We start from the raw sequence: 72,089 nt of genomic DNA, 5'->3' as shown, positions 1-72,089 counted from the left end.
GTGACTTCGCTCATGTAAAAGTTTTCCAAATCTTTTCCATATGGGGAAAGAACTCGATGGCCGTTTGTGTTGTAGCTTTTTCCTGATAATTGCTTCCAATGCTTGAATGAGAAGTTCTATACCGTTGTCATACTTTACCCTAAAACACAAGAAACTGTCTGAAACTATTTGTTTAATTTACAAAACTGACTTGTCATCCACTGCTTTTTTAAAAACATACCTTAATCTATAATCATTTTTAGCTATCATCCATTTAGCAAGAACATAATGCCAAATCTCTCACTTTGGAACAAAACAACTCACATGTCCTTGAAAAAGGATTCAGGAGCCGCTCAGGTCATTATTTAAAATCACAGCCATGTTCTCTTCCATTCGTTTGGAAGCGAGCTGCTATTCTACCCTTCCCGAGAGCTTACCTCCATATTTTGAGTCCTTGTACCTTGGCAGGCGGGTCCAACCATATGGCAAAACTAAGTGTCGATTATCAACCAATCTCATATATCACACACACATCCGATAAAGCCGAATATTCATCACTCACGTAGCACGTTGTCCCCCCCCCCCCGCACTCACTGTTAAGTAACGACAGATGAACAGCCTACCTACAGCTTCACTGATCCAGAAATATCAAATGTGTTTTAGGGCTGTGCCAATAGTCTGTCTTTTTGTCATTGAGTCACAAATGTTACATGCTGGTTGCAGAAGTATTGCGTTTGACACATTTCACATAATGTTCAGTTCATTATTTTGGTCTTTGGGTGTAACAGTACTTTTCAAAAAGATTCCTGCAGTATAATCCTTGATACATTATAAAAAAACAGCAGGAATGAGAGCTGGGATAATGACTCTTGATTAAGACTCTTGAAATTGGATAATGATTTTACTGTGACTGTGGGTCTATAAAAATCCTGCTCTTATATTTATATTGAATATGGATGGGGAAAAAAAGTAAAAAGATCAAGAAGAAGAAAAACTAGCATAAAGCCTGTAAAATTATAATTTTCTGGTCAATCAAAGACTTATATCCCTGCGACTGCTACTACCCTAGGGAGTATTCTTATTTAATGAATTGTTTTTCTTAGAAAAAAAAATTACTTCATATATATAATTGTACTAGTGTAGGTAAGAGTAGGTTTTGCTGTTTTCATGTTTCCAAATATAATCTAAAATATGCAACAGCTTCAGCATGTAGATTAGAGCATATATTATCATATGTCATGTCACGATGATCAAAAAGCTTAATGACATAGATATATGATGATTACCTATGTGCCCGTCTTGCCCAGCCATTGTGCTTCAGTTATTAATGCTACACTTAATTAGTCATAATTTTATACAACTAATTTACTCAGGACGCATTAAATAAACATAGATGTCTAATTATAATATTGTGTTAAACTTGTTGGATGGAGCACATGCATGTACACACTCACAAACACTCACAGACATGCTGTGTTCATTATCAGATGAATACCTTAGCAACTGATACTGCCTAGAGCATAATAGAGTGAGGGTGATTTGCATACTTAAATTCTCCTGTACTGTGTACTTTGTGTATGCATTTCTTATATTAACAGTAGAAGTGTAGAATAAGCTGTAATTCCTGGATCATCAAGAAAGTAAGCAATATTATGGAGGTCAAGGGTTAAAGCCACAATACCGTGACAACAGATGTTTGGTTATTTGAGTTTTTTTTATGCTGAACAAGCTTTGACGTTTTATATTTGTAAGCTTCACTTTCACGTTATTATTTTATTATCATGTATTTATTATCACAGATATATATCATCACAAACAGTAACGTGTTTTTTGATTGTGCCATGCACAGGGATGAAACATTACATCTCACTGACACATACAGAGGCTCCCATCCACCTTGAGTGCGTGTGGTGTTTTGCAGCCTGCAGCAGTCATCAGCAGGCAGCAGCCGGCACGCCGCGGTGCTGGCGAACAGTAGGCCAGTGCATTAATGAAATGTTAATGGCTGAATTAAGAGTGAAATAACCAATCTAGCCTGGACTCGTGCTCGAGTCCATTAGCATCAGTGCGCCATGCTGGGGCAAATGACCACACAACCCACACCCCCCACCACCACCACAACAACCTCCATCCAGGGCAGGGACCATGGGGCTGGGGGCCCATGCAGGTAGATGGCATTGGAGGTTGGGGGGGGGAGCAAAGACAGCGCTCCATCTGCCTGACCTCTGCTTGTTGGCTGGGAGAGCATAAACAAATGGTTTACAAATGAAACAGGGTGGGCGACGCACGATTGGGCATCTATCTCTGTAATTGATGAATGACATCAAGGACAATCTCAGCTATTTCCTGCTTTTTGTGTTTTTTTCAGTTGCAATGTTGCTGGTGTCTGGGGCAATGTGATAAAAAAGGATTCTAAGGATGTGGTCACTACTGCAGATTTCTTTGGTCCGAGAGGAATAGTTTACTATTTAGCAGTTCTGTCTTTCATTTTTGTTTACAGTTATGAGCAATTAGTAAACAAAAGTCACATGAGTTTCTTGTATCAAGAGTTTCTTTTTCATCAGACAACATATTTGTAATGTGTCGGACATGTAACATATTTTGTTATTTTGCCAGATTCCAAATAAATCATCTTTCTGATACATTAACTCCGCAGTCTGTCCTAAATGGTAAATGGTCTGTACATGTATAGCACCTTTCTAGTCCTCCGACCACTCGATGCACTTTACACTACGTCACATTCGCCCATTCACACCCATTCATACACTGATGGCAGAGGGTAAGGTGCCAACTGCGCATCAGAACAGAAATGAACATTCACACACACTCACACACCGATTGGGAGCAATTTGGGGTTCAGTATTTTGCAGTCTGGGGGAACAGGAATTAAGAACCACCCATCTTCTGAGCAACTCACTCTACCTCCTGAGCCTCAGCAACCCTGTAGACCAAGTGTTGAGCAAAGTGTAGGAGAAGTGGGAAGAGTCACTGTCTGCAGAGCTGAGGTTATCCTTTTGAAGTTTCCACCTAAAAGTGTATCACCAACTCAGTATTACACAACACAGAATTACATGAGTCTCACCTAAATCACCTAAATCAAAAATTGATCCCCAACTTGACTGATCCAAATTCCTGCAGATGTGTTGCAGTTTCTATTGGAATTACTGTTATTTTCACTATTTGTTTGGATAAAACAAAGCTAGTAGGTCATTGACTAGATGTTTATTAATCTCAGTGATATAAAGGACTTGTGGTTCACTTATCATTTGAAGTCATTATGTATTGTTTTAGTGCCCTTTATCTCTGTAAATCATGTTTCATGTTGCAATTTAGCAAGGAGAGTTTCATGTAAAGTTCAGTGTTTCAGTGAATTAAAAGGACAGTCTAAAATGGGTCCTGAATTAAATATTTGGCTTCGGGGCTTCAAATATATGGTTTCAGTGACAGCAACCTTTGGACTCTGTCTTTTTAAGAATTAACCAAGAGGTCAGTGCGGTCCCCCACCCATCTAAATGAATATAGCTCAAGATCACTCGGGTCTGATCTTGATTTGGATTTTATTTAATTACAAGTATATGAATGCATGTCTTGCTTTGCTGTAATGCTGTTATTCTACATCATGGAAAGTGTAATTGAGACCACACAGGGCATTACGGGGCAGCATTATGGCTGAGGAGCTGAGTGATGTGTCTGTGCTTGACGCGCTGCTCCCTGTTTCTTAATTAGAAACTTAGATCACTGTGTCGGTCCAAGAATCACACTAGCATGTTTAGTTTACATCTCGGGAGGGAGGAGGTGAAGGGGGTGTCGTGGCTGGCCCTCGAGCTCCCACATAGCAAAGTATGTCAATAATTTGGCTTACAAGCATCCACAGATACTTCATGAAAATAATGTGAGGAAGATGCATTAGGCCCCTTAACCTGGTAATGTCCTCTAATTGGGGGAAGCTGTAATTGGTTTAAGCATTAATCAGATTTGAGTTGGTCATGGTTAAGTGTTGTGCGAATGCGAGGTTTCCTGTTGAAGTATGAAAAGAGTTTTTGTTGGAAATAAATGTGTTTGTGCTGCTGGGGGCCTCCGGAGCACATTATGCGATCATGATGACCCTTAGATTCAATGGCCAAATACGCACTTAGTGATTGTAATGCTTGTACGGTGCGCTTTGTGGGAATTTGTCTCTCGAAACATGTTCAGGGAGGGAATTTCATTCTTGTGAGGGGTTGTTCCACCTTATATATTATGCTGGTTTTATTGACATTGCATTTAGTCATTTGAATAATGACTAAATGCGCTGGCAGATTGGAAGATCCGTTACAATAATCTCTTTAAGCTGAATAGGGCGAGCCAAATAACCCCCATTTCTTGTTGTGACATCAAAAGCACACTACATTAGACTGGCAAATTGCTGTACATCTAGTTAGTCTGGGTCAGTTTCCAGGTGCACACTTGTGGTACAAGCTTCACAGTTGACAAAGGGCAGGTTGGAACCTGGCTACAGGGATTTCCACTCATTCAGTCAATTCCCATTAGTGAGGTTGTACACTGATGTTCGGCTATAAGGCTGGATCGCAGTAGGAGTTGGATGGAGTTGAGGTCCGGCCAGTCTTTATGGACCTGAGGTTGTGCATGGAGCATTATCATGTTGAAACAGGAATGAGTGTTTGCTATACTGTTGCAATAAAGTTGGAGCTGGAATTAATTGGCCTTGATCAAACCATGAAAAACAGCCCAGATCAAAAGCACACAGAGGTATGTGGCAGTATGTACCTTTCCATGTATTTGCTAATTGAAATTAGTTGTATGTGAATCTATTTTCTGGGAGACCCAGTTGAGCCTGCTGATCCTCCAACATCGTTGATACTATGGTTATGAATGACTGAAATTGGTTTACAGCTACATTTTAACCACAGTACTTAGCTGTTAGCTAAATTCTGCCCTGAAAACCAGTGAGATCATTTCAGCCTGCAGAGCACCTCTGCCTCTGAGGAATGTTTGCATAATTGAAACTCTGATGTACAGTGTCGTGTCTTAGCTGGCTGGTGACTTACAGTACAGGAGGCTCCTGTGGGGCTCAAACTTGTGAAAGACGTGTCTTTAGCTACAACCCACTCTTCCACTGTTTTAAAATGTTCTTAGAGATTGTCTTAAAGCAAACTTCATTTTGGACAAAGGAGGGAGAAGTTTTTTGCATAATGCAGAGAGCATGTAGAATTGAAGGGAGCTTTCACTATTGTTGAAATTCACAGCAGTGACTGCCAGCGATGCACAGTGGTATAATAGATGTGATATCACCGTGGCTTTCAGAAAACAAGACCTGGGGTGGGGTGAGGGAGTCGGAGGGGGAAAAATCACATAGATGGAAAAAAAGGTTGTCACCTTCACCTTGCGTACTTGTCATTCGCCCAGCGTCAGGTCATTAAATTCACATTAGGCCTCTCTGAGGGACCTTCGGATGCTGTCAGTGCACCTACAGCTGTGTGGCAGTAAAAACAATCACAACTTCCTCTTCTCTGCGTTTGGGAAAAACACACACATAAAAGCAGCTATGTGGCACTTTGCATTCTGACACTGGATCATTATGCTCTCCCATGTCTGTTTTTTCCTTTTTCTGGGGTCGATAATGGAGACCTAGGGCACTGGAGAGACGTTGGCCATGTCCATTTGTCCATCCCCTGGAGGACAGAGCTGGATCTGAGTCAAAGTTTTAGATCGCTGCCACTGAGATGGCATTAACTCCCAGTCTCTGGGGTCAGCTGCGTGAATCATTTATTAACAGAAACCTGCGACTGCCGTTTCAAATGTCACATCACGTTAGACCCAGATTATTCACAGCAAAAAAAAAAAAGAGAAGGTAGCTGGGGTGGCACTTTGTTGTATGGTGTGCTTACCTCATGCCACAAAGGGCAAAAAAAACCTTTGAAACTAAGAACCAGCATATTTTAGTAACAGAAGTTTTTATATAGGGTCAACATTACATACATTTAGTACATTTAGTGACCGAGAGGTAAAGAAGATGGAAATCCAGTGACCAATATTTTCAAAACATTTGCCATAACATTTAAAAATTTACTTTGTGTCAATAGACCCTGGAGTGGAGGCATTCTGTGACTGTGGAGGAGCTTTGTCAAGTTTCAGAAAACAACCTGGGTGATGTCATCAGGTTTATCAAAGCTTGAACTCAAAATAGGGCTGGGCAATATGATTGAATTCATTTTCACAATATTACAAAGAATGTTTTTAGATACCAGTATATATCACAATATGGCAAAACCAAGCATTAAAATAACCAAACTGATTAATGGACATTGTTCCACTGTTACTTTAGGCCAAATTATTTGTATGTGTCAAACAACTAGATTTATTGACAGGATGCTTAGTATCAGTAAATTTGGAGAACACGAAACAATAACATAATTAGATCATCAATATTATTTTGTTGAATTTTAATAAACACTAAAATTAAATTGAATGGTGTGGAGAACATTAGAACCTAGGAGCATGTTGATTGAAAGACGTAGGTATTTACTGGGCAGTAAGTGTGCAACACAAAGTGTTTTCTTTTACTTTCTTGAGTTGCATTGTGGGAACTGTAGGATTCAGAGTTTTTGGAGCCTGACCCATACTAATGAATTATGAATTATGAATTATGACATATCTAGGATCAGGATACAAGTCCTCTTCTGCTTTGATTTGAACTTGAATTTTGGCAATTTTCTCTGTCTGTGAGATTCCTGACTGTAAATACTACATTATTAGACTATTCATGTTAATTACACAAATCTTTACGTCTTGAAACTAGATTATAATCTCATTCATGAAAAATGTATACAGTATAAAGCCATACCAAGCTACTTAGGTTAACATGTTAACCTAGCCTTCAAATTAGCCATACTAGCCTGCAGCTTGTATTTCTCTAATATATTGAGCAGTGTTCCCTTTATGTAATGAGTCTAATCATTGGCTCCGCCCTCTAAGGTTGAAACAATCCAATGAAGTCTTTCATGAAAACAGCTCTGCCTCAAATGTGTTTGTGGAAGTAAATATCTGCCTGCCAGAACACACTGATCATAAATAGTGAAGCCTTGCCTGCCGGTTTTACAGAGAAGCTGAATTCAATTATTTTATATTTTCACAAGCTTCAAAACTGCGAGACAATTATACAGTTATTTAGGGGAAGTGGCTGGGTGGCAATGATGACCTTCGACGTGTTTATCTGGCCACGTCTGACATTGGCCACCCCATTTGCCTGCATATTATTGTTTATGAACAGGAGTCGGGGGGCGTTTATAGGTTGGTGTTGGACGGACAGCTGCTGTGTTTGGCTGTTGACCAGAGGCCTAATAACTACGGCATGAGAGGGACATTACCTGTGAGCAGCCTGTGCCCAACAATAACCATTCAAATGTGAATGGAGTCACTAACAATGATTTGAAATGCTCAAGTCGCTTGAACTTGAGTTTGTACCCTCTGGACATGTCCTGTGTCCTATAGATGGATAAAGGCTTAGATAAAAACATATAGAATAAATAGATTTTCTTTATTATACTGTCTTTAAATCACAGTTTGCTACAGTAATCTTTAGGAAGGCTCTCGACTCTAAATCTAAACTTTCCCAGAACTGATTGTAACAGCACTGCAGAGTTTTTGACTTCTGCAGGATAATACTCAGTGTTATTACTTTTATTTTCAAACTGTTCTTCTCTCTGCTGCTGGTTGTGTCAAATGCTCAATGTATTGGTTTATCCCTTTTCTTTTGCTTCTCATTTCTCATCTTTACACATGAGTTGATCGCAGCAGCTCGACCCACTCCCCACCCCCCCAACAGACAGCTGTGAAAACAGTGTGGAATCTGTGCAACCGGCAGAGAAAATGGCTCGTTGCTCTATCTTCCAATTTTAACCAGATTTTCCAGGGATATTAGAGGAAACAAAAGATGTGACATCCCAGCGTTCCACCATTCAAAGCTCCACCCGATAACTTTGACGCTAGATTCACTCAGAATAAAGGGAGAGGGGAACATTTTGGATGGCTTCCTTACGTTTAAAATGAGGTGACACTTATCTGGTCCATAAATTTGCATTTGTTATTGCCGTCTTTAGCATGCATAATAAGAAACCTCCTTTAAGATGTGGAGATCCGAAAACTGAAGGGATTGTATGCTTGGCATGATAAGACTCATTCCACATGGCTGGGACAGAAAGAAAAAAGAAACAAAAACTTTTAAGCTTTTGTGTCACTTTCTCTTATGCCCCTATCACAAAAAAGTCATACAATTACCAGCACACAGCATATGCACAAATAAATGCGAGGCATTTGTCATGGTGACATTGATACAGAGGCATACTGATAAAGTTCATAACAGAGAATGACACAGCATGCTTTGTAACCAATAGGATCTCACATGCAGTAAGAGGAGAGAGCATACAGTAAAGTTGCTGTGACAATATACAATTAATGGAATATGAGGAGAAGGGGGGGAAAGAAATGGTGTTTGATGCTCAATTTAAAGAGTGTGATGTCATCAATTACTTGCCTTGATGCGTATTTGGAGGAGTGCAAAGAAGACCCCACTCATTTGCAGGTACTTTAATGAGATTCCAAATTACCAGTTTTTACAAGCTGGGAAAGTGAATTTTTTGCGATCACAAGTTGTAGAAGGTGTTGCTTGCCAGTCGAGTCAAATGCTGCAATTAGTGTTGTTGCTGTTGCCATTTAAGGTATTTGTCTAACTTGCCTTGTCTAGTTTATGACAACTATACAAGTCTTGGCAAATGCATCAATAAACCATAAAGATGATACGCAGTGGATTCTTTCCCCTCTTCATTCAGCCCTTTGCAACTGGATTTCTTAATAAAACCAATGAAAAAAAAATCACGTTTCAGGGTGAGCCTAGACATCATTTATGACCAAAAGCATTTATACGGGTATTGAATTGCATTCACAAGATGTGTTTTGTATTGTGAAAGATGTAACCGGACCCCAACAGGTTAATTTTTTAAGAACAGGTGTGTGTGGGTGCGTGACCTCACACAGACCTTGACTCAGTCCCATTAACCTAGGTAACAAGTTGGATAGTGTGTACAGTACCAGTTTATTTTTTTTTTTTTACATTAACGTCACCAAGACAAATGCTTGTAAATTTATAGTAGCAGGTGAATAATGTGATTAACTCAATGATTTGCAGTAAACCACAAGCCACTCCACGATAAGAGACCTCCTTAAATCAGCAAGGACTGAAAAAAGTTGTCAAAATACAGTGCTCCCTCCCTGCTGGTGGATGGGCACAGACCTCGTTTTCTTCCAGCCCATGTATAAAACACAATGTGGGAAAAGGTTTGACTGATCTATTCCATCTAATATGCGGCTTTCTCTTCCTTTTTTTTTGCTCATAAGTTGCAAATGGCTTCATTAAAACAAAAGCACGACCATAGGGAGCACATAAAACATGCTGCTGCTACCTAATATGGTATTTATGACCAAGGCTAAATGTAGAGTGAATTAAACTTTAAAGGATTGCAGTCAGGTAGACTCGCCGACGTTTGTGGAGGAATGTCCATTAACAAGATGAAAGAAGGGGTGTTTGGAAATGTGCTTATGTGTGTGTTGGAGGTTAGCATTAGTCCCCCATGGCTGCTGGTGGATTGTCAGCTACTCAGCTAGACGGCTGGCTGGACTTAGACACCTTACAACCGCATGTGAAATGAAAAATCGACTGACAGTTTCGCCCAAGAGCCCCAGCCTCCTGTATTTACAGAAATAATTAAAATGTAATATCATCAAAAGTGACTTCTCCCACATCCCTCCACCCCATCTTCACAGATTCTCCTTCTGCTCCTTGCCCTGCTCTCTGTGACAGAAGTTTCATCTGCTGGAGAAAATAAACCAATTAACAGCTGATGTAGTCGAGATGCAGCGAAAGGAGGTTTATGCCGACCGAAGCGTGATGCAGAATGCTTATTAGAGAACAGGTTCAGGTCTAAATAATCACTAGACACGCTTGGAACCAATTTTACATTCATCAGCTTCTGGATTTCCCAGTGGGGAAATACATAGGAGCAAAGGCCTCGTCAGCCACTCTAGATACCTCAGTCTGAACCTGGCCAACCTGCTTTGGGTGATACACAAACAAGCCAGAATCAGGCTACAATAAAGACTAAAACAACCTAAAGTAGATATTTCTAGGTGCTTTGGAGAAGGCTCCGTTAGAGATGAGTTATTATCTGCACAGCCCCAAAATCCTGTGTGCTCTGTTACATCAAGCATTTTGGTAGAAGTCAAAACAAGCATCAACCAGCTGCAGGCTGGTTTGCTGAGTTTCTAACTTTAGTGGCTCTGTTGATGCATGAATGTAATATTTTGTTCAGCAATTCTCTTACTTACAGCAAATCTGTGCTACTGCAGCACTTAAGTGTTAACAGATGGACTCTTTAAAGTCAACATAGTTTCGGTTTCTCTTCAGTACCTTAGTGTTTTTGCTTTGTTTGAACAATTGTTCCTTTTATTTTGAACTTTTTTTGGGAGGTAGGGGGCTATAGTGACAAAATCATTGATACTTAAAGCTGCACCAACTTTGTATATTACAAAACCTCTCAATGTGAGAGCCGTAAACTGCGTAGAGCATGCTTGTGTTTTCCAACCTGGTGGCTCTGTGACCCTTGAATAACACAAAGTAGACAAAATGGATTTGACACATTACAGTGACTTATTTTTTTTCTTCAGGTTTTGGTTTTGTATTTTAAAATGTTTTGATGTCTTTAAATTGTTTGAGCTTAGAAGATCTTTAAAATGAAATCACAATAGGCTAGATGTTTAGTTTTAACTTGGATTTTCCTGTAGGTTACACTTACACACGCTTTATTAGTGACAGAGTTTGGTGTAGATATGAGAGTTTGAAAACCCAATAATTAAGTAATGTTAGCTGGTCTTTTTGTAGTATTATTAAAAAATACGTGCTGAATTCTGGATCAGGTTTATATTAATTTATGGTGTCTAGTTAGCCTGTGTGATTTGACCATATTGCACAACGCCGTAAGAAAAACGTAATCATGCCCTTGTCATTATAAAAGACAACATCTTTAGGATTCACGTCATCACTTCCTGTGTAGAGATTTCGGGGAAAGTCTACATTATCTCAATGTTAGGCACACTTTGTGGATTAAGCTTATTAGACGGGTGCATTTTTGCAGTATGTAAATTAGTTTCCCAGAGCAGCCTCATGCTGATATTAAATTATTTATGATCTGAACTTCTATTGTATATTTATATTATGTAGTGTCAGGCTGATATAGAGTAAGTCAAAATAAGGTCTAAAGAAACTAAACAAATTATTCTCCTGAAAACATATTCATATATTCTTCTTTATATTAGTGTTTGTTTGCCTTACGGCAATCACCGACTCAAGTTCAAAGTTGACCCAGTTTCGGATTTACCAGTACAGATGTGATCAGTGTAGAAAACCCACTCACTAATGCCAGTGTATGCAGAGATGCTTCTGCAGTTTTGATGTATTTACCCAAAAAATGTATTAGCTGTTAAAAAGTTTCTTACAACTTACTCTGTTTCTTACAATGACCTGTGGAGTAGTTAGTTGAGGGATATGGTTGGATTAATATTTTGTAAAATGGATCTGTCTATGTAAAGGACTGTCTGCATGAATGCATGACCTTGGCTACCACTGCATCATGTAACTCCATTTTGTCCCCTTGCTCTTGTCAGAAGCATCATAATTTATAGATTGAAGTCACATCTTGTGATTTTGCATTTGGGATACACAGGTAAGAGTGTACTTGGCCACAGGGATCATACATCTTAGATAGCTGTGTGGTATGCACAGCTGTAATGGCTTACATCCTTGCTCTCTCTCTCTTTCTCCTCTCTTCCCATGAGGCTCACCCACCTTTTTAACGTTTTAGCTCACAGATGGGCGAAAAAGGTTCCCTTGCTTTCACATGACCTCTGTTGAATGTAAAAATTTGTGACACAAAGTGGCGCAGTTTCATATTTGTTTAGCAGTGACTGGCTCAATGCGCCAGCGTAATGGCACGGCTCTGGTAGCCAGATCACTGGAGGCGGTGCATCAGGGGACAACCTGGGATCACCGTGCTGCTGACTTATGCATGAACCATGTGCTCACTTTGCTGAGACAGACAGAGCCGACGTTCACAGAGGAGACATTCGTACGGGAAGACGTCCTCTTTTTCCTGATTCTGGGGGAACAGGGAACAAGGATGGGTGGAGGTCATCACAAAGAAATTATGTATTCTGATGTTGTTGTATTCATACCAGCTACCTTTCTGTTTGAGCCAGCTGTCATGTGAAAATGAAGAACATACAGAAAACAGAAGGGACAACCTGTTAAAGTTACCGTCCAGATGCAACCACTCAGTCACTTTTTTTTTTGGTGATGATTTTCCAAGACAAACCTTCTAAATTATACAGCTTTTATTCAGAGCACAGACGTATCTCACTTTGCTTTGGAGGAGTTAACAGCCTTATTTGTTAAATTATCAGGAACGTTTGAAAAGAGACCAGTCAGCATGTAAATAAACTGAACATGTAACTGTGTTTTGTTAAACCTGCTGTATGGTTGATATTAAGCCTGATCCCTGAAATGTCTCACTTCTGGCTGCCTGCAATATTGATAATCTAATGAATTATGTTCCTCAACAGTTGGCCTTATTTTCAATGAACAAACACAAAACAATGGAGAACAACAAAACATAAAGGTCAGTTCTTTCCTCTGATACCCGTGACAGGTCTCATACTTAATGTATGAGCTATCCATCCCAGGTGACCATAACATACTATGACATGCGGACTGCATAAACAGATTCCAAAGCACTCAAACCTTACAGCGTTGATACTGAGCATGTGATGTTGTAGGTCATAATTCCATCAACATATCACTTGGTGGTATAGTGGCCAAGTCTGCTCCCTGTCAGGACACTAAACCCCGGGGATCAGAGAAATTGGCCGCACTGTGGTTTAGTATATCATTTTATGTATTTTTGACTTTATAAATCCTAAATAAATTCACATGTGTAATTGAGGAGCTTGTGTTTTTCTCAACTGGTCATAAATAAAAACGTAGGCTTGTTTTATTACTGTGTCTATGGACATTACATGTTTAAGCAAACATTATAATTTTTTTTTAAATAAATTGTTGTATTTCCTGTCAAGTAAATTTCAGTTGTTTTTTTGATTTTCTTTGATTACACATTGATCACAGTTTATACCTTCAGCATATGGTATTGAAATATAATGTAATGATTGTGACAGATGTAGACTGACCTGAATCATATCCCACACAGAATGTATTAACTTCCACCAGGGAGCTTCTTAAACATGTGGTCTCAAACAGTTTCCACAGAGTGCTCTCATCAAAATAGCAAATCTTACAAAAAGATATTTCTTCCCTTACTGTCAGATATGTGAAACTCATCTCCTCTGTGAGTTATTTTTAAAGTAAATGGGCCTACCTCTTACAAAGCAAATCTTGTATTTTTTTTCCAACCATGCTCACTCATAGGGCAATAATTCGAATATAGGAAATCTGTATGGAAATCTAGCCCCTTTGAGCATCCCTATGCCTGTTTATCTTGACAGCGCTCTCCTTAAGCAGGCCGTGTATCCATATTTGAAGGCACCACCGGCTGTGTAGGTAAAGATGGGAATTTGTAGTGACAAGGGGGGACGGCATCAGCACAACAGAGGTACTTAAGGAAGGAGACAACCTCTTCCAGCAAAGGCAAATGAGACCTGTCAGCCGGCAGTTGGTGAAGTAATTATAAAGGGTGCGTTGAATTTCCCTGGGATTCCAGGAGAATGTCATAATGGAGAAAACACTAAGAATTTTATAAGCCAATCTGGGGAAAATAAGAAAAGAAAATCTAACATCTACTGAAGTCTGCCTTTACAAAAGTAACCTTGAAATTTGTTTGCGGAATTTAAGCATCCACTGTCTTGAGTCATTTTGCTACTAGTCCAACAGACTTGCTTATTCAGTGAAACAGTAACAGTCCTAAATTGTCAGTTAAGTTGTTGCACATTGCCTCGGTAATTTGGCAGATAGCACGTGCACCTGCTTGTGTAACCTTTCTCCTTTTCAGTGCTCTGCCAAAAACGAAATGCTAAGTACTAGCATCTGATGCTGTGATCACGGTATTTTAGCGAACCATTACCTTGACAGATAGTGGGATACCTGGTAAGATGATATACTAGATTAATCCCAATGGGGACATGCAGAGTACTTTGGTGAAGGCCATCATTAAAATGTAGCATAACTGGAGATTTGTCATCTTTTTCAATAAGTTATTTTTAAGTCCTCTTGAAGTTGTTGAATTTTCTTTATTTAATGAGAGTGACAGATGTGTGAGTCAGTAATCAGTGCACACTCTACGTGATGGATTTCTCAGAGTTTTTTTTGAATGGATGAAGAATGGAATGTAGATTTTGGTGTAATTTTGCATCATCTATAAGAATCATTAGAACATTTTTGCGTGGCATACTGTTAAAGGAACAAAAATCTCAGTATCTAAGTCTGCAATTGTTTTTGGAGCTGTGATTTATTAGTGGCTATGTTATTCTTATAAAGACAGTAGTCTAGTCAATTTTATTTATATAGCTCAATATCATAAATAACAAATTTGCCTCCATGGGCCGTAGACCTACAAGTCACATAAGAAAACGCTTCACTGGGAAAAAAACATGTAAGAAACCTCAGGAAGAGCAGCCGAAGAGGGATCCGTCTTCCAGGATTAACAGACAGATGCAATAAATGTCATGTGTACAGAAAATACACACACGACATTATATCACAGTATGAACAATTAGGATGAAAATTATAGATAGATTGTAAACATATATGGAGAATATGGATCCTGAACGAAGTCAAACACCTTCCAGGTGCTGGCAAACAGACCAGGGCCACACGATCTGCTCTCCACCATGGAGACGTGGAAAGAGGACCATGCAGATTCACAAAAAGCAAAGCTCAAGCACATCATTCTCTCAGACCAGAGAAATGCAACAAGCCCACAGAGGGAGCGAGAGACAAGGACAACATGCACACAAGGGAGAGAGAGAGAATGAGAGAGGCAGAAACATCTTCAGGAGGCACATGCATTTTCATTCTCTGTAGGTGCTGGATGCTGGTTATTTGCACAAAAATCCAAAAAATAAAATACATTTATTCAAAATATTGTAAGTGTAGAATAAAACATTGGGAATGAGAAAGACAACTTGTTTTTCATATTATTAATGTGGTGAGGATCTGCTTTTGCTTTATACCTTCAGAGGTCAGTCTTAAAAACCTGCAATGACGCCTGAATCAAGGAGCTGTTAAATTAATTTTAGTAGTGTGGCTTTCAGTGGAGAGTTTTACTTGGCCTCAATGATCTTAATGCGTTTTAGAGGCGAGTAATCCGGGGGCAAAACACTGAATACTAGATATTACACATCAGAACGTAACATCTTTTATCAGCAGTTTGAATTCCCACTCAAATGTACCTTGTTTAAAAAGGTTAAAAAATTAATTAAAGGAAGCTAGTTGTTTGCCTTGTTGCTAAAATAGACCTCAAGCGTTTTCTTCATTGATTTAGTTATTCTGTAGCTTGATATGTACTTTGTGTTTATTTACCCTCCAGAAAAATGTATGTATATTTGAGTCTGACAGTTACATTGGTTCAGGTATGCACCACCTCGGGCAGTATCACTGAGACTGCCTCCAACTCGCTTTGCATCCCCTCGGTGTGCTGTGAACCTTTCCACATTTCCACGTTTCTCTGTTCACCTCCAGACCTCGCAAGCCCAGTCGCCCCTTCTCGGTGCGATCCCTGACAGATGTAAACCTCATCCTCCTTGTCTGTGTCTCTGGGACACACCGAAGCTCACCGCCGACTCTGAGGTCCCTCAGCGACAGCTGTCCTGATTTCGAGTGACATCAGAGTCAGTCTTCAGTCACTCTGATCCTGTCAAGGAGTCGGCTGAGATGAACTGATGGCGGATGGCCTATTTATACCCCTGTCACCTGATCTCTCCGCCCTCCACAGGCCAGGAATATTAAATTGACAGCAGCATATTCTGAAATGTGTGATTGCCCTCGAGCCTGCAGATACTCAGGGTTATTTGCTTTTTATTTTTAACTTACCTTGATAAACACATGGAGGACTCTTCTGCGGCCCGTACTACAAGACACCAACCTCAGGTTGACTGTTTGATCCCTTCCAGAGTCACCTGTGTTAAATATGGATGTTCTTAATGCTCTGTTGATATAAGGATTTCTCAAACTTGATATTTTATATCATAAAATAGTTTTATAACAATTGAAATTCAATTGGAAAATTATTTATTTTGATGGCTGACTGTTAACGAGTGGTTTCCCATTTTTCTCCTTTATGCTGAATACTCGTCCATCCATTCAGTCAGTTACAACACTCACAGATTCACCAACAGGTTATTCAACTATTCTCAGATTGTTCAATTACTCTTGCTTTATTCATTCTCTCTTCCCTCTTTTCTCACTTCCAGCTGATTATTGAGCTGTTTGGCTGATCTCCTTCTTTCCTTTTCCGCTCCATTTGAGAGATTTTGATGATTCTGTTTATGTCCATTCCTTTTAGAAAATGTCTTGTGTTTCCATTCATTCTTCAATTCATTCACTCACTCCCTCCCTCATTCATTTAGTGACAAGCTACTCAGTGAATTACCAAACTGATGATTCTGTTTGACCTTCTATCCATCTTTCCTGTTAGCAGATTTGGTGACTGGTGTCCTTCTTCCTTCCTTGCCTCCTAATAAACCCATTCTTTCATTCACCTACCAATAAACAACAAGGTAATCAGGGCTGTATGAGTCCTCATTCCCCTTTCCTTCCTTTTCAGAATATTAGTCATGTATTTATTCATCCATCCATCTATTTAACTTTAACAGTGGGTGGTTTACAGGAAGCCCTGCAGCCTTGGATCTTTCCCTCCCAACACACGAGAGGTGCTGACCGACGTTAGACAGATTGGCCGGGCATTGGAGAAACTAAATTGCTGTAATCACATTTACTTGGCCCTTATCTGCATGTTTGACATTTTGTCTCAGCGGCCCGACAACCAAAGTGTAGGTCGAGCTGAACCGCGAGCTGTCAAAACTCGCCGCTCGGCCTGTGCCATGTTAAACACCCAACATCTGGGTCCGCCGTAAACACTCAGCCCCTCATAATCAGCTCCACATGTGGCCACATTCTGGCTACAAGTGGGTCCAGCGCCTGGATGTAAGGGAAACTGTCAGGTCCATCAGAGCGTTTGGCTCGAGTGAAAGGGATACAGCGTCAGTATTACAATACTAGATGAAATATTTGAACTTCAGCTCTCCTTCTATTATAATTAAGGCAGGTTTCAAACAGGCCCCCTACTTTTGATCTCCACGCCATCTTGATACCGAGCTTAAGATGGGACATTTATTTAATAACAGCTGCACCGCAAAACTCCAGCAGCTGGCAGTTAAAAGAAAACCCCTCCCTTGGATACTGTTACCCTCCTAGATATCATCAATCTGTGATTTCAATGCATTCCAGGAGCTATTCTGTGATGAAGTGGTTTAACTTACATTTCTAGTGAACCCATTTTCCCTCAGACTGCCTTTTCTAATTGTAGTTCAGTTAGTTTTACTACATTACATTCCCTAGAATAACTTTTGACAGCCTCAAAAGATGGGGTGTGACCCTGTTGCTTAGCTATAGCTAACTAGCCAAGTGGTTCATGAATTTTGGCTGCAAAATCTGCAATAGTTAAAGCACTTCATACTCAAAGCCCAGTCTTTGTTGTGGCTGCATTGGATTCTGGTCTACAGTATTTCCTGCTCCTCTGGGTGCAGAGCCAGAGCTCCCCACCTCCCCTATAGTAGTTTTTTCTTTGTGTATATTTGGTGAAAAGGCAGTTAACAGATGTTCTTTGTCTTTTAGTCTCAGGGACACCAACATTGGACTTTTACTGATATGCTTTCGTTTTTTTTGTCTCCATTGAAGCTGCTGGAATAAGAGAAACAATTGTTTACAAGCCAGTTATAAAAGTCAAGTTACCAAATAACTTGATGGGGCTTGATATTAAATATATATGGAAAGCCAAAGACAAAGGTTTAGAGTGGATTCTCTCTTTTAAAATGACAGCCTGCAGTCTGTATTGAATTATAATTAGATTATCTCATCTTAAAAAGATTTGACTATCTTAATCATTCTGCTGAAATGAGTGCTAACTTTTAATACAATTTGTTTTGTAAAATGTCATTCACAACATTATTTTATGTGGTTTAAACAACTTAAACACTGTGGTTTAACACATTTTGTGGTTTCTCAGTTGTTGTTGTTGCTGCTACTATTTTCTAATTTTTTTCTCCTATGTGCTGTTTGAAAAGTGCTAAATAAAAGTAGCATAAATAAAGTTGACTAATTTAATATAAAGTATTGAACATTGTGTTTTAGGGGTAAGGAAAACAAACGCTATTTGTGATAATGAATTGTTGTCTCATCTTGATGACTTCTACATGCGTTATAGTAGGTAATTTTAGAGTTTTGACAGAATGACACATTTACTGTGAAGCCTGCCTGAAGGTTAAAAGAGTGCACACTACTTTTTCAAATGAAGTCTCTCAAATACACCAAATTAACTTGGTATATACCTGAACTCGGCTGCTTAGTATGCATGCAACTTCCAACAACTCCTCTGAGTCTGCGAACCCCCCTCAGGTTTGGGGCAGATGTTCTCAATACGAAGATCAATGAGGGGTTCATTTCACTGTCTTTGTTCCCTTCTGTTCGCTGCAACACCCGTGCTACATGCAATAATTCAAGAAAGTAACACAAATGGCGTGTACAAGGCCATGTGGTGCCCCCGATGCATGATACTGACAAAAAGACAATAGTCTAGAGAGCAAGAGATAGTGAAGTAAAGAGAGACGTGAAAAAGATGACTTCTGTTAAACAATGTGTTACCTCTTCAGCTTCCAAACGCATCCACATCCATTACAGTACGTGTATCTGCTTATTGAAGATAAAAATAAGAACATATGACAAAATGCACATGTTTTAATGCTGTTTTTATAGCATTTAATAAACCTTTTATGAATTTAAGGTGTTATCAGTATATTTATCTGATGTCCAGTCTGTAACATTTTTTTCTACAAATTTTTGTTCCATTGTTTGTTTCATCCTTCTTAATCTCAGCCTAAGTTTCACCCTAACCCTAAAACTAAGTCTTAACCCTTGAATTGACCTTTGAAGAAGTGAGGATTGTCTGAAATGTCCGCAGTTTGCAAAAAAATCTTCACTCTTAAAATATAATCAGTCCTCACAAAGTCACAGCACAGGACACACACACACACACACACACACACCTCCACTCACACAGATACTCGATGCTTTGATTCTACTTGGCACTGGACCAAGAGCACACAGAGGAAAAAAATAGACACAAGTGACACAATGAGCTTATCTTGCCTGTCACCTGAAATTTATCACTGAAACGTATCACAATTTGCTCCATAATCTGCCATCTTACATCAGGTAAAATGCCTCTGGTGAAGGCCTCTTCTGATCTTTAAACATCCACAGTGTGCAGTGTGTTAAATTTAGATCAAAGCTGTTCTGAGCAAGGCTTTTTGTGTAAAATCACAATAGGAACTCTACAGAGAAAAAATCTCACTGTTGATAGACAAGACATAAGTTGTTTGTTTAAATTAAATGGATGGATTATCCCTCTCTGTTCTGAATCAGCTGATGATGAGCTATACTGCTTCTGCTCTACTGCAGCCTCCAACGTTTTATACTGTGACTCATACATTTCTACTTAACCTTTCTTGTTTAAGTTATCTGTTGTGTTGTGTTTGACCCTGTCTTTGTTCTTATCTCTGTCCTTGTTTTGTTTGTGCTACTGTTATTATTTGCTGTTATAACATCCCAGTTTCCACACAAGGCTCATTTAAAGTTTTGTCTTATCTGATGAAAGATGTGTTACCACATAGACATGCTCTGAAGCTCTGTGCATCAGCGCCTGTCGACCTAGGTGTGTGCATGTGTGGATGTGTGTGTTGCGTTAGGGCTCCTCTCTCAGCACCAAAACTATACATCATCCCCGGTGACGACATCTCTGAGGCTTGAGCCGGCCCTTCGGGGTCAATCTCTTAAATGAGATTTCAGCACCATTGACCCGTGCTGTGGTCCTCTCACCTTTTGCCAGGAGAACAGGAATGAACTTTGACCCCTGGATCTGTGGACAGCCACCGTCTTCTTCCAAGTGGTGACCACTCAACTGCAGCCGACCATGCATAAGCCGGAAAGACAGAGTGAAGAGGTGAGGACTTGGTTTTGTGGAAGCCCACAGAGGTGTGAAATGAAGAGTTGACTTCCAAAAAGAGACACCCTCGCTTACAAAAGGTGTCTTAATTGTTAGTTCAGTGACAAAAAAATATAGATATAGTGAATACATCTATTGGAGTTAACTAAAGAAACTAAAGTAACATAAATTAAAGTAAAAACTAGAATTGGACAGGATCCTATGATATTTTAAAGGCCCTGAATAAAGAACTTGATTGAACTCGATGACTCATGAATGACTGGATGGGTAGTATATAGAGAAGATGTACTTCCTTAAAAGGTACAGAAAGACTTTTTGTATAAAAAACTATTGTTACATTTATAAAAGCATGTGATGGTTGTTATTATGAAGTTATTAAGCATGTTGTTGGATTTCTTTTACATCCCTTACTTGACCTGACTTTTTACTGCATGACGGGGGACATGAAATCCAAGTCAAAATCTGATTAAACTAATCTTTAACTTTACGAGAAATGTGCGTATTTTACTGTAAAAATCTGCAGAAACGATGAGCCTGAAATGTTCACATTGAGCGCTGCTTATGCGATGGAAGTATACACACAAATGGACATCCATGTTTACAATTTAGTTATATCTTATGGGAATTCACAGTGAAGTCAAATCCTTGTTGTGTATTTACTTACAAGTGCCACCATTTGTTTCTATTTGTTTGTGTTGAATTTAATGTATAGTAACACTGTTAAGTTCAAATCTATTTACAGTATGTTACAGTGCGTTAGATATGCTAAGGCTCCAAGGTGGATAATGCAGAGGAACATACAGTATTTCCCAGAGGCTGGCCTTAGCCTACATTCTGTACTATATGCATGAGAGTACAACACCTGCAAACACACACACACACACACACACACACACACACACACACACACACACACACACCATATAGAATGGCCTAATGTGCATATGTACAGTGTTTCTTTCTTTCTGACATCTTGCAAGTGCTGTATGTATGTCATTAATTGAGTCTCCAGCTCCCTGGAGTGGTTAGCTCTACTTGCACTGGGAAGATAGAGGGGGAGATGCTCTTTGTGTGTGTTTCAGTGTGTGCTGTTCATAGACGCACACACATAAGCCCTGATCGCCTGATGATTATGCTTGATCAGTGTCAAACACAAACTACTGCAACGGGTGCTTTGAAAAGGAATATATTGTGTACTCAGGCTTTTTCAGACCCTTAGTGGTGTTTTTACAGAGGCCTGTGATTTATCCAATTCACCCAGATCTGAAAAATATAATCATTTTGGGTTTTTTCTTTGGTGATACAAGCAACACAGACTCCATTCGTCCTAATTTTTAAGAAACAAGAAAAAAAAAAAATCAAAGTACAAGGAGAAAAAACAACACCTCTAGTGTTTTATTCAGTGAGAAATGATCAAATCAAATTTTGTTTGCAGAGATGTTCTAGGCATACAATAAAGCATGCACAATCACAGCACATATACCACCTGGGAAACATAAGCTGATAAGACCAGACTGGGAGTCAATACCTCGTTATAGAGCAATTAAAACTGGTGCAAAATTTTAATGTACTAGAATGTTCACAAGTAGCTACATTGGTTAATTTGTCAATTACGTCAAAATAATTAAAATAACACTTTTACTTTTAAGATTAGGTACTATATAGCTCAGTTGCACACTGGAGCAGAACATTTCTGAGAGGTGGAAGAAATTGTATTGGTTCAGTTAAGTGTCAATGGGTGGAGCTTTGCTAACTGGTAAACCTGAACAGCAAAGAAGGAACTCTGGTCAGAATTCATCCATACATTCGTCTGTTTTCAGCTGCTCTGAGTCACAGTGACAGCAGGCTAAGTTTGGCGCCTTCTCCCCCATCACTGTTTTCTAGATGCTATTGAGGGATTTCTGGGCATTCCCAAGCCAGATGGGATATGATGTAATTCATCCACTGTGTCATGGGTCCCTTCACACTTGCCCCAAATACCCCCACAGGGAGGCATCCAGGAGGCAACCTGATCAAATGCTGAACCACCTCAACAAATTCCTTTCAACTGGCAAATTGTTGAACTAATCTGCCTGTTGATCTAATGTTCCATCTTTCCCTCTGTCATGCACAGAACCCCAAGATGCTTTGGGGGGCAACTGAATTTCCTTCAGAAAGGGAGTACAATGACCTTACACTTGCTGACTACAACCACATCACAAAACATCACCAGTGTGCAATCTGAGGAAGCTGAAGCAGCAGGAGAATTATCATCAGCAAACAGCAGAGATGTAATATGTTCAAAGTATACCTTCACTTTCATGATTTTGAAAGGTAAGCAAGCTAAGTAACTAACTTATTGTAAAATAATTTCTTTGCTCAACCTAGAAAGTTTTTTCTCCAATAATCAGATAAATTCAATAAAATTTCCAAAGTCTCTGATAAATAAATGCATAAAAAGGTTGAAACTCCAAATTGCAGCTTAAACTACAAAACGTGGAGTATAAGAAGAATGTCGGGAATGACGTGTGCTTTCTTCATTGACGGGTGTTTTTAGGTTTGTTTAAGAGAAGGAAAAGAGACAAAATGAGTTTTATTTGTTTTGGAGGAAAATTCAAGCCAGGCAGGGCCCAATCAGGGAGGGTTTCTCGTGGTGGGGTCGCCCTCAGCGCTGAGCTGAATGCGATAGGGGTAAATATTTGTATCTCAGCGGTGGACGAACAGCACTGAGGTCAGTCGTCTGGAATCCCCTGGTTGTTTAGAAACCACTGTTGTTACAGTTGGGCTTTTTTGGGTATTAAAAGGAGCCATGAGAGAGACAGAGGGAGAGTGCTTGATTCCCTGAGGGAGAAAACTGAGCACTAACACTAAAACAAAGGAAGAGAGAGGAAGAGAAGTGTGAATTTTGGGGAGAGAAATACTTGTCTGCTAGATACCAGAGAAACCTCTGCAATGGCTTCATGATATACTGAGTGTCATTTATCATACTGAAAATGAAATAAAACAAAATATCATGATAATTTTCCTCTCGTTAAAAACTAATTCAGCAATGTTCATATGACATAAACTGAGGTCTGGCAAGCATCACTTTCTGTCTGTCCATTCACACTGGCATATACATAGCTGCAAACTCTCGCCACTGTGAATGAAAAATATGGCACTCTTGATTTTTGAAATGTTGCTGTTTAACTGAGCTTCAGTAAAATCACCTTGTCCCAAGTAAGCTTATTTACTTGAGCTTTGTTTGGCCCATCACAAAGCCTGTTCTCAGAAGTGTCACCTTTGTCATCCCACTGGAGTTCCAGGGCTACATGTAGTATACAGTAAGAAAACGTACATATGAATAAACAAAAATGCACATACACAAGTGTACTCCATCATTTAAAACCTTAATATTTACATTAAGTCTTATGCTGCTCCTGTCCCTGAAAAAATGTTGTATTTAAATTTAGTGGGGAGTTTAACAGTAACATGATGGTCTACATGCTGTTCCTACCCTGACAAGAGTAAAATTCATGAGGAAATGCTTTTATGACCATAAGGACAGCCAAGGCTGAGACCTACGAAGGAAATCACCTTTACTGACTCTCCCCTGCTTGTAAAGAATGCAGCTGTAGCCGGGGCCGTTTGATGAAAACAAATCAGTGCGACTAGCTCTGCCTTGTAGGGATAGAGAAGTGAGCAACATTAGCCGGGGTGTCATGTTTGATTGGGGTTTATTAGCGCCGCCTGTATTGTTCCTGTTCGTCAACAGACTCCCAGGTAATGTGGTGATAATCGTTGCGGAAGCCTCCATCTGCTCATTTAGAGGAGGGGGGTGGGGAGCTGCCCTCGTTTCAAACCCATTTTCCTAGGTGCTGATGGTAGGCCGCGGGGTTGAGGGGGTGGATGTTGGGGGGGAGGGAGTAGTGTAGAGCCCTGTTTCATTTACCCAGGAGTGTCTAACGCACTCAGCAACCAGGTTGTCTCTGCTTGTACCGGCTAATGGTTCAAACCCAGCTGGCTTCAATTGGGAGCCGGGCTCTTGAGTAATACATTTTGCACTTTGGCTCGCTACCAAGTTTACAGCATTTCGGTTCTGCATGCTACACTGAGTTTATCGCTCAGGTGTTTGGAGTGAACGCCATAAAATCCATAAACAACCCGGTCGTTGCTGCTCCAGGTTGTCATTAGAGGCATCGGGGTCAAGGTGCTGCAAATCGAGGAGAGGGTCTGGAGCCAGCAAGTGGTGAAGGGCCGTCTCTACGGCCTGACCGTTTGTGAGAGGCAATTCTCCGCGCTTGTAATTACACGTCTTTAATTGATAACGCGGAAAAACTGCATTGATTTGGTGTCAGCTGAAGGAACGCGGCAGCCTGGCCTCTAATTACTTCTCAGTTCTGCAATGTCTGCTTCGGTTTCTGCCGTTGCATCTGCAGCTAAGATGCAGCTGATGTGATCACACCTGAGCAGTTTGTTCCTCTGTCCACTGCATTTACCTGACTGCAATAAAAAAAAAAATCAGTAACATGCAGTTGCATGTTGGAGATTTACAGCAGTTATACAGTGGGTAGGGAAAGTATTCAGACCCCTTTAAATTTTTCACTCTTTGTTTCATTGCAGCTATTTTCCAAAAATCAAAAAAGTTAATTTTATTTCTCATTAATGTACACTCAGCACCCCATCTTGACAGAAAAAAACCCCAGAAATGTAGAAATTTTTGCAAATTTATTAAAAAAGAAAAATTCAGACCCTTTGCTCAGTATTGAGTAGAAGCACCCTTTTGAGCTAGTACAGCCATGAGTCTTCTTGGGAATGATGCAACAAGTTTTTCACACCTGGATTTGGGGATCCTCTGCCTTTCTTCCTTGCAGATTCTCTCCAGTTCCGTCAAGTTGGATGGTGAACGTTGGTGGACAGCCATTTTCAGGTCTCTCCAGAGATGCTCAATTGGGTTTAGGTCAGGGCTCTGGCTGGGCCAGTCAAGAATGGTCACAGAGTTGTTCTGAAGCCACTCCTTTGTTATTTTAGCTGTGTGCTTAGGGTCATTGTCTTGTTGGAAGGTGAACCTTCGGCGCAGTCTGAGGTCCTGAGCACTCTGGATGAGGTTTTCTTCAATTGCAACCAGTCATCCTGTCCCTGCAGCTGAAAATCACCCCCATAGGATGATGCTGCCACCACCATGTTTCACTGTTGGGATTGTATTGGGCAGGTGATGAGCAGTGCCCGGTTTTCTCCACACATACCGCTTAGAATTAACACCAACAAGTTCAATCTTGGTCTCATCAGACCAGAGAATCTTATTTCTCATAGTCTGGGAGTCCTTCATGTGTTTTTTGGCAAACTCTATGCAGGCTTTCATATGTCTTGCACTGAGAGAGGCTTCTGTCGGGCCACTCTGCCATAAAGCCCCGACTGGTGGAGGGCTGCAGTGATAGTTGACTTTGTGGAACTTTCTTCCATCTCCCTACTGCATCTCTGGAGCTCAGCCACAGTGATCTTTGGGTTCTTCTTTACCTCTCTCACCAAGGCTCTTCTCCCACGATTGCTCAGTTTGGCTGGACGGCCAGGTCTAGGAAGAGTTGTGGTCGTCCCAAACTTCTTCCATTTAAGGATTATGGAGGCCACTGTGCTCTTAGGAACCTTGAGTGCTGCAGAAATTGTTTTGTAACCTTGGCCAGATCTGTGCCTTGCCACAATTCTGTCTCTGAGCTCCTTAGGCAGTTCCTTCAACCTCATGATTCTCATTTGCTCTGACATGCACTGTGACCTGTAAGGTCTTATATAGACAGGTGTGTGCCTTTCCTAATCAAGTCCAATCAGTTCAATTACACACAGCAGGACTCCAATGAAGGAGTAGAACCATCTCAAGGAGGATCAGAAGAAATGTACAGCATGTGAGTTAAATATGAGTGTCACAGCAAAGGGCCTGAATACTTATGACCATGTGATATTTCAGTTTATCTTTTTTAATAAATTTGCAAAGATTTCAACATTTCTGTTTTTTTCTGTCAAGATGGGGTGCTGAGTGTACATTAATGAGAAATAAAATGAACTTCTTTGATTTTTGGAAAATGGCTGCAATGAAACCAAGAGTGAAAAATTTAAAGGGGTCTGAATACTTTCCGTACCCACTGTAGGTGCCTTAATCAGTGGGAGCCAAAAATCCTGTTTGAAAGCATCTGCCTTGCTGAAGTGTCCTTGAGCAAAATGCTGATTTCCTTCCAGGTCCAGGGGGTTGCTGTTTTTTTTTTAGCAACTGAGCACTCTGTGGAGGACTTGAAGAGGAAACGAGGTTTTCGTACACAAATCAATACCATATCATTGTGTTATTATTTAAGAAGATTTGGCAGGGAGGTAGATGCATACCTAATGAATATCTCATTTTCATTTTGACAGATCAAATAAAATTTTGCATTACATTTTTGGCTCACTTTCTTAAAAAATACTATAGAAAAATGTACTTCAAACAGATGATGGTGCTTCATGTTGCAAAAAGAGGTACAACAAAGGCAACTTGCCCTGAGAAAGGCGGTAGTTTGGAAAAGTAAAATGTATTAAATTATTTATGCTTACCTGACTCTTTCTACTTCCGATTAGATAACAAATACGATTTGATTTATACATTTCTGCAAAGTTGTACTAGAAAATTGTATCCAAATGAAAACAGCAGAGCCTTTGGAGCTAGTTTGACCCCGCTTCGTCAAAGTCGTTTAGTGTGGCCAAGTTCAGTGGTGTGTTGACTCCAGACAGAGGGATCTGAAAAGAAATAAAACAAACAAACAGATGAAAAGAACGGGAAGTTGACCAGACTTCATGGCCCGTTGGTCCCCATCTCCCCACTTTTCTTGTCAGCCTTTTAGTCAAGCTATCACTGTAAATTTCCTCTTAGGCTAAATCAAGGCAAGAGGAACTGAAAGCTTGTTACCCGATTGTGCATAATTCCACTAATTTTTGGATGTGTATGAGAGTGCTGTTGCTGAGGTGATGACAGAGCAGAACCAACTGGCTTTATGTGGGACTTCCTGAACAGCTAAATGGTTTTAGGTGGAGGACAACCAGAGTTCTTTTTTTTTGGAAAGCTTTTAATATCCTGGGAAATCCAGCTGAGCAATCCTTGCTTTTTTTCAGCAATGTTCTGTGTCCTGCTCATGTGTAACATTATTCAGAGTAGGTCAACTTTGGAGCTAGTTTGGGGATTAGAATTAGTAACTTTCTAGTGTCAAGTAAAATCTCTGGGAATTTGACAGACAGTCTTGGCTACAAAGACTAAGACGTCCTCTGTATGGACACAGTATTTACATATTGACCAGGGTAGACCTGTCAGCCTCAGTTTTTGACCAAATGAGAAACCTTATCTCTAGGACATCACCTTTAGGGGATTTTAGGATTTTAAATCTAAATAAAGTGAAGATCTTACTAGAAAAGACAAAATACTGCAATGTATATTAGATGTTTTTGTTTGCACATGTAGTCAACAAAAATGTGCCCGTAAAAAGACACAGTTTATATGAGCCTTTATTTGTGTTTCTTTTCTTGTCGTGTATTTGTACTAAATTAATGTTGTGCTTGTGTGTATTTCTATGCCACTTACAGTATTTGTTTCTCAGTGTCTGCATTTGTGTAATCATGCTAATAGAGAGATCCTGTCTGTACTTGACACAAACAACGACACTTAAAAGCAATTTAATGTGGTTTTAATTAGATTTTAATTGCATTACCTGATCTTAACAGACTGAGAGGGAAGCAGGATGCTGCTTTAATGTTCTTGTTGTTATCCCCCCCCCTCACATCTTTTAAATTCTAAAAGATGTGAAAAAACAACCCTGTCTGTCTTCGGCAGAGAGTTATCATTCATGTAAGAGCAGGGACAAGCCATTTCTCTTTAAGGCCCCCCTCCCTAAAAACCCACTTTCTTCTGATTGGCCAACGTCTGTAAAGCCAGCTGAGGTTCTTGTGAGTAGATGTAACCAGGTCTCTTTGTATACCCAGTGCTGTGAGTGTGTTTCCGTGGGCAGGTACCAGATATGCTTGGCCTGGCAGGTCTGCTTCAGGATACTTGACAAAACCAAACTTTTATAACTTTGTTCACTGATTTTGATGAAACGGAATCATATTTTAGTAAGTTTTTTGAAGGACAGGAAACTTTAAAGTAACAGCTAGCTGCTACTATCTGTAACGTTAGCTGCCGTTAGCTCATTTAGCTTTGAAGCTAGTGGCCCTATTAGCTTACCCTTAGCTTACAGCAGCTACCGTTAGCAGCAGATAGCGGCTACTGTAGGACCAAGTAAAGCTATCCTAGTAAATCTATCCATCAAGAGACTAACTTTCCTCCATAGCTGAAAAACTTTAAGTGAGGCATACTGAACAACCTTCAAAATTTGAAGAGTAGTCCTGAGCAGAGAAGTCACTCATAGTCAGACCCATGTGCACACTTCATTTTAGCGCTGTGCCAGCACTGGAGAAAAAGCTATGAGAAGAGTGGTCGAATACTGTGGCAGACTGAGCTGGTGGTCGGCCTGTATTTTGTGGATGTGCAGGGATTGTTTTTACATACATTTACCTCATTTGAAATTTTGTTCATGTTTAGCATGAACATCTGACAATTTAACATTATATATAGAAATGTATAAATAATACACAAAATAGGTCCCCTTTAAGAGTGTGAAAGTGAAAGTGTGTGTGTGTGTGTGTGTGAGGAAGCATGCATGTTTTAAAGCAAATTAGCATTTTTGTGTGTGTGTAAGGGAAAACTACAGTAAAAAGTAAGTACAACTTAAGGAAGGAGAGGGGAAGAGTGTGTCTTTCCCAGTGTGTGTGAGAGAGTGAGAGAGACAGCCTAAGTGTGTGTGTGTGTGTGTGTGTGATCTCTCAGCCTGTAGATGGAGCTGCGCTCTACACTTCTCTCTCTCTCTCTCTCTCTCTCATCCTCCATCTGCACACAATGAATGCATTGTCCATCCCCCCCTCCACCACAAAAACGACCCCTCTGACACACACACACACACACACACACACACACACATCTCTCTCTCTTTCCTCCAACAGATTTGGCATTTATGTTAATGTACACCTCTGTGGATCTCTTGCCTCCCAGTGGTTAGATACCCTGTTGCTATGTGACTCCTTGTGTGTTTGTGTGTGAGTGTGTGTGTGTATGTGTGTGTGTTGTGGGTGGATATGAGCTCAAGAGGGAAGCTGGAGGGGTTGAGGAGGGTTTAGGGAGTCAAAGGACATTTTTTAGAGTTTTCTTTCCCTCCATACCGGAGAGAAGAAGTTAAAAAGAACAGGAATCCTGGCACTGGGTGGACACCTGAGCTGTCAATAAAGTAAGCTTTGATGCTTTAGCGCCGTCATCTTTCTGAGGCAGACAGGATTTGGGAAAATGAACTTAACTAGGCTGCAGAACAGTTATGAAGTGTTTGATGATGTGAGCCTGCACACTCCGCACGACCAGCGTGCCAACATATCTGCGAAGGTACAGAATGAAATGTTTGACCTCAAATACAAGTTTGTATGTTTCCTGTAAACTTTTGTAGTGACCTAGACCCAACCTGTAGCAGTATGTCGGTCGTTTCAGATCATATTTAGTGTAATTGGGCAGTATGGTATATCACATTAATTCACACATGTCGGCATGGGTAGATATCCCACCAGTACATTTAGGATATGGTAAAAAGACCTCTATCTCAGTTTGTCTGTCCCACACGGTAACATACTGTATTTATCAATGAAGCATGGCGTTGCTGATTGGCGTCAGTTGTTTCATTCATGCTTCACAGTCTCTGGCTCGTTCCTCAACTGTGTGGTTTTCAGCTGACTAAAACGTCTAATCATACTGACACAGGTGTACAGCGCAGCCACTACAACATGACACTTCTCACTGTTACTCTGCTGATGCACTCATGCCATCACTGTTCGCTGCCACAGCTCCCTCCAGCCCCCAAACCTCTTTTGAATGGGCTACGCTTTTGTTTTTTGTTGATTTAACTAAAATTTAATTATTAGGTCATGTGTGGTCATATGTCTTTAAAGGAGGACTTTTTTTCCCCCAGCGGAATCCTTTTTGCTGCTCGCATTCTTTGAGGGCTTAGGGAGTAATTCTCCTAACTTTATAAACGTGCAATAAGTGGTCAGTTCCTTTATTCAAGTACCGCCGACTGAAGTAAGTTTCAAAGCAAAACTCCTATCTTTACATTTTTTGTGGCATTTTAAATTCTAATGTTATTAATGGTATGTATGTAGTGCATTTTTTAAGGTTTTGAAGAACAAAAGTTTGCATACTAATTCAAGAGTTTCAAAGTTTGACAGCAATGAAATGATATGATATTTGGATTATAACGTTGCTCAGATGTCTTCAAGCAAACTACTTTCTTTCTCTTGGAATTTATAATTCATTGTAATTTACAGTCTTAAGGAAAAGGAAAATGTATTATATTCCATCTATCTTGACTCCTTTAGTCTTCATCATCTTTCATAACTGTATATGATATTATATGTGATATCTTAATATTTTAGGATATTATTATGGCTCACAGTGTTGTTAAAGCAGTGTGTATTACAGTGGGGGTAATTCTCGCCACTCAAACGGTGTGTGAAATAGAGCTACAGTCAGGTCATTGTTGATCCCCACCTCTAATAGAATAATCAATCTTGCTTTTGGCAAGTCTGTGGGATTAATTATTAAGGGCTAAACATTTACCAGCTAAGCACAGTGCCGCCTGCTCGTCTACCTGCCTCACCAGGCTCGCTTTGCATCCTCTGTTCTCCGGGTCCTCCGAAGAAACTGCTCAACCCGCCGTGAATTGATTATCTACACGCTTATCTGCTGACAACAACCACCACCCCTCCATCCCTCTGTATGCCTCCACCATTAAAACAATAGTATCTTTCCAGTTTGTCAGTCACAGATTTATTTCATGTAAAACACTCACAGAAGGAGGATTAACAGTATCTACTTATACGCTTGTGATAAACTCTTATCGCCTGCCTTCCCCAGAGCACTCTGTGAGTACACGTTGACCTGTTTTCCTCATCTTCTTTTTTCATTCTCCCTCTTTTCTCTGCTCTGTACCTCAGCGATTTAATCATTTAACCATGTATAATCTGGGCCTACTCCCAGTTTGTTAGCGGGCGCGTTCCTCTTGGAGCAGTTTGGGTTTGTTAAGACCTGCAGGCAGTTTATATATGTGAAAAGGTGAGAGGGAGGTGAGGCAGTAATGGATGGATTTCATAGAGAAATTATTTTTAAAAGACAAACACACTGAGATTGAACTGTGGCGTAATTAGGCACCGGTTTATAAATGTGTCAACACGGAGAGTTTTTACGATTTAGCAGGTACAGTACATCACAATACAAAGATGACAAGAGATTGGGGAAAGGAAAGGGTATAAACATGGCCTGTGTGTGTGTTTATACGTGTGTCAATATCTGTATGTGTATGTGTGCACAGTTGAATGCACTGTATGTGTGTTCAACTGTGCACTGTATGTGTGCTTCTGCTCATACCGGTTGTGTGTGTTCATGGTTTACATCTTGCAGGTAAACTTTAGGCAGCTGCAGCATCCTGTATGCTCAGCAGAGGTTTACACAGCATAAACGCATCACTTCCTCCTCATTTAGCATGATGTAAACTGACCGTATACCCACCGTGACACCAACCTTCATCCTGTAAAAGCAGGAAAAGTGACGTCACCTTTGGCCCTGTGCTCTCTGGGTGGCACTGCCATGAGGTGGCCTGGGGATTAGCCTGATGACAGTTTGTATCCATTAGGGCTATGGGTTGGCCATAATATACAGCATTAACATCCTTTCACAGGCTCTTAAAAGGGCATTTTTTTTCTTCTGTCACAGGTTCACCTGGGTGAAATATTTTGAAGTCTTTATAAATATTCAGAGCGTTTGCTTACTCCAGCTTAGTGTGGGTGGTTCTGCAGTTCCAGGAGAATACCACTGTCATGTGGAGTTACAGACCATTTACTTCTGTTTATGTCTCATTTACATTTCCTGCAGTGTTTTTGCAATGCTTGCTGTACATAATTAGATTTTTTTTGTTTACATGTACATGTTTTTTTCTTTTTGTATGCTAAAATAATACCCAAGCAAAACCTAACCAGTGACAAGGAATGCAGCAAATACTTGTCATAGGTGGAATACTTCACTGTCGGCAGCTGGCACAAAACTAAAAAGGGAATCATCAGTTTTTATTTCAGAACAAACCTTATATCCATACAACACATAAGTTCATTTGTCAATGCCTTCCAAAACAATAAAAAGCAAAAATTAGAGACAAAAATAAACATAATTTTTGTAGCAGAGATCATTCTTCAACCCCTCAGATTTACACTGTGACATTGAGGAGTGTCTCTTTAATTGTTAGCACTTGAATTGCTGAAACATTTTTTATACAAGTAGCACCAACCTCTTAGGGTACTTTTGTTACGGTGTTTTATTGCGATTGTTATTTTCTGGAACTGTTTTTTAATCCCTTGTTGCTGTAGCACTTTGAGATTTCCCTGAAATGTAAAGTGCATTATAAATAAAATTTATTATTATTACTTCTGCATGGTGAACTGTCCCTCCACTCTTGACTTTATGAATAATTTCAGATATGGAGATGATTTTTTAAACACACTGACCAAATTTTAGATTACAGGCAGAGAATAAATTGTACATGCATTAGACTGTAGGTTTTACCACTGGAGTCTCACTTTTATATAACACAAACTATCTTGACAGTTTTGTGAAAGAGCCTTTGTTGGCATTATTTGGAGTGTATTTTCAATACATTTCTATAATTTCTTTTAATTTTTTGTCTTTCAGACTTCTGTGCAGCTTGTTATTTTAAACAGACTTTATACCTAATGAGCATTTTGTACTGAACATGTGATAATAAAATAACAAGTGCCAACTTAAATGTTTACAAAAATGGGCTTTGACCTCAGAGGGGTCAGTACAGAAATGCTGGAGGAAAACCTGCTTTTATTTTTAGGTATGAAGGATTAGTTTGTTTTCCATGCACAAGACAAACTCTTCAGGAAATCTATGCAAATTCACTATAAAAAATACCCTGGATGTAAATATGTAAATATAATATATTCTAAACCGGGGCTTTAAGTTGCTTTCTCCATACAAACACAGTGAGGGGGGAAATACACCTCTTCTTGTATCTTAAGAGTGTGGGTAGCGAAGGATGCATGTAACCTCATTCCACATCCGACACTCAGTGACAAATACATAGTTTGGGGCAAATTTCCATTTCATGTTCGACTACACCGCACATCTCAAATTAAGAGCGCAGCATTATCATCGACAAGGAAATACATCGCGTTAATATTCTCGCTTCACAGTTGCCAAAGAATTAGTTCAGATCTTCGCATAAATTAACAGTGGCACAGTTTAAAAATCGGTAGCTCAAGGCCATGCTCTCAGAACAAGGCAGTGAGTGCCGTGCCTTAATTCACCATTTGTTTTGATGTCTGCATTTGAGGAGTTTGTTTCCAGAATGTTATATATGCATTTTTATGGAGGGAAAAAAGAAATCTCATTACCTGAAGCTCACCATGCTGTATCTCTAGTAATGCAGAGGATCACGCCTGGAGAGCGCTCAACCAAGAACTGATGTTAACTGCTAGTTTCTCTTACTTCTGTGTTATCAATCATCTGAAGGTGTCTCTGTTCACAAAGGATCCATAATATGTCCTACCTCAAATGACCTTTTACATACTAGAAAGATAAGAGATGTCACTTTGTTCTAAATCTGTGTGTAGCTTGATGGACATTCAAATCCGTCTTGTATGTCTGTTAATCCCGTTTTTGTCCATGTAAATGAAAAGTGGCAAAACTGAGTTCAGACAGTTTTAGCCTCTACAGACTACCTGAAGAGGACAATGTTTCAATATCATCATCTGGCCTTCGCAATCCCTTCCCCTCTCTCTTTGCCGAGCTGTGTTGTCCGCTGCATGCTGAGTGCTCACTTTAGAGGTGGCAAGACTTGCCATAACCCCGCTTTGTATTCGTCAAGACTCCTCAGCTGTGGTGCCAGGTGCATGGCTTTAGCACAGCAGCGTCTCAGTGATGATTTAGTGGGGATAAAGAGCTCTGGGGCCCTGAGGGCTCCTGTGTAACACCTCTGTCTAATCACAATCGCAGTTAGTCTGCTTACAGGCAGGACAGTACTCTGTGCAGTGTTAAAGAAAGTAGACATGGAGAAATTTCATTTTAAGCGCATCTATGAATTAGACAATTTATTTTGCGTCAGTTTGCTTAACTGTCCTAAACCTAAAGCAGCAGCTACTGTAGCATCAAAGCTATAGAACAAATCTCTCAACTATAAGGAACTAAGTACTTTCACTATTAAATGAGGTGCCCTGCTTAACAAAATAAAAATCTAGATTTCACATAGCCAGGTTAAAATGCCAGGTTAAAATGTACTCAAACATCTAAATGTCTTACATCTGTTTTAATGTCCATGATGAAGAATAAATGTCACTTACATGTGTCAGCCAAAGTGAGTCAAATGAGGATTACTATCCTCTACTTCAGCATCTTTACTGCTTTGCTGTTTGTAGTGTTGCCCTTTTAAGAAAACTGAGCCAAATGTATTTTTTATTTGATTTGAAACCACAGTAGATGAGAATGTAAATTAGCAGAAAAGCTAAAGAACAGCTCCTTTTCCTTAGGAGCTTCTGAACCTGTCAGGCGGCACTAGTTTTCCCTCATTCACTGTCTATGTTCAGTGTCATAGGGAAGTGCTCTCTCTGGGACATCACCGAGGTTTCTCTTCGTGTCGCATTGTATACAGTCCTTGACGCAACCTGTTCATATTACTGAGCTCTCCCTGAATCCATATCCTGTCCAGTGAAAACCTTGAGTATTAATGTGTGTGTGTGTGTGTGTGTGTGTGTTGGTCTGTCAAGGCTTCGCAGTTTATTACTGTAACTGCACGATGTCAGGGGACTCATTTTGTTTTCTTACTTTTGATCTGTCCAGTGAAGGCAGATTAAACCTGCTGGGCAGTTTAGTGAGAGTTTTCCACACATTCTGAAACAGACTGCCACAACCTATCAACAACAAGTATTACAGAGAGTGTTGTAGTCTGTCAAACTGTCACATTACGACTGCCGATTATTGATATAATTTGGGCATGATAACTGATCTGACCAAGTTGGACTGGTTCTGTTCCAGTCCAGGGGTGCATTTCCCAAAAGTGTAGAAACTTCCTTGGTTGGAACTATGCCAAGGGGAGTTGCGTTGCAACTGTTTCCCAAAACCCTAGTTTGAACTATGGAGGTAACTAAGTTGGTAACTTACATGGTACGAACCATCGTTAAGCGACATAGGTGTTCCCCGAAACCATAGTTCTGACGAACGTTCGCACTAACTGTCGTTAAATTGCCAAGTTCAAACTACAGCTCTGACCTGTGGTTAGAAGCTTAGTTCGTGGTGACTACATCACAGATAGCAATGGATTTAATGTGTTTTAAGCAGGGAATGTTAGATAATCCTGCTGTACAAACATGTTTCAGGTGAAGTTTTTTTTTTAAATGTCGTAGAAGTACTTTTAAATGTAGTTGTCGGGTCATGGGTAGGGTTGCATTATTTCAGTACGAAGTAGCCTATCTGTAGACCATCTACGAACAACAGGTGTTTCTCACAGATTACTCATCTGTTCACAATAACTTAATTTAATATTAGTCACCCAGTACAAAGGTTAAAGGACAAAACGGAGAATGTAAAGACAAGACTTTTAATATTACCTTAATGTATACATTTCCAGGCCTCTGGGGAAGTTCTCTAGTCTTGATTACAAGCATAAATATAAAAAGGGACAGCATAAAATTCATGAAAGTACTGTAATGAATAAATCCCTGAGAGCTTTAGTTGCCATTATAACATAAAAACTCACAGGAGTCGAACCTGTGTCTGTCTCAATAGAGAACATTTACAAGCTCAGCCACTTATCACACTGAGCTATTCTCAAGACCTCAATATCATTTGCGGCCAAGGGATTGATAATAGTGTTGTAATCGCTAATAGTTCTTAATTTTTTCTTCTAAGTTATAGCCTATATTTAGGCAAAATAAAATGATTAGGTTATATGTTTTTTATATTGTTGATTTCATTATTACTATTGTTGATTTTCTTGTTATTGCTGGTACGACTATGATATGAAAAGCCTAAAAAATAAGTAAAATAAATGGTATGAAAATAAAATAAAATAAATAGCATAATAATGTTACTTAATATCGGTCACAACTGACATATTCAGGCAGAATATGACAACGTTTACTACTTGCTACTTGAGTTACTTGCTGTGAAAGTCAGACGAATACACCTGGAAACATGTTAGTTCAAACTACGTTGGTTCAAACTAAATTAGTTCAAACCACGGTGGTACCAACAAGGTATGACAGTTTTGGAAAATGGTCGTATTTCAGATGTTTGTTAGTTTAACGATGCATTGTACCAAGATAGTTAAATGCTACCTTCCGTGGTCGTACGGGAAACGCACCCCAGGTCATTTGGTGTTTACTGTAGGCACAACAAATCATATAGTATACTGACCCTGTCACTGCCTGTTGTTCACATGAAGATGTTTCTAAACATATTTGATATTTGTGATTGACATCAGCGACCAAGGGAGACATACAGACATACAGGTAAAGCAAAAATTACCATCCGTTTTTCATGAAGTTCACTCACAGTTCAGTTAGGCTTCATGTTTTTCCTAAGCTTAGGAGCCACAATTGGTGGTTTCACAAGGATCCCCAGGGATTACTTAATAGAAAGGTGCTTCCTGTGTGTGTGTGTGTGTGTGTGGGGGGGGGGGGGGGGTTGTACCTGCAGAAACCTAAAATGGAAAATTTACGTCTTTCTATTTGCCTGTTTGCTGCCAGAAGTAGTAAAGCATCACTCATTTAGCAAGTAAAAGAACATGTTTGATTTTTTGGGGATTTACCCAGGTAGTGAACATGTCAGTGTGTATGTGTGTGTGCGCGTTTGTTATCTTACTGTTTACCTTTAGTTGTAAACAGTTGGGTTTTTCCCATTGTGGTTATGGAAGTGGAATTTGGGTTTAAGGTTAAAGGTTTAGGAGTATACTTGTGTGTGTGTGTGTGTGTGTGTGTGTGTGTGTGTGGTTGCACCTCTCTGGCCTTCCTGTTGCTGTCAGTGAATAACCAACCGCCAAGCCGACACACTGCAACCAACATGTCAGCTGCTGTTACATCACACACACACACACACACACACACACACACACACACACACACACACACACAAATTTGTGCTGTGAAACCACTACCGAAAAGGTAATCAGCCACAAACCTGATTGCTCCCTTCAGCTGTTTTACACTGACCAGATGCCTCAAATTACACGGTCCAATCTGCTGCAGGTCAGAGAGGCAGACAGGTGGAGGATGGAAGGAAAGGAGGAGAGATGTAGAAAGGATTGTTTTCTTTCTTTCTTCTGCCGTTCCTGTAAGACAGAACAGAGGAAAAGAGAGAAAGGAAGGAAAGGGAAGATGACATCCTCTGTATTTATTATTCCTTTTTCCCTAAGTAAAAAGAAGTATCCTGAATCATGAGCTTTTCTTTAATAATTTTGTGTTTTTTTAAATGCCTATCTACAGTACAACAAAGAAAATAATATTTTAATCATCATTTTAAATGTGTCAGTTCTTTTTATGGATCAGTAAACATTTCTGAGAGTACAAAAACTGTACAATTCCCAGCTTTGTATTTAAAACACATCAAGTTAAAGTTATTCTTATAGCTAGCTCAACCGCTACATGTCTAGCCCCTTCAGCTGTTAAGTCTGTTAACTTCTAAAAATGAATGAATGAGTTGTAATGGCTAAAATTCAAGATTCAGATCCCCAATATATGCCTAGTGTTACCATGCAGCCTCCCTTCCTTTTAAAACAGAACATTAAACAAATGGTAATATGAAGTCTAATCTCCCTCTTTAGGCCAGTAATACATGCTAAACTGTTAGCATGGTGCCAGCTATCACTCAACATTATGTGTTAGAAAATGATAGCATGGAACATCAGAGCCGGCAGTCTACAGGGCACACATGGGCAACTTCATTGTCTGTTTTCATTTCTTGAGTTGATCAATGAGCCATTTTCTCCCCCAAAAAGTATTTGTTTTTAATTATTTCAACTTTCCTCCCCAAGCTGTTCGCCTGTCAGCAGCTTTAGCTTCGGCCTCATGCTCTGCTGAACATCCCTCCATCCCTTCCCACCAACTTCAACTTGGCCGAGGCCTAGAACTTCTCTCCGAGGGGGTTGACAGCACTTCGTTTCTCCCTGCCCCAGTTTTGACTGGAGTTAAACTCCCTCCTGGGCCGAATGTGAAAGACTCAAAAACAAAGAAAGTGTAAATAAACAAGCCAAGTTGTTTCTTGATTTGTAAAAAGTTACGACACGTTCTGGATGCATCAGTATTTGTATTTAAATCTAGTTTAAAACAATCTTTTCTCAGGGTTTTCTCAGGATATTAAGATTTTCATGTGTTCTAGGTGCTCAGCAAAGTCACAAATTTACCAAAAAGCAGCAGCTTGTTTTTCAATAGCAAGATTGATATGACGAGAAATTTGACATTCTTGATCCTCCTTTACGTCCCCTCTTAATGACACTGAATGATGAACTTAAGCTTCTTAAGGCCTTCATGTTTTCCAAACAGGGATCTAAACATTTCTCTGTGGTACTACTAAAAATGTTGACTGGATTTTAATCTTTTCCTAGAAGAAAAGGTTTCATGTCTTTGCATTATCAGGTATTTATAAGCATATGTGTACATACATAACTTACAACAGCTTTGCCTCCAGGTTTACTTTCATTGCATTTCAGCATGTCTACAGTACAAGGCCTCAAAAGGATTTCATAAATTACGTCCAAGAAATGTTTTTGACCCAAAATTATGTAATCTGTCATATGAAAATATTAAAATCAAGACAATGGATTTTTATAAAGGATTAACCCCTTAATTGTCACTCTGCAGCCAACATTTTTAAAGATTTTAGGGGGGAACCAAAAGTTTCCAAAGTATACCAGGTATGTCAGAATGGCATGTCATGTCAGAATTTCGGGGACCTGTCTATAAAAGATGCACCAAATATCTCGAATGACTCCAGAGTTTGCATTTGTATATTTTACTCATTGTAAACATCCTATTGCTTAATGAAGATCTACAGAATATACATGAAAGTGTCAAAAAATATTATTTTAAAATCCCCAAAGCTACTTAAGTGCAGAAAAAGGGGAAGTTGTACATTCAGGGTTAAAATGAGAGCAGTTTATACGTTTTGGACAGTAAACCACATATGCAGATTTCCTGTCACTCAGTCCTCCCACCTGCTGGGACTTTGTGATATTTTTAGTGTCTTCAGGCATTGTCATCACCTAATTATTCCCTTCAAAGGTGTAACTTGTGTGGAGCTGTGGGTTTGGTAGAGAGTTGGGCTTGGTGGGCGGTGTCTCTGTCAAGCGGAAATGTTTTTATGTGACACGAGCTCCGCCTCCGCCCCACGGTTTAACACAGGAAGTTTGATCAGCTTTTTGTCACAGCATCAAGGGGGGAGGGCGGGTAAGGTGGGGTGTGGAGGAAAATTATAGAAGTGTCACCCCTCTTTCGTCTCTGTTCATTCAGGAGCCATCCTCAATTTGAGCAGCCGGGGCACATTTTCATGCAAATAACGGCGTCGCAATTTTTTCCCCAGCGTTTCCCTAATAGCTTCTTACAAATGATGTGCCATTACAAGGAGGTTTATTTAAACAAATTTAATACGTCTTTAATCAACCCTCGCCGAGCGTCTTTCAAAAGGTCACACGCCACATCAGGACGGGCTCGATATAACCCCCACCCCACCCCTCACATCACAGTATTAGCTCAAGAAAGCAGGGGAGGAGGACGACAAGAGGGGCGGTGGTGGGGGAGAGAATTATCTCATGGACAACTCATTTTAAGCAAATCTTTATTTACATTTTTATTCAGTTATTAAATTTTATTTCATCACGTGACTGTCTCACACACACACACACTCATTTGCATATGAAGTCATCTAATCTGAGAGCGGGAGGGTGTGTATGAAACTTTAGTGTCATGCCTGACATGGCAGGGCCCTTGATCTTTTCTGGCGCGTACAGAGACGAATACGAAGGCGTGTGCTGCACTTAAACTGCACACAATAAATGTATGGAGAAGCTATTTAGCATCATTTACAGGTTGAACATAAAAGCATTGCTAAACATAATAGTTTATATTTGCTTTCATGTTAATGCAGCAAACAAAAAAGGAAAATACTGACTGAAGTACATTTGAATTTAATCTTATGTTTGCAGGTACACAAAAGAAACCTCTGAGCATTACTGCATTTCATTTTAAGGTTTTTGCATATGCTAGTTTAAAACAGCAAACTCCCCTTATTGTCAGTGTCAACAGTAGGTACAAAAAAACACAAGAATTCTTCTTCTGCACAAGACCTTACCTTATCAGTTGAAAGGCTCACTGGGATTAACATTTATTCCAAAGAGACCTACAGTACAGACAACGTGACCTGTCACACACAGCACGAAAGGACACAATCTATTATGGAGTTTAGATTCACATGAAAGTTTTTGAATTTTTAAAAATCATTCATTTACATTTTATTTTAAATCAGACCATGTAAAAACAGACATGGTCCGATTTGTGTGCTGCTTGTGCACTGTTACATACCAAAGAGGGCATTTTAGATAAAGTAAAACTTTCTCAAGGCAGTTTGACAAATTACATAGTTCAGATTGACTGTCACATTCAGATGTTATATGTTTCTTTGTGTATAACATTTGTTCCAAACTACACAGGGCTGTCATGTAAATGACACACAGTTAACACAACCCACTGAATCACTTGCCCTTGTACTGTTGCATTCTCTTAACTCCTGTTCTGTTGTTGTTTCATTACTGCTGGCACACGCGCGACCCCGACCAAAGTCAATAAACAAACCCATTTAAATATGTACGGCAGCCAAGGCCGACACCTTGCTCCTGAGATGGAGATATTTCAATATGCAAGATTGGGAGTGTGTCATAATACCTCGGCGTTATGTGCTGTGTCCCAGAAGGTAGCTCCCCCTCCACTGCACTTTGCATATGCAGGCTCAGAGCTATGCTGCATATGTGTTTAACATGCTGGTAAAATATTAGCCCCACACACCAAATCCTCTCTGCACCCGGCTTGTTAACCCAAGGGTGCACTGTATGTTTTCATCAATGTAAGCTTTATTTAACTGTCCATATAACTGTGTGCATTTTACAGTCTGTAAATACGAGAGTCACTCATGTGGAGATCTGTTGTTTGACAGCATCAGACTCATCAATACTCTATTACTGAATGCCAAGTGTAAAGATTCATCTCTGTTTATAATAGCAATAGCATTATAGCATGGCCAAATCTCACACCTCAAAACAATCAAATCCCACATGGCTGTTTTGGGGATAAAGTTATTCAAGGGACTCTCTGTGTGTCGGATCACAGCAGCTGTGTCGAGCAGAGCATCTTAATTTTTTGGGGGGTTAACCCTTTCCGCGCTAATGCCTTTTTCTCAGGGTGGCATTTACGCAAAATGAATTGCTTGCTTAGACACAGCTAACTAAATAAAAGACAGCGGGGGCTGATACTATGAAAAATGGATTTTCATTACTGTTTCATTGATTCTAGTAAATAAGGGCCCCAGGCCTGCACCGCAAAGGCTGCAAAACGGTAATAATTTAATCTAAGGTGACACAGACCAAAATGTATGGGGACAAAAAAATCATCCCTGAATATTAAACAAGGGCCCCGAGACAAGGGGGGGGGGGGGTTGCAGGCGCATTTAAATGTATGCAGATTGCCGTCCAACCTATTTAAAAACAAGAATTAGGTATTCCTGTCATAAATCACGTTTGCCGCTATGGATATGCCTTGTTATGTCGGTGTTTAACGGAAACCTGAAAGGTTAAAGCAGTCGGTGCATTAAATTGTACAAGGATAATTAATACTTTTCTCCTGGCTATTTATAAAATATGGAAAACAGAGTCAGCTGAACTGTGACAACACACTCGTTTGACGAGGAAGGCAAAATGAAAAGGAAATGAACACACACTCAGGCACATAATACAGGATATCACAGCACTGAAAGATCCTTTTTTATGTTCATCTAAGCATATTGCAACTTGCAACTGAGACTATTTTAAGTTGTAGACATCTCAATTGATTCTGTGGACGCTCAGGCCTAAGGGCGACAGCAACCTGACCAAATAATCTCTAGTTTGTTACAAAGGTTACGCCCTGAGCTCCCTGACTGCGCTGATGTGTGCTCTCCTTGTGTATGTGTGTGTGTTAGCGTACAGTGTCACTAATTAGTGCCTGTTAGTGGTAAACTAGTGCAATCTCCCTAATTTGACAAGTCTATTCCAGAGGTGTTGACCTCTCACTTACACCGGTAGCAGCTCCGTCAAAACTGGCAACGCGTGGAGCAATTTGTTACGTCTACCTGGCTCTGTAGCACCTTTCCTAACACGCTGTCAGGGTTTGACTCGTGCCTCGAGTGTCAAAAGGACTGTCTGAGTACTTGAAAGAGTGTATCAGGCAGCCACATTTGTGTAAATGTGTGAATGCAAACGGTCAGTTATGTAAAAAACAGCGGGTCATTTGGGAAACGGCGGCCCTCCGTGTGAGCAAAAAGCAACTTGACAAGTGTCCGGGCCCATTACACCGTGTTAGTCTATTCACTGACTCGCGCTCCAGTGGTTATTATGTGCTCCTTTAACATGCGCCGAGACGATCATGTCAAGCCGTGGAGATAATGGCCTCAACATACAAAAGCACAACATCTGGAGCGAGAGGGAAGATTGTGCTGAACCGTAGTGAAGGTCCATTTACCCATCTGGGTAAAGGTAGAAGCTTGATAGCCTGGATTATATAGGTTGCATGCTTGGTGCACAATTGTTTAAGTCCTGTCCCTATGTTTTTGTCCCACTGGCCTTGCTGAAGGTTTTCAGGTTTCAGTGGAAGAGTCCTGTTAATCCTTCCGCCTCTTGAACGTCCTTACAATCTATGCCTAGGATAACACGCCTGCTTTCTTTTCTTGCCATGCATGCAGGAATTGCATACACTTCTCCTACCCGGGTGCGGTGCTTAGTCACTAGTCGACCTCTCAAACTGTGTTCATTACAGCACAGGAGAGAAAAAGGAGGAATCGTTAAACTGATAACGGTGCTGCACTCTGAGCAATGTTTCAGTGAACCGTCAAAGCCACTCAGAACTGTCCCTGTTCCCTCCCTCGCTGCAGACACGACTGACCTTTTCCACATTTGCCAACGTCTGAGTGCCAGCTTTGTCTGTATCATTCTGATTAGGCCGATTCATTATTGGAATGCCACGTTTAGACTGACACTGATTCCCCTGCTTTCTTCAGTCATACAGGGGGAAACAAAATGGAAAAAAGTGTTGGTAAAGTGAAATGGAAAAGGACCAAAACTGAATGGTGCCAAGTCTGATTCAGGACGCCTAATGAGGGAGGGACCCAGGATACACTCCCTGGCTCTGATCCAGTGCACATGAACATATACACACACAAATGCATGCAGACACGCAAAAGCAGATACATGTGCATTCATGTATGTGGGCACACACATTTTGCACATATTCAGAGATATGTTAGGAGTGGGAATTTAAAGTTCCTGCACCACTCTTAACCCACACAGGTGTTTTCACTTATTTTGCCCAATTAGACCTCATCTCAGGACTGTGTGGGTGGAAAAAACTGACCTTAATTGAGAGCACCGTCGCTTTCCTGTTATTTTTTTTTTTTTGCATCTGTCTGGGCAGGACCAATTTGTCTTGGTTATTAGTACATAGAGATCAGTCATGTAATTTCCTGCATAGCTCCCCCCACCTTCAACCTGAGCAGAGGTCTAACTAGCCAGACAATTTTAAACCTGTGCAGGTTAAATAGTGTCTAAGGGCAAGAGAGAACTAAACTGCACACTAAACTGAAACTTCATAATGATGAATAGGTGTACTTAAAAGAACTTTATTAAAGCTCTTCCTGAAATAGTAAAACAAAAACATTTGACTTATCTGCATATTACAATATCTTACACCTGCCCTAATGTTTAATGTGTTACACCAAAATATGCCAACTTTGAGTCCTTGAAGTTTGAGAACATAAAAAATAATAAATTAAGAGTATGACTTTGTTGACTTTGCTCAATCAACCTTGACAGTACACCTCCTCTTGAAGTTACTTCTGCAAAATACAACATGCTGCTCCGGTATAAATCATGTCAGAACAGTCGAGTCAATTTCTGTGTCTTTGTGAACACACTCATACTCAGGAGATCATTTCAAATTCAGGTCACTCCTTCTGTGGGTAAAGTATGTTCCTGAAGTTAATAAAATATTTGCCATTTGCTTGCAACAATTAGCACAAGATAAACATAAGCCAAATTGTTCTTGTTTCTGCTAATGGAGCTAGCCTCTGGCCACGCTATAATTATTCCTATTAGCAAATTAAGTCGTTACCTTGCCTCCTTCCTCTTTTTTTTATCAAGCACTGGAAATGACTAGAAAATGAACACAGAGCTGCAGTTGATTTGTCTGTTAAGCTTCCGAGTGTCCAGATAGAGGACTTATAATTTCTTCACAGAACATCACCTACAGAGGACAATATTGGGACAAAACGTTCTAATGTTTATGGCTCCTCATTTAAAGCTTTAAATCTACAATACCAGAGCTGCTTTTGTCTTTAATGGGAAAATCCACATCAAGTTTTTTTAATTGTGAGTCTCTTATGGACACATTTACAACTCAAATCTTTATAAACAAATTGCAAGTCAAGATAAAATTGTGGCAGGTCTACATGCTAGATTTCTTGAACCATGTCCTTTCAAAGCAGATATATGGTGATTAAATATACAAGCTGTGTTGCCGTACTAGGTCTGTGTTTTGCTGCCTTTATTTTTATTTAACATAACCTTAGCAAAAATATTCTCGTAAGATAAACTTGTATCTGAAATAGCATCAACTGTATCTAATTTGTGCTACATAACATATTCAGTACTTTAAGACCACAACACCAAATCTATTTTACCAAGTTCATGTCTATGTCTCAAAATGTTGTGTGTACTGACCAGTGTCCTACACCATGCCCGTTTCTGTTACCATGGCGGTCATGCAGTACCTATTGATCTCTGAAAACAGATCCTCCAAAATTGTGTCCAATGTGGAGTACAATTTCTTTGTGGTTTATTGGTTTGTGGGTAATTGCATAAGAAAGGAGCCTGCACTCCCCCCCCAGGCCCCAGGTATCCTCTTATGTCACAACCGATGGGAAGTCTACCAACCACAAGCATTATATTGGGCAACTTCACTGCTTACACTGGGACATCACACCATCCTTAAAACGGTTGTATCTATTCAAAGCTGTGGTGGAAACACCTTTTCTTGATTTACACGAGATATTCAGCACTTTCTTACACTTATACAAAAGCAACAAAGGTTTAGTTTCCATCTTTCTGAATGTGGTATACATTCAAAAAGAGGTACTGCTAAATGTGTTCACTTATGCATGTTTAACAGGTGTTAATTTAGAAAGCATTCAGTATTGCCACTTTACAGCCAGACATGAAAGCAACGTCTTTATTGCCACTTGAAATCTACAATGCACAAATAGTGCTATACTGGCATTTAGGCCTATATTCTTGAAGGCACTTGACTTGGCTTAAAGGTTCTGTATGCAATATTGGAGAAAACTTGATGATATTTTAACTCAACAGCAAAACAAATACACCCCTCCCTTCAGTGCTCCTTCAGAAGCTTCAACTCCCTCCCCATATTTATAAGGAGCATTGCCAAGGCACACCACCATCAACTGGGCAATATGGCGGAATCCAGAGCATCCGCTGCCCGAGAGTAACGCTAGCTGAGGCAAAACAAACACACATCACATTATCACTCATATCAACATCATCATTATCGTCACATTAAAATGCAATGGAATAACGAGTTAGTTGTTTAGATTGTTTTTACAGTGACTGAAGACAGAGCCATGGGTTTGTAGCTAAGCTAACAAAGAAGGTAACGTTACCTAGCATCTTAAAATATGCATCAATCCAAATAATCGCTCTGTGCTACCAAAATTAGATAAAACTCTTTGCAAAGACTGAACACAAAAACACAGCAAACAACGACACAACAATTAATGTAACTAATGTTAGCTAGGTTGTGGGTTAGCAAATTGTTGCTACAGCACACCAGCTGTGGAATGTAAAGTTGAGGATCTACTAAAACCCATATTATTTTTCAAAGTTTAAGAAGACATTTTTACTTATTCAAATCAACACTAATCAAATGAAGATCATTCAGGACACTGCATTTTCAAAAGACAACAACAATGTAGGCCTATGTTATGGGTCCTAGGGATAGGTGCCTCAGTAGCAGATATGTAACCTATATTAAAGCAGGTGAAACAGGAGCAATGAAGATATGGTGCGTCTGCGTTTTGTTCCAGATTGCTTCTGAGGGTGTTTTATTAAACAACTCAAAACCGGGTTAACACAACACATTTCTGTTTGAAGCATTTCAGGTTCAATGTCCAGGTCCAATCAAGCTTAATCACATATTCAACACTCTCACCGTCTCAATAAAACATCTTCTCACTTTGGTCAGTTACTGTCTCTGTGATAAACACATTTCCCTTGACTTTCACATTCAATAAGCATCTTTAGTAATTTAAATACCTTTTCCTCTCACAGTATGTAACTGCTTTTACACTCCTATTTATGTCTAATATCTTGGGCATCGCCTATACTGCCCCTTTAATGTGTCAGAATTGACAATAAACTTCTTTAATAATTACAGTCCACTGAAATGTATTGACTAGAAAGTGCTTATGCTACATATTTTAACGATATATTTAACAGAAACAGACGGCAGTATTCAAGTTAGCAAGTTGCGTTTTCCCATAGTGCATATTGCTTATAAACCCCTTATCAAACAAACACTTAAAATATCTTCAGTGTACAGGAGCCGTCGCAACACTTTCCCACCGTAAACTTTAAACTGCATACCTCACTCTATTAGTCCAACACCAATTATTTTCCTCTTTAAATTAAAACACAAATATATACAATAACCCATAATGATTAACCTGATAATCGTTAATTTGTTTTCACATAAATGTGATAACACTACCTTAGGTGTGCCACACCTAGTTTATAGCTTCACAATAGCACAAGTTTAGATCTTAGTTGTTGAATCAGTGTACAGAAAAATATTGTTTATATATAAGTTTATATAATTCAGTCAAATCTGTATCAAACATATACTTAAATTCCATGACAGATTTTTTTCTTTTTGTTTTGTTCTCTAGATTAATTTTTGAACACAGCTCTTAATACTCTCTTAATGGATCTGTGCCATCAATAATGAAGTGAGTTCTTTAAAAAGAGCAGTGTTCCCTTTCGAAATTCATAGTTGCCCTATTATCCTTGATACTGTAAACCTAATGATACATCTTGAGGCAACTTACAAGCTCAGTCCTTCGGACCTTTAATTTTTAGCGACACATGATCACAAGTGTCCAGTTTCAATGAAATAATGATCACTGACAGTATGTGTTCTTAGAAAGCATGACACCGCCCAGGGTTGTACTCTCTCTACAGAGCCCACTTACTGTATATTGACTCACTTGGGTCTTCCTCATACCAAGAATCAGTGTAAAAATCACTGGAGCCGGAGCTCCTGATTCCACGTTTAAGAGTTTTTATGTGAAGCTTCCTTGTGACTCCAATGCACAAAGAATGTGGTTCAAGGCTGGGAGGGAAAAAATACCATGCTTTTTCATCTGTGAGATTCAAAAAGCCCGTTTGATTTCTCATGTACATATTAAACCTGCTTCAGGAAATAGAAATCAATAGAAAGCATCCTGACTGAAAACATCACTAACTGGTATGGGATGTGCACGGCAGGACCGGAGGGCTCTGCAGCAGGTGATTAAAACTGCTCAGAAGATCATTGATACCCATCTCCTGAGCATCAGTGATATCAGTGAGGTGTGGTGCCTACGCAGAGCCCAATGGATACTAAAGGACAGTACCCACCCAGCCACAGCCTGTTCACCCTGCTGTCTTCTGGGAAGAGATATAGAAGTTTCTGCTGCTGTACCACCAGACTGCAGAGCAGTTTTTTTCCCCCCACTATCAGACTCTTAAACTCAAATTCATCTTCAGCACTCCTCCACTGAATATAGTTTATTTCTGTTTACCATTTTTAAAATAGTTTTTATATTACTATATATTGTCTGCTACATAGCAGAAGGGAGTTACAACCTGTTGTAATGTGACAAATAAATCTACCTTGTACCTTGAGTAGTGACAAAGAGTATTTACTGACCTCAGCGGTAAGGTTAATGTTCTTTGTTACAAATTTGCTCTTTAGCAAATATACTAGTACTGTTGCATGTCAGTAACATGCTGTAGCATGGTGGGTCATATGAAAAAAAATAAAAGTAATAATAGTTTAAATAGAATATTTTTTTCTGCCGCTATTAGCTATCTCCACCAGTTATTTTGTTTTCCCTGGATTGACTAAGGTTAGTGTCACATTTGATGCTGTTGGGTGACCTGACTCTAGTTGGGAAATTACCCAAATGCTTGTACATTTTGGTTGGAACTGGCAGGTTTGCCAGCCTTTCCAGCTGCTTTGGCAGAACACTAACTATCATTTGGATGGGCTGCTCTAAATGTAGTTGGCTTGAGAAATAGCAGAAGGGGTTGGTGAACTCTGGAAATGACCGGCTATAGTTGGAAAGGTGAGCTTCCTGCCCTGCTTGTGAAGGGAACAGCTTTTTGTGTTTTTGTAAATTTGCCGGAGCCACTGAGGTGACTTTTCATATTTGTTTGTTTCAATCTAAGTATGTTGTTTGGTGGACTGTGTCATTATCTAAGAGGTTGTCTCCAAACAGTTTTGTATTGACAGTCTTAGTAAATTTAGACTCTCCCAAAACAGACAAAAGGTTTTTTGCAACACCAGTTGAATATATTTTCAATGACAGAGTGGGCTAATTCTTTGCCCCAGTGACCTCCCTTATCATTGTGTCTATGATAAGATGGTCTCTGTTATGGCGTTTATTTTTGGTCATAAGTTGTGAGCGTGTAAAACATGCTCACCAGCAAATTATGTTACTCCACACGTGCAAAAATTAACCTTCCCGTGCACACGATAAAGTACTCGTGCACAAAGTCAACAACTGAGGTAGCTGTGAGCGAGCGCCTGACATGCTCTCAAAGGATAACTCTGCTTGCACAGTGGAATCCTGCTCGCGCGCAGTGGGCTTCTGCTCGTGGAGTGGTGCTTAGCTCACGCAGTGGATTTCTGCTCCCTCAGCTGATTTCTGCTCGCTCAGTCTACATGGCTTTTGACAATTTGGGGGCGGAAACAAAAGAGGGCACTGACCCTCTTATGATTGGTCACTTTCAACGTGATCACAACCAGAGCCGTTAAATAAAAGAGTTACGACACTCTCAATGACTTCTGTCGGACCTGTGGACTCTTTGATCTCGCCGCCACGCGATCATGTGCTCCATGCGGCTCTCAGTAGTTCCAACCAATCCGCGCTGTCAACCTCTTTGAATGGTTTCAGGTGGGACAGACACCAGCAGCGACTATATTTGCAGCAGTTTTCGGATAAATATTAAGGCATAATGTGTTTTGATTACTATCCTTACACTTACATATGATACCATTTCTTCTGGGGAGTCGGGGATGCAGTATTATCCATTTTGTGTAACGTTACAACACATTAACAGCAGACTATATTTGCAGCACTTTTCATATAGTGTACATTGATTACTACGTTAACTGTACTTACAGTAGTGATTTTCTTTCTTTGGAGGGACGGAGAGACAGCACCTCCTACCTGGCACCTATTTCTAGGAAAAACGGCTAAAATAACATATCCAAAACAAATCAGTAATATCTCCTCAACCATTAGGCCTAGATGCATCATTCTGGTCTCCTTTGAAAGGTCAGAAGCTAAGGAATATAAATCCATTGTAGATTAACATATTTATTTTACCATTACCGTCTACATGGATATGAAATACAGAAAAAATATAATATTTTCATCCTTGCCTGGTAAAAAAAGCTTTATTTTGATGCAATAAACCATCAAAACCATCCTAAGATAGATTATAATGCACCTGAATATCTTCTAATACACCTAGAATACAACTGTAACTGTAAATTTGATGAAAAGAAACATAGAAAAGATATACAACAGTTATTACACAATCTTTCAAAAATATACCAGGCGAATGTCCATGTTTTGGCCATATTTACTGTTTATATGTTCACTTTTATTGGTAGTTATCTTCAAAACATTATTTCTCTCCATACAACCACATTCCAAATAACATAAAGCTTCCAAAACATTGAAATATTGATAAAAACAGTCAATATAAATGACCAAAAGCACTCCCATGCTTTACAGGCCCACAGCTTGAGAACAGAACATCCTACAGGGCTGTGGGCTCATATTGTTCGTCTCGATGAGACGATTTCAGGCATATCTTGCATGTCTTTGTAGCTCCTACGGGTCGCCAGCAGAGACCGATAAAGATCGCCTCCACTAAACACTCTTCTTCGGCTCTCATACCTCCTGACACAAACTAAACTTAAGAGCGCAGCCGACCTCACCAAGATGGCGGCTTGCCAGACGATCTCACAAAGCGCTGCAGTTTTTGGACGGAAAACAGCGAAAATCGATTACGGCCCCGCTACCGGGTCAGTCCGTTCCCATTGCGTTTTAACAGTGTTATCTGTTGAAATGCAACTGCAGAGATGGTTAGGCTACTGAGTGAATTACTCATTACCTAAATACAATCCATATAATTACTGCTTAGTAATTTATTTTAAAATGGCTAGTGTAACGTTACCCCTTTATCCATCCCGAAATACAGGCTAAACTATACCTCAGAACACACAAATACGTGCATAGAATGTACTGTATATGCAGAATATATATAATTAGTCTACTGATATCACATGTCCAAATGTAGTTAGGTAGTTAGGACACATTCACATAAACATCCCCAACAAGTGGAATATCAATAAATAACTGAAGCTGCTCAGTTTAAGTCAAGAGAGAAGTTTGGTCAATAGTGCAAAATATATAAGGAAACCAATTGCATTCAACAAAACACTTTATTATATATTATCTACAGGGAGAGGGTAAGTAAGGTTGTTTTTGTCGAGGGCATTCCACTGAGAGGAATGGTCATAGGCCCCAGATAAGACCAGGTCTTGAGGAGACACGAGCCTGGTGCTGCTGGAAAGAACAGGGAGAAGAAAGATGAAACAGTGTTAATACACATTAATACAAGGTTAATACATTTAAGACATGGATTTTAATATTATAATATAAATAATAATTTAATGAGGTTGAGATTACAGGAGTGAGATTACACAGTAAACGTTTTTTCATGTTATTTCAGTGAACTAAAAGTTGTAAGACAAGTTCCTTTACACCTTAATAAAATGGTCATATTTAGTACTTCTACTTTGTTGCAAATTCTTTGAATTTAATGATCAAATATTAAATACCAGAAGAGGTATCAAGTGTGTACACATCCAGGTAAAAAGCCAAATCAATTGCTGCAATGTAAAAAAGTAAAAAAGTCTGCACACTTTTAGGCTGCAAATAATTCTATGTTAATACTCTGTATTTTAAGGCAGCATTTCAATCTACAAGATTTAAATGTGCAGACTTTTCTCAAATTATAAAGTATCACTGTTGAGATTTGTTGTAGTTTGGGTGGCAGGCTAGCCCAGTGGTTTGGGTGACCCATACAGTCTATGGGGTGATCACACTCAACCACACATCCCAGAGGAGCAACAGGGAAAACCTTGACTTGTGTCTGCAGTGGTCACTTTATTAGGCACACCTATACAATCTAATGTAATGAATACACCAGTTCAGCCATGAATTCTGCTTTTATGATGCCTGTACTGTTCAGGATTTATTTACACAGACATACATAGAAGTGTTAATTCACTAACATGTTTATCACTGAGGTCATACTTGGTGATGTTGGTGTTGTACTGAGCTGCATTATATTTAGAGGAGTTTCTGATATTCTGGCCCTGTATAATGTAAATTATGTAAACAGGGAGGACAAAAAATATATCCAACACAATGTAGTTCAGTAAAACACCCTTTAATTTTAACCTCAGTATTAAACATTTAATTAAATGTACACATTTATGCTCATATGTGTAAATTTTATTAAATAATGGCACAGCTGTTGTATTGAACTGCATTACATTGTAAAGGTGCACCTATTAAGGCCACTAAGAGCATTCAACACAGTAAGACCAGTTTATTAGGTACACCGAGCTAAAACTTCATGAAGGTTAAAATATTCAGTTTTTGCTATTCAGAGGCTATTGCTCGCTCATTAAAGTCAGTCTCCGATGGTTTCGTATGTCAGCCTCTTCAACAGAAAAACATATGAAGTCATTATCTATCTGCTGCAGTTATAACGTTACTTGCTTTTTGTGCTGCTGATCTTATCAGCCGATGCACTGTCCAACAATGGACAATGTGTGTAACGTTAATGACTGAATTAACGTTAGCTAAGGAACAACCTTGCTAGATACAAGCTTGCCATGTTATCTATTTCACATAGCTAACGTTACCGTTCATAGTAACGTTAAGTTACTACTATGGCAGCCACTAAGTGCTGCTAACTTCTACAATAATTCTAATAACCGAAGATAAACTTTTAATGCCAACGAGTCAACATACACTTATAACTTGACATTTAAAGTAAATGTTGGCAAACTGACTGGCAGTAACGTTAACTTTATGGTAACTTAGCCAGTGAAGTGTTGCTCAGGTTAGCTAGCTGCACTTAGAATCTGATGAATGTAGCATGGCTAAATTAGTTATGAATTTTAATAAATTTATGAGAATTAATACCCAATTATTAATTTTAATATTCATAAAATCTAAAAATTATTCCTTGTTTCACGGCACCACCGGAGTTGTTACAATCCTAGAGTCTCCGGACCTCTAGGTAGCTTTTAATAATTATACAATTATTAGTTTATATTTACAATTATTAGATCAGTTAGTTAATAATCGCTAAATTATCTTAAAATCAATCAGTCAGTCTCATATCTAAAGGGTCAATTCTCTTGGCAGGGACGTGGAAATAGGCAACACACAGTTTCCTGATTACAGTGAATTTATTAATAACTAAAGTTAACTAAAGTTAACTAAAGCGATATAAACGGGTGGTTAAATACAGGGAAAATAAACAATGGCGGAACAATAAGCAATGGAGGTTCGATTGTGGGAAGCATTTGACTCATAAAAAAAAAAATAGCTTAAAATGGAACTTGGTCGTTCCTGAATTAGTCCAGTGTAACTTAACGGACTGATAACTTTAACAAAACAAAAGAAAGAAAGAAAATTAAAGCTGCAAGCAGCGTTGGGCGGGCCCTCGCACTTGTAGCGCGTCCAGGTATGAGCCGGCCGCGTTGCACATTCTGGAGCTCTGCCGGTGCGGCTGTGAATTTGCTACGCGGTTCCGACGTCGCATGAAGGTGTTATATGTCACTTCCTGTGTCCCCTATGTGGAGCTACATAGCACTTGCTGCTAAGTCGGTTGCACTAAATCCCTAGGAGGAGCTCGTTAAAGTACGAAGTGTGTAAATCATCCAAAATTTGACGTAAAATTCAAAATGGCCGACTTCCTGTTGGGTTTAGGCTATGGCTCCAAGAGACTTTTTTGTGCGTCTGGACAAGATACACGTACCACAGAAAATTCGTGCACGTAGGTGAAACGTGCGGCGGGGGCTGCTTCGTTAAAGGTCACTTCCTGTTGCCAGCAGGTGGCGCTATGACTGTGGGTGAATGTCGGCATGTACATGTGTTCAGGGCGGGACTCTCATCCTACATGTACACTTTGGTCCAGATGTGAGCATATACACTGAAGTTACGACAACTTCCTGTGTCATGGCGAAGAGTTGATCTTTGACGCCACGCCACGGACACGCCCATTGACGAAAACTCGCAAATAGCACAACTTTTCATCTTCAATGTCTTTAGAAGGCACAGCAGAAATTTGAGGTTGGTCGGACTAAATCCCTAGGAGGAGTTCGTTAAAGTACGAAGTGTGTAAATCATCCAAAATTTGACGTAAAATTCAAAATGGCCGACTTCCTGTTGGTTTTAGGGCATCGCTCTAAGAGGCTTTTTTGTGCATCTGGACAAGATACACGTACCACAGAAAATTCGTGCACGTAGGCGAAACGTGCGGCGGGGGCTGCTTCGTTAAAAGTCACTTCCTGTTGCCAACAGGTGGCGCTATGACTGTGGGTGAATGTCGGCATGTACATGTGTTCAGGGCGGGACTCTCATCCTACATGTACAGTTTGGTCCAGATGTGAGCATATACACTGAAGTTACGACAACTTCCTGTGTCATGGCGAAGACTTAATCCTTGACGCCACGCCACGGACACGCCCATTGACGAAAACTCGCAAATAGCACAACTTTTCATCGTCAATGCCTTTAGAAGGCACAGCAGAAATTTGACCTCGATCCGACTAAATCCCTAGGAGGAGTTCGTTAAAGTACGAAGTGTGTAAATCATCCAAAATTTGACGTAAAATTCAAAATGGCCGACTTCCTGTTGACTTTAGGCTATGGGTTCTTGAGGCTTTTTTGTGCGTCTTGATATGATACATGTCCCCAGAAAATTTCGTACGTGTAGGTTGAACGTGAACGAGGGGCTAATCTTTTCCAATTTTCTAGGTGGCGCTAGCGAGTCATTTTGCCACGCCCATGTGCGAAACTTGTAGAAAAAAATATAATCCGAGCAAATTCAATAGGGACCTCGCACGGTCGTGCTCGGGCCCTAATAATCTTAGCAAATTCAATAGGGACCTCACACGGTCGTGCTCGGGCCCTAAATATATAATCTTAGCAAATTCAATAGGGACCTCGCACGGTCGTGCTCGGGCCCTAATAAAACAAACTGAGGGGCAGATCGATGTCGCGGCACTTTGCGTGTGTAGCTTCAAGTGAACAAAGGCCTGTTGCGCTGGCCGAACTCTTAGGGCATTCTCTGGCGAGAAGCGTCCAGAGAGCAGAGTGGAAGACCAGGGCATGAGGGGAGGAGAAGAGCAGAGAGAGCGAGAACGACGTTGCGTGTCGCTCTTTTGTTGCCTGGGGCGTGGTTCCCCTGCCTTTCTAAACTTTAATGTCCAAAAGAAAAGAAATCTATTTGCGCGTATTATAATCAAATATTTTCCACAATCAAACCTCAATGGTCAAACGGTTGTACCGTTCTAAGTTAAGCATTTGGAAACAGGAAACAATTGTCACATTATTGGTCAGGATATTTATACATTTAACGGCATTTCCCACGATGGTATGTAATACATATTTCGTCCACTTGGGGGAACTCAGTTTACATGAGGAAAGCTTAGATTAACCCAAAACAATCTTTCCGTAGGAAGTGGGGAATTTAGTTATTCAGCCTTAAATTCAAGCTGGCGAGTATAGTATGACATTTCTTTATCATCATTTCTAAAGGAATTTTGTGAGAAAGTATTGTGAACAAGTATTGGTTACACATTGATGAAGGAGTGTCTTGCTGAAAATAAAAACACTGCAAACAAAAAGTTTGCACTAATATCAGTAACAGATAGCAACAACATGGTAACATAACTACTCAAATAGAGGCAAACGTTATCAAGTAACTAAAAGATTTAATTAAACTTAATTAAATGCTTTGAGTTTTTGGAGACTGCAGTCTTTTGTTATTTAAAGTTCGGCTTCCTGGGTTATGTCACAAGTGGGTGAGACAAGGAGTATCCCTTTGATGGGGTAATGAACCCAGAGCAAGGTCAGTTGCCACGGTTACATGTGTTTGGGGGGGGGGGGCAGTTTTGATAGGCTGTTCAGGGAAATGCTAATCGCTGGTCAGGCCCCGCGTTATCAGCTTCGGAATCAAAAAGGCGCCAGTTTTACGATCAACTGCCCAGGCATAGCAGTTAAAGAAAGCAACTTTCTCTTCAGCAGTCTGTTGAAAGTTGATTTTTAACCCCCCTGCTCCTCTCTGGGAGAGGAAAAGAGGAATTTGGAGTAGTTCCAAATTTATTCAATATAAAATGCACAAATCCACACCGTTGTCCCACTACATGAAATTAGTTCATATTTTCCGATAAACATGAACTAAAGCCACCTACATAAAATACCACTATTGACTAAATTCACAAGAGGTCAGTTAATGGGTTAAAATGTCTAAAAAGGCAGTCATTTCATCAACTTACCAGCAAGCGTAGGTTGGTCGGACACAACAAAAATGAATAGGATACAGCGCTGGAACTTCTTTTGTGTTTATTGGCGGTGGGCAAACCAGTTTAATGGTGCATTACCGCCATAAATAAACAAAACAGAAAAAGTATTTTATCTGAATCAGTTTCTTTAAGAAACTTAATTATATAACAATATATCTTGCGTGGCGGTTTTCCTCAAGAGACCTGACAATGATAAGTCATGATGTTTTCAGAACTATTCAGTGTTTGGAACTATCAGCTGCCCCGTGACACGCGTCACTTCCACATTCCACAGTTCTGACAGAAGTCATTGAGAGTGTTGTAACTCTCTTATTTAACGGCTCTGGTTGTGATCACGTTGAAAGTGACCAATCTTAAGAGGGTCAGTGCCCTCACTGCCCCCAAAAGTCATGTAGACTCCAGCGAGCATAAATCCACTGCGTGAGCTAAACACCACTCCGCGAGCAGAAGACCACTGTGTGCGAGCAGGATTCCACTGTGCAAGCAGCTACCTGTACAACTCTCGGTTGTTGAATTTGAGCACGAGTACTTTATCGTGTGTGCAGGAAGGTTAATTTTTGCGCGTGTGGAGTAACATAATTTGCTCGTGAGCATGTTTTACACGCTCACAACTTATGACCAAAAATAAACACCATACTCTGTGATCTGAGGTTTCTTTCCCCACACTATCATCCATCTTCCAGGATAGACCGTTTACCTGTTCTATCAACCCGCTCTCACTCCCCGATTCATCACATATGGACGCATGGTCAAGACCCATTGGCGTCACTTTGTAACGCACTGGAGATCCCTATAGCGTCATAGTTCAATGCATTGGGGAAAGCCCTGTAGCGTCAGTTTTTGATGGTAAAGGTAGGTATGTGATATTTAACAGAAAAGGCTGAGTAAGGAAGTGGTTGGGGGGTGTGGATGGAGGGCCATAACCCTGACTTTGAACCAGGAGACCAGGGTTCGTGTCCCGTGTGAAACAAAAAGTCAACATTAAATATTTTTAATGAAGTTTCGCAAGTGACGTAAGTTAACTACGTGTTAGTACATAGTTATTTTAACCCAAACCATGATCTTTTAGATAGTAGTAGTTTTTGTGTCTAAACCTAACCAGATTGCAACATTTCACAACTTTAATACTGTGCCGTTTCAAAATGGCGATATTTCGAAACGCTAGCATTTTATTTTGAAAGTGTAACCGGACGTTGGATATTTGTTGTTGCTAAGCAATGCTAACTTGACCGTGGAACCTTAAATGTCAAAAAAAGTGACGCAGAAGGGGTATCCAGGGTGTTAAAAAGCGACGCCAAAGGGCCTTGACCAAGCGTCAATATGTGACGAGTTGGGAGTGAGAACATGTTGGATCTATATGAAATAAATTTACTTACCACAAATGTTTCTGAAATAAAACTTAACTGAGTTAAGCATCTTGACTGTCACATTTTTGTAAGCAGTTGTGGTTTTGTTTGAAGTCTTGCACAACTACTGGATATCCATCTACAATGTACTGTACAAATCTACTAAAAACAAGCCTAGCTTCACACAAGGAATTGTTAACTAAAGTAACTTCTTGCTTGTTTAGTAGCCAGATGTTTGGGATCCTGAAATCCATTCCAGTTCTTCTGTATGATTTACCTTCTATTGTGTTCACACTAGTTAGAACACACGAAGGCCTAATTCAGTATGCTTGTGTCCTCACACCCCTAATCCCTGGTGTTTAGGATTGTCTGATTGTTTTTACTCCTAACAAACCCCACTACAGTTTGCTTGGAACAGGATACAGATCCACATTTTCAGGCATCTCGGTTCATTTATGTAATTTTTCTCACCTGGCAAAACAAACACAACCAAAGCATAAAGGACTTCAAGCATATATGGTGTGAATTGGTAAACTTTCCACTGATATTACAATGACAGAGTGGACTGCAGATGCATAAAACCTGGCTACAGTCCCACATTAACATTGCCTGTCTGCTGATAGATTGTCTCTGGCGGCATGTGCAATGCGTTAAGAGGCTTCCCGCCGTTGGTGAAAGACACCTGCGTGATTGATGCACGCTATTTAGCAGCAGGAAAGAACAAGTGCACCTCCGCTCCAGGGAGTGTTCGCCAGCACCTTGTACTGGACAGCTGTGGGTGGCCAGAGGGAGACTGAGAGAGGAAGTGAGAAATGGAGAGCGAAAGAGTTGAGAGAAAGACAGAACGAAAGAGAAAGGGTAAAATATTTAGGGTGAGAGACGAGAGCAAGGGAGAAAAGCTAAAAGAGAAAAACTGAGATGAAATGATAGAGAGATGAAGTAGAAGTGTGAGAAAAAGAGCAAGCGACCTGCATCTGTTACTCATTATCTTCCTGGCCCCTTCTCTGGTAATCGCTCCATCTGACATAACTCACAGCAGACCTCACTTTGACTACAGATGGGAGTCGATGGGAGGGGGGTAAAAGTTATTCAAGACAAAGATACAAAAGCTATGACTGATCTTTATCACACTGAATGCAAATAAATAGGAAACAGAAAAATCTGCCCCCTAAGTACCACAGAAGGGAAATTCCAGTTTCATCCAACCTGGGACTTTTTCTGTCCTAGTTTTGTATATCATTCATATTATCGGTGATAATGACATTGTACTCTCCAAGTTAATTGCTGAGATCTGGCAATGCTGAACATTGCTAAACAGAAGTCGGACTGCGCAAGGAACACAAGCAGCCAGATGATCAGACAGGCTCCTGGGTTAGCCAAATGTATTTAGAAGCTAAAACAAAGAACACGAGTGAAATTATTCTATTTCAGAGAGCGATTATTACCATGGGATTATTACCATTTCAAAATAAAGTGGTTTAGATAATCTACTAAACTGTGTCCTACCTGTTGGACAGATCTCTCATTACTTTGTGGAGTGCAATGTTACCATAACCAAAGGAAATGAGGCCAAAACTACAAAAATATGATCAAAGTTGTAATAAATAGCAATTATATTTTAAGCAAGGCAACAATACTCTGTAGCTGACCTCAGCCTCTGACATGTCTTGATGTGGAGGGACAGCAAAAAAATAATAAACTTCCTCAAAAGGGTCGCCTAAAACCCTCCTATAAAATAAGAAATTACATGTATTCAAATAGGAAAGGGGAGGCAAATGGTGTATTATTATAATCAGATTCCTCTCAGTATCTTGCAGGTCATTGAATTCTTGAGGATGTGCAGAGGCTGTTGAGGCCTCTGCCTGCACTTAATCACGGTGTCTTGAAATGAGATCCGTGGTCGCTGCGAGGAGCTCCCGGGGGCTGGTGGTCCACTTGTAGACTCAGGAAGGTCAGGGCCCTATTGTGCTCCTCGATGGTCAAGTGCTCTTTTTTAATCATGGAGCTGCTCTCGTTCAGAGTATTGCAATCGTACAGTTACCAGAGTCCTGTTGTCAGAGTGGCTGACCGGAACAGCTTTTGAATATGCAAGGTGTTTTTTGTGTGATTAAGTTGCTCACACTGTGGAAGCAGGTGTAACATTTGACAGGTTAGTGCAGCGTTCAGCACCTGTTTAATGACTTCAATCTGTGGTTTACACCCAAATATTATTTCCAAGAACATATGAATATACATAACAGCCTTCGTTTGAACCTAGATGCACACATTTAAAATTATATTTATCCACTTCAAATAACGACATGGAGCCTTATCTTACATTCCCCCAAACCTGCGGGCTTCTCTACGTTAGACTTAAATAAACATTTTGTACAGCAATTAAGTTAGAGTCCCCTGCTCTCCATCACATCACAATCCCACACTAGTCGCGTAGCAGCCACTGCTACCCTTTACAGTTTAAATGCATCATCCTACCACATTTTTTTAGGGTTTGCGTCTGTTGATAGAGGAACTAAAAGTATCATATGTTAAATTAAAGCAAGCATGCAATAACATTATGTTATCTGTTATGGCTTCATATTTAATGATGGAGGAATTGGAGGTATTATTGTTGATCTGATACTGTTGATATTAATATTGCTGAGTGTGATGTAGCCTAACAGTCTCTTCTTCTTCGCTTGGAATATACTTTGTATATTACATTTTTTGTTACTGGAACTGAGAAGCAATGGCACCAATTAAGTAATCTGTGCGTTTCCTTTTTCATGTGTTACGTTTTGTGTACAGAAGGGTACAGTCTCTTTTAAAGTGTGTATGGAACATCATGTTTTTTTCATCCCAACTCCTGTAAGAGGATACAAAAGCACTTTCTTGCATTTGTGATATTTTACAATTAGTGTTCCATACATATAAAAGACTCACCAATGCAGAGCTACACACAAACCAAAAGGGAGGCCGATTTGAGATGATTGGCCCACCTAGGCAAAGAATTTCAGGATATATTACTTTTGTTAGTTTTTTGTAAATTTCTGGCTGTAATCTTTGTAAATGTAAGATTGTCTCCAGTTTCTACATGGTCTCAGCCTCGTGAGATAGTCCAGGACTGAGTGAACGGCATTTCTGTAGGTGTATTTATGCTGCCAGCGGGTAAAGGGATCAGTCAGGAATTTATCAGTATAGGGCAAGGACTCCAGCAAAGGCACCTCACAGCTGTAAAAACACACAGAGACACACTCTTACACAGAAACTTGCAGGAGACTTTGAACGGTGGCTCCAGGTGACTGCACACCTTGACTCCCATTTATCAAAACCCTGTTTACTCTGGCTGACAAGACCGAGCCACAGCGGAATCGACTTCTCTGGAAAGATGGATGCGGCACGCTCCACAGCGAGAGAAAAGCCTGGCAGCTGTGGCCAGAGGCCATTCCCAAAGATTTGGAGGGGAATTGGTGCTACACTGAGGTGACAATCTGTATGAAGTGCTTGATGGTAAAAAAATATACCATGGTTTAGAGAAATGCCATTTTTTGAGTGCATTATATAATTGTTATTGTAAACTTTAATTAAAGATTTTATGAATTAAAGTGTGAAAAACACACTGTTCACACCTGGGAGCTGCCCATTTTAATTAAGGTCCAGATACCAAACTCCAAAACCTGGTGTAACAATGTGCTGGTGGACCTCCCTTGTCTGCCAGCTTTGCAGGATCTACGGCATTCTATGCTGAAATACTACCTTGCGATGTGAGCTTGAAATAATGAAAGTACAGTTACATTTAGATTTTGGAACAATATCTATATCAATATGCAGTTTCAAGGTTAGATAATGAAAAAGGAGATGCTTTAAGGCTGTTATTGTGTCAGCCGATATCATGCTTTAGTGATGCATATTCACAAAGAAACTCTCAATTAAATTTGCACAAACCAGTTGACATACAGTAACCTCAGAGCTTTCAGGGCCCCTGGACTTCTGGGCTAACCAGGGCAATTGCCCATTTTGCCTGGTTGGTAATACAGCCCTGTTCTGAACAGCTTGAGGTCAGCTCATTCCTTCTACAAGGAGAGAAAAGACAAAGAAGTAAGATCAAAGTTCAGCAGTACAGTTTAGACTTCACCACAGAAACAAATTATGCTTATAAATAAGACTAAATGATAAATAATCCTTTCCTGGACCACCGCTACGTCCTGTTGGAGCAGGAGATCAGCTCATTTTCACTACCCACACAGCTCACACTCTTTGGCTTTTGTGGGGCAAACATATAGAGAACATGTGACACAATAATATAATAAGGTAAGCTTTACTTAAATACAGGAGAGGCGTATTAGATATTTTTATGGCTTAAAAAGAATGCATAATAATATGCTGAAATTGCCTCTGGGAGTTGGATAGGAGTGTAGGAGGGTGGGAGAGGATTGTACATGTAAAAAAAAATCTCTTCCCTTTGCTGTGTTCCTGAGCTCAGATAAGCCAACATTTCCTCCCTGTTTGGGTTTATTTTCCTACGGCTTTAGAGTCGGGCTTCATATCCCACGCTACAAAGCCTCTGCTCAGTTGAAACCGTAGCCATCTAAAACCTGCAATGGTGGTGTCCTCTTGCATGACCCCCACCTCCAGTGTTGACCCTCCAGCTGAGGTACTCAGGAAGCACAGACACATACATGTGTGTGGTTTATACATGTAAAAACTACATACAGAATTGTGTGTAATAACAGTCCACTTGGATTTAGAGTAGGATCCACATTTTGCAGAAGCAGCAACAAACAAAGATGAAGACGAAAAAAACAACATTTAAGTGGGTTTTTAGAAGTAGATTGTTCTCTTTCTTAGTTTAAAACTTAAAGCACATACAAACAAAAAAACAAAACTCTGAAACAAAGAAAAACAATAAATATTCACTCATTCTTTTTTTTTAGCACTCTGCGACACAAATGACACCCTTCACATCCATCTATTAACAATATTTAAAAAATAAAGATAGGTGCAGCTTTAAAGCTTCAAATTTGAAGTGTTCATATTTTGCCTTTCAATTTTAAAAAAGGTGGCAGAGGTGGCAGACGAACAGTACTAATAAAACTTCAAAGAGTACCTTAACTGTGGTAACCTGGGAATGGCGTGGGTGCAATCTCACATATAAGATGGTATTTTCTTTTTTCTTTTTCCTGTTGCTGAGGAAAATAAACCACCGTGGAGCCCCTCTCCCCCTCAGGCGCTCTCCCACGTTTAACATGTTATCCTCAACATCTGTAATAATAAGGGGTCATTTGTTGTGATTACGGCTTTTATCTGCAACCTGCATCTTACATCCACAACATCCTCTCCGTTACACCTTCCTCCCTGTGCTGACGTGTTTACACTCACAACGATACACTCTTGTCTAGGGAGGCCACACTTAATTCACTGGTACTCTGACGGATATGCATATATAGTAGCATTGTACAATAACATACAGTACAGTGATAGGTAGAGTAAAATCCATACTGATGCATTTATCCTTCAGCTGCTGCTGTTCTGCAAGGGATCTTATCTGTCTGAAAAGTACAATAAAATAAATTGGACTTATTAATTGTTTGATGATTTACCACATGTACTGTTACTACAGCAGTGATTACTTTTACGTTTACATATCAATAATAATCTAGTATTTACTGCCTCTGTGGCTACAGTTTTAATAGATTATATGAACAATGCTATTTAACTACTGCTGCTACTACCAATGCCACTACTACTAACAACAATACTACTTGCAGTGTTGGGCAGTAGCGTTGCTACAAGTGGCTAAGTAGTAGTTACTAGTTTAACTACATTTCTCAGTAGCTTGGTGGTATCGCTAATTTCTGAATCAAATAGCTTTTCAGTAACAAAGCTCTTTTATTGGCCGAGTAGCGCGGTAGCTTCCACACACACTACATTTTCTCAAGCATTTCTGAAGGAAACGCCACCGCCACACACGGATCTTTATGGGCAGCCGGTGTCACACCGGCAGAACCATAAAACAATATAGAATTTATGGAACCAACTCTTGTATAATGAGTCTTTTATCAGTGAAAAGTAATTCCATGAATAAACCGGCACAGTTAAGTAATATCTTAATATCTACCAACACCTTCTTAACTGTCAGCCAGTTAAGCTAATTAACTTAATTAGTAATAATAAAGGTAGTAGTAGCTGCAACTACTGTGGCTACTAATACAGATAATACTAGATATTAAGCTATAAAAGCTGGCTCTACAGAATAACCCCAAAGTAAAAACTGATTTTTGATGACATATTAACAACGTTAGAAAGGTTGCTTTTTACCAATTAAGAAATAGCGCTAGAGTTAGACCTTTGGAAGATTGCCAAAAAGCTGACCCATGCCTTTGTTTTCTCTTCTCTGGATTACTGTAATGGACTCTGGACTTTGTTATGGCTACCTCTGTTATCCTTGTATGTGTATCTGTGTTGTGCAGCTGTGTGTTATGTTAAGCAGGATGTGCGATCCTTTGCCGAGGATTGGCTGGCGCGAGACCTGCCTACTTCCTGGTTCCGGCTGGTGATCTGATTGGTGTGGTGTCTGGCAACCTCCTCCAATCATCTACCGCCTTCCAGATCATCCCCAGTTTAAAGTGTTTAAAGTGTTTAAAAGTGTTTGTATTGTGCTCTATGGTGGTAAACGTGTTAAGGGCTGTAGGAGCTTTAGTTCAGTGATTTATAAGTGTTAGATCTTAGGGTCTGTGTGTTACCCTACTCTGTGATCTGTGGATAGGAGATTGGGCAAGGACATTAGTGGGATTAACTGACTCCAACCAGACACCACTAGGCATAGTGGGTGCTGCTCATTTTGTATTTTGATTATGGATGAGGGCTCTGAGAGAGTTTTGTTTAGTTTGATTTTGAAATAGCAAGTGTCTATCTCTCAGTTTGGAGAGACCTCTTTAAGTTGTATTTGTTTCTTTGATTTAAGCAGCATCCACCAGCCCTTTTTCCGTTCTGTTTGTAAACCCTGCAAATAAACAACTTGCACTTTTACCAAAAACATTCTGGTTCATGTTGCTTCCTTTTTCCCACGAGCTGGTTCGTAACAGACTGCCTAAAAATTATTACCATTAATACCATTAACAAGCATTAATAAAGAGAACATATTACACCAGTACTGGTTTCGTTACACTGCCTACCTGTAATGTTGAGGACTATCCCCAAATGATTCAGCACCCTCTTACCTCTTTGACTGCTTTTCTGAGTATGTTTCAAACCGTTGTAATGCGTGGTTTAGCGCTGGTTTACTCAACGTACCGAAAATGACATACAAAAAATATGGTGATGCAGCTTTTTGTTGTTATGCACCAAATTGTGCATCACAAAGAAGACAAGCAACTTCTGTTGATAGTTTAAAGAAACAGCTTAACACTTATTTATTATTCTATTTTTATGATCTTGCTTTTATTTAATTTCACCCTTTTCTTGCATCATTGTTGTTATTTGATATTTCTTATACTTGTTTTAGGTTTTTATATCTTTTTACTTTAAAATGTTTTTAAAAAGGAAATTCTCTCTATCTATTCAAAATCATGTAATCTGATGCACATCCGCACATAGATACTGGGGAGATAGTTTAGTTGAATGTACCTCATCATTCATTGTCACTTATTGTGACTGCCACAGTTACTACTTCTACTAATGCTATGACAACCTCTACAACTATACTGCTTCTATTACTGCTGTATTCACTATCAATGGTATCAGAATTACTCAACAAAAGTAAGGAAATCTCTTTGAACGTTGTGTGTTTGCGAGTTTGTTTGTGTGGTTACATGTGTCAACGTTTGTCCAGCCAACACTTCATTGAGCGTCAGCAATCTCTCAAAGGAAAGTGATATCTTTTGTTGGTGAGATGGAAAACATCGGGGCGTCTCCCAGATTTGGTTTGGGCGCTGAGGAACTGTCGGGAGACGTGACAGAACTGCGTTGGAAGAATAATGTAACTTGTCAAAGTGGTAAACAGCGATGCGAGGAGCTGTGCTGCGAGGTGACAAGCAATAGTAACAGTGTCAAAAAATGTCTGTGGCCCTGACATAATAAAGGGCAATTACTTTCTCATGAACTGGCATGAGGATGGCTTTATGAAGAGAAATGAAGTTTTATAGTGTAGAAAAAATGTCTATCTTTTTCTGTCTTGAAGTTTTCCTCTTATTGTCTTATTATCAGGTTGTCTCATGGGCATATTTTATTGTTTATTAAGTTGTCTCCATAATGCCAGTGCTGTTTGGGGATCTTTATCAGCTCATTTGTCTTTTACTTTTAGTGTCACTAGCGCACATCATGGGTTTGTGTGTTGTTGTTTTTTGCCACTAATTTTTCTTGCCAGATCTTATGTTTCATCACCTTCAGTGAATCCTTCACTTGAGAGAAGCATGGTACTCAGTTCCTTAACTATACTGCGCTCATATCTTCTTCAATCTCCATTATCCCTTCTTCCATACCTTTGAACAGATTAGAGCGTTGCTTGCTATCTTCATCCAGATCTAACAGGATTAAGGGGATAAAAATCCACACTTTTACATTTCCAGACAATTGCCTTCTAAAAACCCACTTCAGTTCAGTTTATCCGCTTTTGTGTTTGTCAGAAAAAGATTTCTCCCACCTTTTTCTCAGCAGATCCAAATCAGTGGTAATCAGTGATGCTGGGTGAATCGGAAGGTGGGTGAATCCAGGCAGTAATCATCACTTAAACTGCTATCAGAATGAGTATAGGTGGATTATATTTTAAGCTTTTATTTACCACTTAAGAATCTCTGTTGCCTTAAGGGCTGGTTCAACCAAATTACAAATAAATACATACTATATTTTCTCTAAGTCCCCTAGAGGTATCTAGCCATGCAGAGCAAGTAATTTTGGTTTCATTTGTCCAGATTTTGTGATATTCGCCTCAGGGACTGTCTCTACCCCAATTTAACCGCATTTTGTTTTTGAAATTTCAAAAAATCAACCGCAACATATCTTCCAAAACAGTATCCCCTTTACTCTGGATTATATACAAAGCTTGCTGTTACCAGCTTCCTTTAGGACTGCTTTATCAGCAGTCAGTTCCCATCAGTTTACATTTTACTTAAACATATTTTGCTTTAAAACAGTAAAAATGATATTCTGTAAATTAAAAAAAACAGAGTTCTCCTCCACATCAGACTGTTCTGCTCAAATCCCTGTCAAGCACGAGTGCAGTCTTGCTGAAGAATACATACAAGAATAGAAACATATGTTTGTATATTTAATACAAAAAAATGTCGTGTTTAGTTTAACCGAAACAATACAGTAGGAGGTTTTTTTTGCAAGATCAGATATGTGAGGTTTATATTTTGGAATGTGATTCACTCCAATAAAATGTTTCCAAGAAATAATATTTATATTTAGAGATTGATATCATATTTTCTTTGTCAGAGACACTCAACATCAGTATCCCTATGGCCTCTCACACACACCGGCACTCCTTGCCATGTTTACAAATGATTGGATGTGTAGAGACTTCATATAAGCAAAGCCACTCACTTTTTCTGTTCATTTTTGCATCATGCACCTACTGAGTAGAAGCCTAATTAAGTCACACAGATTTGTATCAATATGTTCTTAGACCTATTTACTTGATTTTCTGAGCCAAACTATGGCTTCAGCCATAATCACAATTTCTTTTCCCAGTCTTCATCCTGATCTAAACTGAATTCCACAATCTGTGCGAAAGACTAAAAGTAAGAACCTTTATAAGACATAGAATTAGGCCAGTCCAGGTGGTTTGAGCCAGACGAACCCCCTCTTCCTCTTCCACACAGACACTCTCAAAACACACCCTGCCCCAAAACAGCCCTAGCATTACTTCCCTGAACCCCCATAACCATCCGACTGCAGACAGTTACGCCCTTCATTAAATCCCAGCCCTGGGTGAAATCCTTCTTGGCTCAGGCCACTGCCGCCTCCTTCAGCAGCGGCACAGAGAGAGACGGAGGAGAGAGGTGAGGTGACGGTGGGGGGCATCCGCCTCCCTTATTGTTTCATTAATTTTGCCTGAATGCTAATAGCAGCACCAGCCAGAAAAATTTGGTAATAATTGTAACTTTGGCAAGCTAAAGTAACAAATGCATCATTAGCAATTAACCTAGTGCACTTTAGATAAGTATTGATGTGTTTTTGTTGCTCTATTTTGATACAGTCTTGCAGACAAAATCAGTGTTCAGATGCTGCACCATCTTTATGGCCTGATGGTGTTCAAATGATATAACACCCATGCTAAACCGTTTCTAAAACAGTGGTGCTATTGTTTAACACACACAGGCACACAAACCACTTGCAGGTCACTAAGATCATATCTGGAGCCGCCAAGCTGTGACACTATTGTTGTAAATTCCAGCAGTGAGAGACCAGATTTAGCCCAAGCTTCAGGGCTCTATATCATTTAACAGACACATACATACACACTTCTGCGAGACAAACACATACTGTATCATCTTCAGTCCAGTTGATGTGATTGTGCCCACATAATGTGTAGTCAGTGATGGCTTCCTTTCGTCAAAGCCGTCTGCAAGAAAATGGTTGTTTTGGTGCTGCACTGAAGTAATACTACTTTATTCCACACTAAAAACAGATTGCAGGAAAATGGAAGAAGTGTCAGTCCAAAACTTTAAAACTCCAAAGTTTACGTTTCTTTTCCTATAAAAACAGCAAAAAGAAATCCAGTATCTTTCTCGACTGATAAACAGTAGGGGAAAAAAAGTATTTAAAAATCACATTTCCACAACTTCAACATCATAGATAGCAAAAAAACAACAACATCAACATTTATGCATAAATTCAACCAAAGACCAGAACAACTGTGGACCAACAGACTGATTTTGCAAAGTTTTAGGTCAGGCCTATAGAAAAGGAAAGTATTTATTTAAAGGAAAACCTGGAAGAATGCACAGAATGAAAAATATGATGTGGTTCAGCAGCATAAATTTTGATAATTTTTATGTCCATCATAAGTCTGACAGTGTTGTAGGGGGGCATGGCTAAAAGTACTCTGGCTTTAATAAACCATGACGTAATAAAATATGCTTAAATTCCTTGATCAACCTTTTGTTAATAACATCAACATACAACATCAAATACTGTAGCGGGTGTCATCTAAGTCAGAGGTTTTTGCATCTGAAATGTGTACATGAGAAACACCTCTGTGTGACCCTCAAAAGATCAGTTAAGTTAATATATATATATATATATATATATATATATATATATATATATATATATACATATATATAATCCTTTAATCTGTAAGCCTTTTGTAACTGTTGAATTAAACAAAATAATGTGGTTGCACACTGTACAAGATGGCACAACTAACCCACATTGAGTGCTCACCATAAAAACATAGGAAGCCTGACCTTTGACCCCATATGATTAGCTTATACAACTAGTTCTTTTTTTATTGCTGTACAAGAATAAATGCATTTAACAGCCAAGAATAAAAGCATTATAAATGGAATATATACTGAATATATTTTAAGTGGCAAAAATCACGCTGTGACCCTCAAACTACCCCAAGTCGTCCTGTGGCCCTCCATTCCTGTTTGGATCCTCATGTTGAGAACCGCTTTGTTAATGGAAACCAAACACAGAGAGAGAGCAGACAGAGCATTGCTTTTGAAGTAAGTTTGAAAAGTGAAAAAGTAGACAAACAGCACATCAATAGAGCAAGTTCAGCAAACTGAAGAAAATACAAACAGAATGAATGTGTAGTTCACAGCAGGTGGTTTGCCGTGTCTTGTCTTTTTCCTACAGGCATAAGAAAACTGTATGGTTACGTGTGTGTGTGTGGGGGGGGGAGTGTGTATTCCTGATCCTACCCTGCATTCTTGTCTCTGTGTGTTAGCACACATCGACAAGCATCTTTGCATGTAACACGGTGTGTGTATGTTTCATCCTCTCAGGCGCTGCAGAGAGGTATGTGTGCGTGTGTGTGCATGTGTGTGTGTTGGTGTAGTATGGATTGGGTCAGTGCAACCAGGCATGTTTTCAACACAAGTTACTAGTCAGATCAGGGCTCCTACACAGGTCTGTCAAGTGTGGAAATGTATGAAAACAAAATATTGGTTATGTCCAGGTCTTGATGGGTTTGGATATCACACAAAACAAGCTTGAAGGGACAGCACCTTTTGGAAAGAAAATATAGCTAAAACATATAAAGAGGTCTGTTGCTCTTTAGAACAAGGTTCATAGGTCATAGAAGCTGTGATCTCTACAAGATATTCTTAATTCCGGCGTGAGATAAGAGAGTCTGTCTTTGGCACAATGACTCCTCTGCATCCAGGTTCTTTCTTTCTCAGGTTTGCTCAACAAGTTGCCAACACATCACAGGTAGGATGTGATCTCGAACCTCAAAATTATTTTTTGGTACCAACCACAAAGTGTTCACAGGACCTAAAACAAAACCAAAATGTACACCGAAAGCTGGCATCAAATACTTGCTCAGACTTTGATTTTTGTTCTTCAAGCAATTCCAGATTGATTCAAATCATAGTTTTGTCTGTTTGCTGGTTTCCGTTTGTAAAGTTCTTGTAAGCCTGCTTGTGTTTAGCATTTAACATGCGAAAAGTTTGGCTTCTTTCCTTAAATGAAAATTGATTGTAAAATTGGAAACAATGACCAGCCCTAATCAGAGGTGCCACTAATGACTAAGTTTTAGACAACCAACAGTCAAAAAACTACAGATATTCAATTCACTTTCTATCATATAAGATAAAAAATCCAGGAAAGCAGATTTGATAACCTAGGGCATTAGGGTGTTTTTGTTTTAAAGAAATGAGAAATCATTTCAGATTTAAACACAATGCACAAACTGTGGACCAAAACACACGACAGTATCAGGTAGGGTGAATCTATCCTGAAGAATCAAACTGTAAACTGTTTACAGCTGCCGTCCAAGCTTAGATAAAGACAGTGAGTGTTTGATACTCAAACAGCAACAAATTTCCCATAAGCCCCGTTTCTTTCTTTCCTGAATAGGGCAGCCATGTTGGAAGACTTTCACTCCTTCCACCGTCTGCTGTCAACAGAAGCTCGAAAATCTTTTATCCCCATTTGCTCTGGAAGAACAGCGCCCTCCTCCTGTTATGTGCTGTAAAGCAGTCCAGCAGGTTTCCCTCCAAATCGGAACAGGTGGCTCATGATGAAAATTTAGACTGTTGGACAGGCTGACAGTTTTATCATAATGTTCTTATTTTTATTGTAATGCGCCAAAATGTATTTGGTATTGAATTATTAATATTAAAATAATCATAGTTAATGTGGCATCTCATGTCAGGTAGAGGCACAGTAGATCTGGTCCCAGTGCAGCAACTTAAACACTGCAAAAACACTTCAAAGTGTTCACATAGAGTTGCATTGAGCACTGTGTTTGAGAGCAGAGGGGGACTTTAGCACACCAGATGGACTCTGTCACGCTCCGGCTCGAGGCCTATCTTCCGGCCTCAGAATTTCATTAGTAGCTTGGCCCCAGTCGCAAGTTTGAAGAGCATAAGAGGTTCGATCAAAGGATTAGCAGCACATCTGAAGCAACAAATGGTCCGTTTTTTCCCCTCTCCTTTTTTCCCCCTTTTGCGCCCTCCCACCTCCACAAAGTGCTTAGACCTGGCCAAAATAGAGGAGGGGGGTAAGAGTGTGTGGCAACACAGAGAGGCACCAGGGTCTTCTTGTCCGTGTTGTAAAAGAACTGTCCAAACACAAGTCAGACCTTTAAAAAAAGAGACAATATAGAAGAGATCTTCCTACTAATTTGTTATAAATGTGTTTAAGTATGAGAGGATCCTTTATTTGGTGTGCTGCAAAAATGTCAGAGAAAATCAATATTATCTGATTCAGATATGGCTTTAATTTAGCTTCTTTCACCATCAATAAATCAATATCAACATTTGCTTGTTAAAACACTTGTTAATTGACGTCTCATACTAAAAAAGCTCTGGTGAAGTAGCAGAGTAAAGTCAGGACAAGCTGCTGTTGAGGTGCCCTTCAGCAAGGCATTTCAACCTTACGTGCCAGGCAGTTGTGATTGGTTAAAATAAGG

This window comes from Micropterus salmoides, unplaced genomic scaffold (assembly GCF_014851395.1).
Source record: "Micropterus salmoides isolate LMB-PRFRI ecotype aquatic unplaced genomic scaffold, ASM1485139v1 Ms_hic_scaffold_1, whole genome shotgun sequence".
NCBI classification, from domain to species: Eukaryota; Metazoa; Chordata; class Actinopteri; order Centrarchiformes; family Centrarchidae; genus Micropterus; species Micropterus salmoides.
The sequence above is the reverse complement of the archived record's forward strand: the minus strand, read 5'-3'. Positions refer to the sequence as shown.